Source organism: Eublepharis macularius, chromosome 14 (assembly GCF_028583425.1).
Source record: "Eublepharis macularius isolate TG4126 chromosome 14, MPM_Emac_v1.0, whole genome shotgun sequence".
Lineage (NCBI taxonomy): Eukaryota > Metazoa > Chordata > Lepidosauria > Squamata > Eublepharidae > Eublepharis > Eublepharis macularius.
The window spans coordinates 48,631,937-48,703,821 of record NC_072803.1 but is presented as its reverse complement, the minus strand read 5'-3'; the positions used below and the strand labels follow the sequence as shown (position 1 = coordinate 48,703,821).

The 71,885-nt window shown below is 44.5% G+C and overlaps 1 protein-coding gene and 1 pseudogene across 2 annotated transcripts; both read right to left on the bottom strand.

The window, feature by feature from the left end:
- Window positions 1-14,479: 14,479 nt before the first annotated feature.
- LOC129341904 (P2Y purinoceptor 2-like) lies at window positions 14,480-31,565 on the bottom strand (annotated as a pseudogene).
- Window positions 31,566-47,248: 15,683 nt separating this feature from the next.
- Window positions 47,249-70,934, bottom strand: NELFB (negative elongation factor complex member B). 2 transcript variants are annotated; one of them, XM_054997151.1, is made up of 14 exons: window positions 70,807-70,891; window positions 67,525-67,575; window positions 64,964-65,127; window positions 64,119-64,218; window positions 63,179-63,409; window positions 62,064-62,249; window positions 60,009-60,121; window positions 58,968-59,070; window positions 57,354-57,449; window positions 55,951-56,093; window positions 52,568-52,674; window positions 50,695-50,836; window positions 47,931-48,039; window positions 47,249-47,673 (listed from the first exon to the last, which is right to left on the bottom strand). In XM_054997151.1, the coding sequence occupies exons 4-14, from the start codon at window positions 64,167-64,169 to the stop codon at window positions 47,536-47,538; spliced, it is 1,419 nt and encodes a 472-aa protein (XP_054853126.1). In that variant the 5' UTR covers window positions 64,170-64,218; window positions 64,964-65,127; window positions 67,525-67,575; window positions 70,807-70,891; the 3' UTR covers window positions 47,249-47,535. The 2 variants fall into 2 exon arrangements, with proteins under 2 accessions (XP_054853126.1, XP_054853124.1); XM_054997149.1 differs by lacking the exon at window positions 67,525-67,575 and having other exon boundaries at window positions 70,807-70,934.
- Between the last annotated feature and the right edge of the window lie 951 nt (window positions 70,935-71,885).

Genomic DNA, 71,885 nt, shown 5'->3' with positions numbered 1-71,885 from the left:
ACTGTCAATTACGTAGAAGAGGGATGGCCAATTGGGAACCAGGGGCTGGATCTCCATCCCCCTGCCCTTGTCATGGTCCTACCAAGATTTTAAATTATAGCATGGTTTAAAAATAGTCATAATATTCCAAATAAATGCACTTTGAACCGTGACCTGGATGGCCCAGGCTAGACTGATGTTGTCAGATCTCAGAAGCTAAGCAAGGTTGGCCCTGGTTAGTACTTGGATGGGAAACTGTCAAGGAAGTCCAGGGGCTTTATTGCAGAGACAGGAAATGGCAAACCATCTCTGAATGTCTCTTCCCTTGAAAACTCTACGGAGTCTCTTGACAGCACTTTCCGCCACCATTACTGTTACACCACATTCCAGAAAACCCAAAAAGTGTTGCAAATTGACCCTTTGGGGAAGCAACTTTGTTCCTCAGCTCCTTCCCTCCTGGTAACTTCATAGTAAAGAGTCCAGCAGCACCTTTAAGACTAACCAACTTTATTGTAGCTTAAGCTTTCGAGAGCCATCGCTCTCTTCATCAGATGCATCTGAAGAAGAGAGCTGTGGCTCTCGAAAGCTTATGCTACAATAAAGTTGGTTAGTCTTAAAGGTGCTACCAGACTCTTCACTATTTTGCTACTACAGACTCGCACGGCTAACTCCTCTGGATCTATGATCACTTCATATTATCCAAGAGTGCATATGTGTCATGCCTTTGAAATCCAAACCAATTGGAAGCACCCGTTTTGTTATATAATTAGTCCATCCATAATTGGCTTGGGTTACATGACAAAAACATTGTTGCCTTAGGGTCTAGTGTCTTGGGAACCATGTGCTCCCCAAGAATTCAGAGGTAGAAGAACAGGTGTGTTTGGAGGCAAAGCTGGTCAAAAAGGGGCGAGAAAAATTGTCCCTGCATGCATTCCTTCATTAGGGAATAAGACACTGAGTCAGGTGTCATTTCCCCCCCACTGTTTTACAAAATACAAAATCTAAAAAGCCCCAAACACAATCCATGTAATACCTCTAACTGTGCAAGCTTTCAAGGCACCCAAACTTCTTCATTAGGCCAGTTCGAGGGAAACTGAAAGCTTGCACAGTTTTGCATCGCTGGGCTGGTCCTAATTAAAAGTTTTAAAAGAACTGTGGTTTTAGCTTTTACTTTCAGATCAACTCGTGGCTGTAAAAAAACTTGTCACAAAATGCAGCCATGGTGGCTGTAATCTAAAGCAAAAGACTGGTGTGGAAGGGGGGAAGAAGAAGGAGGACTTCCTCCTTGGGCACTTTTTCTGCTAAATCCACCCCCACCCCACTCTACCCCGTGCATGCTGCTTTTCTACCCACAGAGGGAAAAGACACGGGCATCCTATCATTCTTTGTACGTATTTTCTTTCGCCGGTTAATGTTGGCAGTCCTAATCATAGTTTACTCAGAAACAAGCTCTCTTGGTCTTGGTGGAACTGACTGCCAACATTCTTAAAATCCTTCATGAATCAAAATCTTCATGTCTCTGCTATGAAGGTAAACATTTAATGGCGCATAAGTGTTACAAAACCTTGGAGTGTTAATAGACATGGGCAGAGCTTTTTTTCTGGGAAAAGAGGTGGTGGAACTCAGGACTGCACAATGATGTCACTTTCGGTCAGCTGGAACAAGGGGGGAGTTTTTTAAAGTTTAAATTGCCTTCAGCGAAAATGGTCACATGGCCGGAGACCCCACCCCCCTGATCTCCAGACAGAGGGGAGTTTAGATTGCCCTCCAGCTAAACTCTCTGTCTGGAGATCAGGGGGCGGGGCCATCGGCCATGTGACCATTTTCAAGAGGTGCTGGAACTCTGTTCCACTGCGTTCCAGCTGAAAAAAAGCCCTGGACGTGGGGATTCCTGGGGACTTGGGCATTTTGCGATGCCCTGAACATTCTCCACAGTTGATATTCTCCACGGGTGTTTAATAACTGACAGCAGCCGCTGGATATACCAAAACATCTCCCCCCCTCCCTTACAGCCAGGCTTTGCCAGAGTTGTGTTTACCAGACTATGGTTCCCCTTGTTTTTCTAAGACAAGTAGGCCACATTATAAGACACACCTGCTGCCAACGTGGAAAAACATCAGGCCCCAGAGTTTCTCAGAAGGCTTAAGCATGATTAGTATTCCATCTGACAACCAGTGAGCTCTGCCTTGGGTGGGGCTATTTTATGGGCTGGATGGTTAATCGGTTTTTGTTTAATGACTTCTCAGACTTGACAAACTATGACTTAGCAGGCTGCCTGGCACGGCCATCTCTACTCTGAGATCCATCATTAGCTTGGGTCGACTCGACTCCCTAACTGGAGGAGAGGAGAATGATGTAAGCCACTTTGGGTCCCCGCTGAGGAGAAAAGCGGCGTATAATTGAATAAAAGAAAATAAAATGCTCCCACACAAGTATCCATTTGCAGATCAAAATATGGCCGTGGGTGGCTCTGCTTGAACCCAGATCTTGAGTGTACTTTTGGGGTACAGGAGAGTATGCACCAAGAGTAGCACCAAATGTGCTAGCCCTACTCCTACCTGCTGTAGTATAGTGGTTAAGTGGTTGGGCTGCAAACTAGCATTCAGCTGGTTCAACCCCCACTACTGCCATGAACTCAGCAGGTGGCCTCGGGTAAGCCACTCCTCTTAGCCCCAGCTCCCCAGCTGGATTGAGGAGACAATAGCACATCGATCATGTTCGCTGCTCTGAGTGGGGCACTAATCTGTCTAGAAGAGTGGTACATAAGCGCTGTTGTTGTTGAGTGCACAGGACCCCTGTCTCGCCTACACATCTTTGTCTCAATGTCAATGTGCATGTATGCAAATAGGTTCCTTTCCCATGATCAGAAATGCTAAAAAAAAGCAGCATGCCAAATCACAAGGAGGTAGCATTCATGTATACAGTGTCTGTATTGTGCCCACCACAGGAAGCAAATAGTTGTGGGCAGAGCAATAGGGCCAGTGTGCTTGGTCCTGTGCCCCCTCTTGCCACTGTGCAAATTCAGTTTCATTCAAAAAGATCCAGTTAATTGATATTCCAGGTCCTTGCTACTTTTCATAATGCTATTCTTCTCTGATAAAAGGAGAACACCCGGTGGAAGCACAGTCACTCTGGATAAACACATGGGATCTTCAGTTTTCCAGTCTCGGGTTTGGCTCACAAAAGCAGCTTCCAAAGGACAGGGCTTTGAGGGAGAGGGTCAAGGCATCAGGGATGCTTCAGGAAAATGAACCAAGACACAGCTCAAAGTGACGATGTTGGAGAGGGAAGATCATTGTTCCCTTCTGCCCCTGAGGAAGGAAGTGAAATATTAGCAAGACAGTTATAAGAAGTCCAAAGCAGGGAATCCCTGAGGATGCTAGAAAAATCTCTGCTTTCAGAAATGCAAGCTTCTTGGGTCCAGGTCTGCCAAGTCATAAGCCATATCACAAGTGCCAAACATGGATCTTCAGCACCAGAGCACCTTCAACTCTTTGGAAAATTGTACAGTTGTGTTCTTATTGACATCAGAACAAGGAGGCAGCACAGTTTTAAACAGGAGCACAGTTAAGTAAGTCAGATTCCTTCTGTGTGTGGAGATGCACTTCCTTTTTTCCCTGTTCTAGTCCATTTGGCATGAACTAAGGCAAGTCTCAGACACTGGCCTGGATTAAAGGAACTGACTTGTCACCCAAATTCTTTTGCACGCTCTTGACCTTGCTTCGTCCCTCCCATTGTGATCTGATTAACTGCCTTATTTAACTTCCCTTCCGGTCAGCACTGTGCAACAAAGCACCTGTACATGCAGTTTGCAGACTCTGTTCCTTGTTCTCCCCTGAGTTAATGGCACACCTTGCAATTCTCAGGCTTAATCAACTCTGCTGGATATAAACAACGCCGAGTGAGAAGGAGTGGAGGGCACACAGTGCTGATGTGTGCATTCTTATTTACTAGGCACAAACCTTCTTTTCTGGCCCCTGTCCCTGCTCTCTTTCTTTTTTGCTTTGCCCCCTAATTTATTTGGGAAATTCTATGTCCAAAAGTTGCTAGAGTTGTCATTCCTCCGAGTTCCACTCTTTTCCCAAAAATTAAACCTCAGAGTATGGTGTGGTTGCACTCTCTATAGCATTAATGCATACATGTGAATACTACGGCGCTATGCAATGTGTAGCCTGAGATTTCACACACGGAAGGTATATTTTGAACTGCTGATAACCCATTGTACAACACTTGCATTTTTTCCTGGCTTATCTTTGAAGAACAAACACTCCTTTGGCTTTTAAAGGGGTGGAAAGTCAGCTAGAAAACAAATGAATAGAGAACACAGAAAGGCAGGAGTTTGACAATGAGTAATAACAGCCAAGGGGGTTGGACAGCATGACCTTTGTTTTGAGAAGTGGGATGTTACAAGCAGGGCTTTTTTTCAGCTGGAACACGGTGGAATGGAGTTCTGGAACCTCTTGAAAATGGTCACATGGCTGGTGGCCCCGCCCCCTGATCTCCAGACAGAGGGGAGTTTAGATGGCCCTCCGCGCCGCTCAGCAACGCGGAGAGCCATCTACACTCCCCTCTGTCTGGAGATCAGGGGGCGGGGCCACCAGCCCCGTGATGATTTTCTCCGAGGGCAACCCACTGAGTTCCACTACCTCTTTTCCCAGAAAAAAATCCCCCATTACAAGCATTTCCCTTTTTTCCTTACATTAAATGTTGATGGGTACGCAGGAGCACCACTCAATCCGCCCCCCCTAAAAGGTGAGATAGAGGTGTTGGGAGTATATTATTAAATACAGCAGAGTTGCACAGCAGTAAGGTGTGGGTTTCACAACATTAGTCTCAGAAGAAATAAGTGGAGACACCAGGTAGAGGTATAATGGGAAAAAAATAGAAAACTTACTTTAGTGAGAGCAAGAGTCCAGTAGCATGTATAACACTAACAAAATTTGTGGTAGGGTAGGAGCTTTCGTGAGTCACAGCTCACTTCTTCAGCTGTAGTAGAAAAGAGCAAGAGTCCAGTAGCTGCTGGACTTCTTCAGCTGTGACTCACGAAAGTTCATCTCCTACCACAAATTTTGTTAGTGTTATACATGCTACTGGATTCTTGCTCTTTTCTACTGCTACAGACAGGCTAACACGGCTACCCATCTGGATCTTACTTTAGTGAGGTAATTTCAGTTTCCATCTCATCAACCCTATCTAAGTATTAATTCCTACAAGCAGCATGGCCAGGCACGCCTGGGCTTGCCTTGCCTGCTTTCAGTAATGGAATTGAGAGAAACATTGGTACTCACTTTTCCTTTGAAAGCAGCACACACACACACACACACACAGAGAGAGAGAGAGAGAGAGAGAGAGGAAGTGATCTAGACTAAAGGAAACGCTCAAATTCCTTGCAGATAATAAGAGGCATAGTCCTCCGGCATGACAAAAACAAGAAAGACCCTCTTGATTCTGTTACAAAGATAAGCATATGCCCCTCCCTAGTGCCCAAAGCAGCAGAGCTTCCCCTGTTCCAACGAGCAGACACTTGTTTGCCTGCTTTGTCCTCTGAGGCCACCAATCATACTGTGCTTCCCTGACCCTGCCTGTAAACTGCCTCCAGTTCCTAATCCCACTAAGGGATGGACTGTGGCTCAGAGATAGAGAATCGACTTTGTGTGCAGATTGGTCCCAGGTTCAACCCCCAGCATCTCCAGTTAAAGGAACCAGATGATGTGAAAGACCTCAGTCTTTGATCCTTAATCAGTACTGAACAAGGTAGGCCTATGTTCATGTACTTCTTGTCTTCCACACCTGGTCTGGACTGGATTGGCATAGAACCTGAGGAATAGCTGAGGCAGGGTGGTATTAGCTCCTTTCCTGGGCATATGCTCAAGCCTGCATTACAGCCTTGGTCAAAAATTCATTACACAGGCTGTGCTATGAATCAGAAGGGTCAGCAAGACTGACCGTGTCCCCTAACTGACTCCCCCCTGAACCAAAGTCTAAATCACAAGTTACAAAGTCCACCCACCCTGCTCCCATGTTTTTGCCCTAGGTCTGGTGAATCAGATACCTTCTGGGAGCTCCATGCTTGGGGCTTAATAACCTTAATAATAACCTTGTGCTCTTCAGGACAGATTAGTGCCATACTCGGAACAGTTAACAAGTCAGTGTCATTAATTATTATCCTCACAACAGACCTCATGTGAGGTAAGTGGGTTTGAGAGAGCTCTGAGAGAGCTGTGACTGACCCAAGGCCACCCAGATGGCTTCAGGCAGAGAAGTGGGGAATCAAACCTGGCTCTCCGGATTAGAGTCTTGCCATTCTTAACCACAACATCAAACTGTCTCACATGCTTAATGCATGGGCTGATTCAGATTATAACTGTGGTGTCCAGGGAGAGGGTTTTTTCAGCCCTCCTCCATGCACCATTTTCCCAATCTGAAACAGCCCTGGGGAGTTGCTTTTCCTTCCTTCCAGTACTAGGAGCAACACATGTACTGATTGGCTACATGTACACACTTTCCCAGTGGAGCAAACAGTGGCCATCTGCGGGTGTTTCAGGTCAAGAAAACAGCTCTGATGGGAAGCCTTCAGCTCCTTCTCCGTGCACCCTGCATTCAAATCTCCCCCCTCACAGACACACCTGGGAATTAAGTTACAAGCATGGAACCTCCCAGAGCACATCTGTCAATCGAACGGGGGCAGAATGATGGGACATGAGGTCTCGGTAGCATGTGAACTGAAATGGAGACAAAGGGCAGGGATTAGGCTTGCCCTTGTCCTGATGGGGCAAGGAATCCTCCCTGCCCCAGCTCCTGTTTTCTATCACTGCTCCTTCAGTTGGTAAGGGGGGGGGGAAATAGCGAAACAAAATTGCTGTTGGGCAATAGCATGACATCACTTCCAGGGACAAACTGGAAGTGATGTCAGTCCACTCTAGAAATTGTCAGGAACTTTATGGTTTATTTGATATCATCATTATTTATATTTATATTTATATTTATATTTATATTTATATTTATATTTATATTTATATTTATATTTATATTTATATTTATATTTATATTTATATTTATATTTATATTTATATTTATATTTATATTTATATAAATAAATAGTCCAATGACAGGTATTTATTGCAATACACTGTATAATCCAGGTGACCAAAAATGACACCTGTGGTTTCCAGGTGTCTGTGGGCAAGCAAATCCCCCCCCCAGTTGCCCGCCCTCACTTTGGCCAGAATGGAAGCAAAATGGAGGAAGACATTGCTGCTGATGTGATGATATCACTTCCAGGTAAAGACAGTCTGCCCAGTGAAGACCTGGAAGTGATGTCACTTACCATAGAGTTTTGGGGATTGCTACAGGATTGCAGGAGGGTGACAGCGGTGACATTACTTCTGGGCTTGCTTGCCAGGTCTCATGCTATAGAGGGGTACCTCAGGATCCGGCTTCCTGCTCATGCTGCTGCTTGTTGGAGTGGCAGAAGCACAACTGGGGGGAACTCAGCATTGAACTGACACCATGTCATCACTTGGAAGTGACATCACAGCATCTGCACGGCACTCGATGATTCGAAGCTCTTTTGGTTCAGGTGAATCCTATAATGTTACACCAACATAGAAGTCTTGTCACTTCTAGAGTCATTCAGGAAGTGACATCATGGCACGGACAGGCCAACATTTACCATCACTTCCTGTCTCCCAGGGCTTGCCTGCACTGGGCTGGCAGTCCTGCTTCCAGGTCTTCACCCAGAAGTTACGTCAAACCATCAGCCATGCTTTCTCCTCCAAGCTCCCCCTCTCAACAGCTCCTGGGGAGCATGCACAGGGGCCTGGCCTTTCGAATGACACCGTAAGACGTCCAGGTCATCTGCATGAACTCATTGAGCCCAGTTTAAAGCTAGGAAACAGGGTGCTCTGGAACAGTGTGAAAAGTCAAAAAGAATCCAGTAGCACCTTTAAGACTAACCAATTTTATTGTAGCATAAGCTTTCGAGAATCACAGTTCTCTGTGCTTCTCGAAAGCTTATGCTACAATAAAATTGGTTAGTCTTAAAGGTGCTACTGGACTCTTTTTGATTTCGCCACTACAGACTAACACGGCTAACTCCTCTGGATCTATGAGTGTGAAAAGTGGTATCGGAGCACTTTGTTCTGCTTTCTAAAGCATTTTCTAGGTTGCACAATCCTTTGTGGCAGTCTTTGAAACTGAGAGGTGATCCTGGTGTCTTCAATGTAGCCATTTAGGCGCCCGATAAAGACTTTTTTAAAAAAAAAATGGCTTTCTTCTGGTTAATTTCTTTCCTCTGTTGCTGGTCTGTCCTTGTTAGGATTTTTCCCCTTCTAGCAAAAGGTTTCCTGCTGGTGCTAGGTTGTTCCATTCAGTTGTGATTTCAATTAGATTTTAATGCAGGTTAATTTAGTTGAGCCCAGCTCTGAATTTTGAAAAAAGTGGGATATTAAATATATATATATATTAAAAATATTGAATCAGACCATGGGTTCCTCCTGCTCAGGATTTTCTACTTGGATTAACAGTAACTCTCCATGGGCTCAAGCAGGGAACCTGCTAAATGAAATCCTGTAGCTACCAGTGCCAGAGATTGAACCTGAGGTCTGCAAGCAAAGCAGGAGCTCCTCCGCTGAGCCATCACTAGTGAGCAAGTCCATAGCAGCAGCAGAATTGGAACTCAGGTCTCCTATGCAAGAAATCATACAACATCCACCTGAGTTCAATGGGTCATTGTGAGCTGGTAGGATTGCCAGCCTCCAGGTGGGGCCTAAAGTCCTTTTGGAATGGCAATTGATTTCCAGACAATAGAGATCAGTTCCCTGGGAAGAAATGGCAGGGGGCACCATGTGCCGCTCCAGGCTAAGAGGGGAAGGGGTTCATTTGTTTCTTTGTTTGTTCCTTCCATCCATCCTGCCTTTGCTCCCTTCTGCCTTAGGAGCAAGAGCAGGTATGCCTGCCTTGGCCGATGATCCCTTACCTTATGGACCTGATGCCAGCTCCTTCAGTGGTTGCTTGCTACCCCCTGGGACCCCTGTGAGGTAGGAGCAGTCCCCTTGGAAAGCTGCTGCTCCCTTGCATCTTGGTTGTGGCTTGTCCCCACATGTCCCCTCCCCAGCTCAGGCTGCTGGTGGGCTCAGGCCTTGCCTTAAAAGCCCAGCCCAGATGCAGAGGAGTTACCAGCGTTAGTCTGTAGTTACAAAACAGTAAAGAGTCCAGTAGCATCTTTAAGACTGACCAACTTTATTGTAGCATAAGCTTTCGAGAACCACAGCTCTCTTCGTCCCATGCATCTGACAAAGAGAGCTGTAGTTCTCGAAAGCTTATGCTACCATAAAGTTGGTTAGTCTTAACGGTGCTGCTGAACTCTACTATTTTGCAGCCCGTGTTGCTGACTCAGCTCACTTCCTGGAGTCTGGGGTCCCTTGGTTCCCAGTCTACATTCTCTGGTTACTGGACGACATTTGCTTTTTAATTAATAATCTTAAAAAACTGCACAGAGGCAGGGTATAAATATACTCCATTAACAAAAATGAATAGTAGTTGGCATGGTCAATAATGGCTTTCTCCCCAATCTTTATAATACATAGATCTTTCCTCTGACCCTCTCTGCTAACTTTTGCAAGGACAGAGGCGATCTGTTATATAACTTGCCCAAGAGTCTCAAAGGAAGGCCAGTGAAACTGCTTCCTATAGCTGTGGGTCCAATCCATTTCTTTCATCCCCCACTTCTTTGTCTGGGCAGGCAGTCGTGTGTTTTGTTCTCACCCAGAATGAGCTCTCTGTAATCCTTAGGCAACAGTCTTGAATTGCTGTCTCATGTAAAAACAGAGCAACAATCCTGTCTTGAGATTCTGGGCCACTCCAAGTGGGCTGGGTTTGTGGCATATTGCTTCATTTACCAAAAGGATTGGACGTCAGACCCTGCTTTTATGGAGAAAAGCCAGCCAGTGTTGTTCCGTCTTAGCATGTTTCGCAATGTCCACTGTTATGTAAACTGCACCCAAGCCAGAAGTGGGATTAAACTGTTGACTGGATCCCTGTCATGTATCTGTGCATCAAAGCCATTTTTCCCCTTCCCCAGAAGTGAGTAGAAAAACTGCTGTCAGTCAATGTGGAAAGCCTCTTGGGAGTTGTTTTGTTTGCATCCCTCAGTCAAAGTAGACATGGTGACATCCTTGTGGCCACCATGAAGATGCTGCCATTCTAAAGTCATTTAAAAATGCTGTGAAGGTGCAGCGCGGCGGGCTGAGGTATTCTTCCTTCTCTCCCTAATGTCCTATCAAGTACTTAAATGGCTGCACCCCCCTCCCTAGCTGGTCTGGCACTTGAAAAGGCATGGGCGTGGGTGCAGATCTGAACAGGATCGGGCCCTCGTGGCATTTTTAAATAATTTTAAACATAGGGGCCACATAGGCATCCTCACGTGGGCTTTGTGGCAAGAACCTGAAACAAGGTTAAAGACTGGTCCAGAACTGGATCGTCAGGCAAGGTTTTGACAATAACTATATCAATAGCAGCAGCAGCCACAGCAACACGTTTAGACTAGACTACTGTTTTGTACCCTACATAAGCCTCCTCTCAGAGTTGACTTGGAGACTCCAGCTAGTGCAGAATGCTGCAGCTGGTTTACTCCCTGGAGCTAGACGGAGCATGCATACCACTCCCATTCTGCAGCCACCATTGGCTTCCCATCAGTTACCGGGCTCAATTCAAGGTCATTATTATCACATTCAAAGCCCTTCATGGCCTTGGCCCCTCGTATCTGTGTGACCACCTCTCTCCCTATGTTCCACCACAGCAGCTTTGTTCATCTGGGCAGGGCCTTCTGCAGATACCACCTTGCAGCTGGGCAAAATCAACAGCTGCCGACACATGTGCTTTCTCTGTAATAACCCTCACCTTATAGAATGGCCTGCCTCAGGAGATCAGGAAAGCTCCCTCTCCCCCGGCTTTCCGCAAACTAGGCAAAACTGAATTATTCAAGGAGGGCTTTCTAGCCAGATTATAGGGCTGTGTGGTAAGAAGTAGCTCAGAGAGATGCATTGGTAGGGACAGGGACTATATGCTATTCTGTTGGGTACTGTCTGCTGATGTAGACATGCACCAACTATGGCATTTCCAGATTGCTAAGCATGGCATGTAAACTAGTTATGCTTTGTTTCAGAAAGATTTCATCTCTGTGTTCAGCTTTAGGCTAGTTTTTTAAATTTTCTCCAGTCATACCCTATTGTATTTCTTTCACTGAATGTCTAACTGTTGTTCATTATTGCACTTTGCTCAGTGAAAATCCTCGCTGTGGATTATATTGTATTTTCATTTACACAGTGTAATCCACCTTGGATCTCAGTGAGAAATGCGGACTATAAATAAATAAGGCATTAAATATTTTGTGCACATTATGTACCTCCTCCTTCTGTCCAACATAAGCACAAAACTCATGCACTGTGTGTAAAAACTGGGGAAGAGTGACATGAATGAATTTTTGGTGCATTCCTGTTGCAAACACAAAGGGGCAGGGCCCAGATCTAGGTGTGATTGCAATTAGCATGTATTTTCAAATGGCAAGGCTCAAACCTCACATCCCACTATGGCTTTGTAAAAACCCTCCCCCGCAATCCTATCCCATACAAAAAATCTCGTTACGCAAGGGGAACAAATTCTGTTTTATTACTGAAATGAACACCGACCATGTTCGCTGGAGGGCAGACCATACGTGGCCCCACCTGGGCTGCAGGTAAGGTGTACTCATTCCCCCCACCTCTGCCCCAAACTTGGGCCCTGTAAAGTGGAATACAATCAAAATATATGCATGAGGTCCTTCATGTTTAAAAGACAGCCTGTTTATTTTTTACTGGCCTCCCCAAAAAACTCTACCAAGAGGAGGCTCCGTAATGATGTTCTACTTGTAGTCAGTCATTGCATTCTCTGAATCTGTTCAGTATACTGCCCAAGTAGAGAAATGCCAGTTCTCTCTGTAGAAAAAAGAGAGGTTTTTAAAAAACTATCTGTTTTAAAGGGCAGATTGCAGATGGTGTGCAAATATAAACAAAGCTATTCTTATTAGCCCCCATAATTCTCTCTTCCCTACAGACATAGCATGATCTTGAGCACCACCTGGTGGCTACATTCATATTAAATATAGGCACCCAAGGTTTTCTCCAAACGTAACAATGATGGGCTTGAAAAGGGAGATTCTAAAAGCCAAGCTACAAGTGACGCCTGACACAGGTTGGACGCTTGTCAGCTTCCCTCAAGTTTTGATGGGAAATGTAGGCATCCTGGTCTTGCAGCTGTAATGGAGAGCCAAGCTGTAAAACCAGGACGCCTACATCTCCCATCAAAACTTGAGGGAAGCTGACAAGTGTCCAACCTGCGTAAGGCGTCACTTGTAGCTTGGCTCTGAGTGACCCACAACTGGCTCTTTCAAAGAAGAAGCATATACACACGTTTCTCTCTCTTCTGTGAAGGCAGGCAGGCAAACACAAACATCTACCAACTGTATTTTGTTCAATTCACTCTGTTTCTTTGTATCAGGCTTAGATCCTTTCAAAAGCCCTTAAAAGGACAATCTTTAAGAACAAACACAAATGCATTTAAATATCCTGATAATCCCCAACATTTTGTCTCCACCACAAAAAAAGGACAATGCCTTTTAGCAACATCCAGCACAATTGTAAGAATGCTTACTCAGCGCAGCGAGCCCCATTCTGCTCCGTTGGGGTTGCTCCCTTGTAAGTGCGTTTAGGATTGCAGCTCCGGTTTCTCAGCTGCTTTATCAAACAGTGTTGTCTTGGAGCTTACAAAAATAGCTAGACCCACCAGGAGATACATTTGGGGGCCATTTGTGAAATCCAGTCATTTACTGATAAATTCTGGCAAGAAAATCTTTATTGAGTCTTTATATCAACGGAGAAGACAATAATGCACCAGAACCCCAGTTTCCTTACAGCTACCGACACAGATTTCAGGGAAAATATTTCCCTATGTTGAAAGCAATGTTTGGAAGTGTGTAATTGGGTAAAAGATTTCCTAAGGTCAAAGTGAAGAAACCCAATAGATATCAATGAAGGCACCGGTCAATCATGTATCCGTAATTAACATCATACCTAATGACTTTATCTTCAACCACTTTCTCAACCTGGACCGTGATCAATAGAACCCAAATATAGATAATTGTAAACTCCTAACAGACTTTTTACATGAAATGGATAATGATTTGATGATTTGTGGATTTATGGATTAAGGAATTTGGATGTTAGAAAAAAAGAGAGCTTTTAATTATTACTTAGAGTAAGCGTAAATTTGAAAACGATACCAATATTTGTTGAGGAGAAAATGGGAAGGCTTCCTTTTAGTTTGTTTTTTCTTTCTGTGTTGTTTCTTCGTATTATTTGTATGTTTTGTTATTCTTTTATGTTGGTTAGTTGTTTTTGTTTGTTTGATTAGTTTTTGTGTATTTGCAATTTTAGGTTTTGTCTTTAAAATTCTTAATTAAAAAAAGAACCCAAATATAAATTATATTCTGGCATTGGCCTCTTGCATTGCTTAGATAAATCATATGTGATTGGTGATTCTCAAAACCTTTTTTATTTTTGTGTAATAGGATCAGAAGGATTCTGTAGTCTAACTGGAGCTTGAAATTATCTTCATATTCACCAAAATGACAACATGAACTCAATTCAAGGTGCCAGCCATCACCTGCAAAGCCTTAAACAGACTAGGGCCAGTATATTTAAGAGATCACCTCTTCCCCACACTCAAAATTATTGTACCATGATTTTCAAGTTGTATCGAGAAATTCTTAGGGTCAAATCACACACAGGGGTTATCCATGGAAAAGGTTGTGGGGTGGGGGGGGGGTGGCGGGGGCTAACTCCTCTACCCCGGTGCAATTTCCTTGATCGGAAATCTCCAGACAGAGGCTGTTTTAACCGCAGGGAGCAGAAGGTGGTTACTCCGTACTGAGGCACACAAGCACTCCTGTGCATACGGAAAACACCACACAAACAGAAAGCTGAACACAGCCACTCATTCAATTGTGTCATGACAGCTTTTTTTTTTTTAAGTGTTTATCAACGCATATGTGTGCATCAGTAATGGAGGGAAGGATGGACTAATTTCTCACACAGCACTTTGTGTAAAATTCACATATACTATATCAAATTAAAACAATGGAAGAATCCTAGTACATCAGTTTCACTTCGGAAACAAGACCAAGTTAACTTGGAATTCAAAAATCCAGGGGGGAATTTGGATAAGGAGAGAACCGTTTTGTCAAATCTGAATTGGAGTGTTGATAAACCCTTTTAAAAGGCAGTGCTGACATAATAGTATTTATGGCTGTGTCTATCTTTTTTGTGGTGAGGTTTTAAAAATTTAGTATACCATGTGGCCCTTTTATTGAAGCCCAGTCCCAGACTGTAGTTCAACACCAAGGATTTTCTTGCTTCCCCCTTTCCCGACATTTTACCAAGCTTTGTTTCTCCTCATCTTTCATCTCTTACCATTCCTTTTCTGAGGAGAGTTTTTCTCGTTTCAAGGAGAAGAATCTTCGTAGGGTTTTTGAAAACGACTTGTTAAAAGTCTCATTGGCAAAATTGTAGATAAAAGGGTCAAGGCAGCAGTTGACCATGGACAAGACCAAAGAAACGTAATAGCTGACTTTGATGGGGTGTAGCAATTCACATGGCATCTCATAATGTTTCACAACGGTAGCAGCGTGCTGCAGACATGGAGGGGCGTAAAGCAGGTCGCGAAGATAACCAGAGAGACAGTGATCATTTGTATGGATTTGGTCTTCATCACTCGACCTTGGAGAGTGGCTTGGCTGATCTGGGTGATGTAGCTCCTCAGAGCCACATAGGAAGCCATGGAGATGCCGAAAGGTAGAAGAAAACAAAGGAGCATCAGGACTATGCTGTAGACCAAGAACATGGAGGACTGCTCTGACTGGTAGGAGGTCATGCACTTTACGGAGCCCTCGAATTCAAATGTCTTGATGAGGAAGAAAAACGGCAGGCCTTGTAGGAAGAGGCGGACCCAGAAGACCCAGGTAAGTTTCTTCCAGAAGGTCTTCTTCCTCCAGAGGGCTTTGGCACTGTAATGGACTATGGCAAGGTAACGGTGGATGCTGATAAGCATCAGGAAATAGATGCTTCCATAGAGGTGGGTGCCAAGCATGAAGACTTGGATCTTGCAAAGGAGCTCCCCGAAGGGCCAGTGGTTGTCCTGACTGAAATAGGTCACCGTCAGAGGGGTGACGGGAAGGATGCTAGCGTCCACCAAGGCAAGGTTGAACTGCAGCATGATGCTGCAGTTCCAGCGCTTGAGTTTGAACCAGAAGATCCACAAGCTGATGCTGTTGAAGACCAGGCAGCCCGCAGAGACAATGCTGAGGAAGATTGGGAGGGCCAGGTGCAACTTCTGTGACCGGCACCCCATTCCGTTGCTGGTGTTCGTTGCAGCTTCGTATGCTTGGGAAGACGTATCCGGAAATGCAGAAGGAAGGAATGGAGGCAGTAGGTAGATGTTGAATTTCTTGCTTATCAGAAAAATACAGCGGGTACATTAGCATTCTCGCCTTCATAGTTCCTCTACTGTTTTTAGCTCACTATCCATGCAGGCACACTTCCTCCTTCTTGAGAGAGCTTTAAAAAAATAGACAACCTCAGACTAGCATTACTTTTCCTTTGTGGTGAGTAAAAAATAGTCTGTTCTTTGAACTGTTGGTGAACTAAAAGCCTATTGGAAAAAAACAAACAAAGAAGTCTATTTCATTGATTTTTTTATTAAGCTGAACATATGCAACTTCCTTTCCTAACATTTAGTGAATTCATCTTCTATATATATTTAAAGTTGCCAACTTATATTGGAGTACTGGGGGCGGGGGGAGATGTCACAAGGCCATTAACTTAGTTATGTCAATAATTTCTCCAACTTTTGACAACCACTGATACATCTAAATCTCAAAATAGCCCCATCTGCAAATACCTAAACTCACAGATAAGGGCCATGTAGAGAGAAAGGAGATCTTTCTACATACTTGGAGGAATCTCCAGGTTTGCAGAAAAATCTGAAAAGTTAAAAAAAATGGAGGATGGGGGTTAACGACAACAACAGCAACAAACAACATTCATTTTATATACTGCCCTTCAGGATGACTTAACACCCACTCAGAGCAGTTTACAAAGTATGTTGTTATTATCCCCACAACAAAACACCCTGTGAGGTTGGTGGGGCTGAGAGAGCTAGAAGCTGTGACTGACCCAAGGTCACCCAGCTGGCTTCAAGTGGAGGAGTGGGGAATTAAACCCAGTTCTCCAGATTAGAATCCTGCTGCTCCTAACCACTACACCAAATTGGCTCTCTCCCCAAAACAAAAGACTTAGGGCCAAGCTACACATGACGAATGACACTTGAATGGCAAGTGGGTTGAGTGGAGGGCAAGTGAACAGGGAGAAATATACTTGCTGTTCAAGTGTCATTCGTCATGTGTAGCTTGGCCCCTAGTCATCCATCATCCTCATGGTAGAGGCAGTAGTGGAGGGCTATGGCTACTCCAGGCAGGGCAGAGAAGGAGGGATGAGAATCCATCGCCCCATATGTACCTCGGAGAGCTCTTAGATCAGCAAGTAAACACCTACTGGTGGTCCCTGGCCCCAGGGAGGCTCAGCTGGCCTTGACCAGGGCCAGGGCATTTTCTGTCCTGGACCCAACCTGGTGGAACTCTCTGTCGGAAGACACTCGGGCCCGCCAAGATCTTGTATCTTTTCAGCGGGCCTGTAAGACAGAGATGTTCCGCCAGGCATATGGTTGAGGCCAGCACTGGATCCATCTAATTAGCCTCCCTGCCGGTCTCCTGTCAGGGGGGGGGGAGCATATGGTCCATCTGCCTCCCCATGCTTGAAGAGTTAGAGGTTTACCAACCCACACCTCCACCCTTTTCTTCCCTTGTGTATGGTGGGCAGGGGAAGGGGGAAGGGTGTCCCATTTGGAATGTGGATATCCACGAGATGTTATTTTATTGGTTTTACTTAGTGTATCTCATTTATGATTGTGACCCACCCTGAGCCTGCTTGCGGGGAGGGTGGGCTAAAAATCCAATAAATAAATAAATAAAAATAAATATAAATCACCATTCGCCCTGTGAACCACTGAACTGGTGGTGATATGGGTGGAGAAGCGGTAGGAGCTGCCCCGGCCACCCCACCCCCCACTGTGTGAGCCAAAGAGGAGCAGCAATGTGGGTGGAGAGGGGAGGGGTAGGAGACTGCCACCGTGACAGCTGCAGAGAGGCAGCTGGATTGGCACAGGAGGAGCAGGAGCTGCCCCTGCCACCTCCCACCACACGAGCAGCAGAGGGTGGAGGCGTGGGATCTGCCGATACTCTTATCACTGCTGTGTGAGCAACGGAAGTAAACAAGGGGAGGTGCAGGAGCTGGTGAGTGTGAAGACCAATGTCAGTGATGGGGGTGGGGGGGATAGGGTTGTTTAGGGTTGTATTTCCCCTCCCTCCAAGAGTCTTCTGTGTCCTTATTAGGTCCAATGGCATGCAAACACAATTCTGGTTATCGTCAAAAGATTTAACTCCAGTTCACAATATGATAGTCCATGCACAACGTAACTCAGCAAGAATACGTCTGGATTACAGGAAAGTGCTATCTTTCATATTTAGGGTTGCCAGCTTCCAGGTGAGGCCTGGAGCTATAATTCCAACAGGTCTCCAGACTATAGAGATCAATTCTCCTGGAGAAAGTGGCAGCTTCAGAGGGTGGACTCTACGGTAATTTTATTTACTTATATACGTTATTTGTAGTCCGCCTTTCTCATTGAGATTCAAGGTAGATTATACAGTGTAAGTCAATACAACCAATGGCTGGGACATTCCATAAATAATGCAATAGGGTTAGGATTACAGAAATTTGAAATCAAGAAGAAATCTGATACAGAGCAGAAACAATACTGAAACAAAATATTAATGCAGAAGTTACCCAGTAGGAAGATACTACACCAACAGGCAGTACGCAACAGTATAGTCTACAGTCTTTAGCCTCCTCCCCATTCTACTAAGGTCTCTCCCCTCCCAAAAGCCCACCCTCCACGACTCCACCCCCAAATCTCCAGGAATTTCCTAGCCTGGATTTGGCAACCGTATCTATATTTCAATAACTGTTTTCAATACCATTTTCTAGAAATTATGAGTATGGAAACTTTGTTAGGAAAAGGGACTGGCGATGATTCTGGCTCCGACTTTCAAGATAGCAAACAAAAAAAGGAGGGGGGCAAGAACCATAGAGCTAGACAGATAGATAGGCTAGTATCAGTCTCCTTCCTGCCTTCTCTACTATCACTCACTTTCTCTGATTGTTAGAATGTAGTCCTAGGGAACTTACTTCCTTTTTCTCTCTTCTTCCCTTTTTCTGCATGCGCCAGGAGGAGCAGCATGGTATCTCCTCCTGGGACAAAATGAAGCAGATGGCCTGTTATCAATCTGAAGCCATCCTAGTTAGCTAGATTAGTTAGTCACTCTCTCTCTCCACCATACTTAAATTAATGTACTTCTCTAAATAAAGACCATTATTGGTTCTTTAACTCAAAGGAGAGGCTCTCTATGTGCAATCTGTAAGTTAGTGTGGTAAATATTAGTTTAGGCCACGCTGCTGTGCTGAAGCTCAGGAGGAGCACTCTGTTGATAAAGATAGGAAGGGCTGTCTGACCGGTCCAGCTGTCCTTAACTAAACTCAACATACTTCACCCCACAAATTTCCTGCTGTTTTCCCCTTTACTTTGGAGAAGGAAAGGAAAGAGGAAAAAACAGGAGCCAGACAAGCCATGAACAAACTGGGCATGATGTTGTCTGAGGGCTCTCATTTATGGGGAGAAATTTCTATGTGGAAACTACCTGTGTTGTTTATAACATTCTAATTCTGAATGTCAGCTGCCTCATGGACCCATTCCAATTAAAAATGGGACATAAATAATGTTAATCAGGTGTCCCCCAACCTAATTCAGCATGTGGAATTCTGAGAAAATGTAGCTGGAGGGCCACCACAAAATGGCTTCCAGTGTGGGTGGGGCCAGTCACAAAATGTTAATAAGTTCCAAGCCAAATGTCCCTCTATGACAGCTGTTTCCAAAGGGGTCCTTCCTGCAGACACAAAAGTGATGCTGTTGTGAACCACCTGCTGCTTGAGCATACTGTTGCACAAATGTGATTTTGTGTCATTCTGCCACGAGCTATTGGAGAATGGCCACAGAGAAAGGTTTTTTGGGGTGGGGGGAAGTGGGGTAGAGAAAGGGAAGTGGGGTAGAGAAAAGGTAAAGGCTCATCTGTACAATTTGTGATCCACCAAACCAAATGTAGCCTGCCACCTCTGTGTTGGGTTATGATGGACGAACTCTCTTCAGCTCAGATTGTATCTGGGACACTGATTATGCACTTCCCCTATGAGAGAGTATAAAAAAGAACATTTCTTTTTAAAAACCCTAGACTAACTTGTAATGTTTTGGCACAGGCACATTATTGCAGTGCATTCTGAGAATTGCAGAGCAGGGTCAGGTAGCCAGCAATACTTTGCCTAAGCAACTGTGTGATACTTTCATCATCATGATTACGTTGCTGGACTGGAGACAGATCTAGGCCTGAGTTCTGTAAATTACCATGACATTTTGAAAACCTCTAGTCAGTTTCAGCTATAAGGAAGGAAGGAGGGCTCCTCATGGAAAGTGAGAGTGAAAGTAAGCCAACAATAGCAAGTATCTCTAGTCATAGCAAACATATTTGATTGGTGAACATATCATGTTCCACAGACACAATTGCCCATGAGCCAAACCTGCCATCTGTTTGCCTGTCTGCTGTCTGCCTTGAACAACTGTCGAACAGCTTTGCAGCTGCCCAGCATATGTGGTGTTGGAGTTTCATCTCCCTGCCTTGCTTTTTGTATTAGTAGTAAGTGATGCTTTTAAAAAATATATAGCATTTATGTATAATTGTGGCTGACATTGAATTGCTCAGTATGTATTGGTTGTCAAACTGTCTGCAGTGACAACAGGTGTGTGAGGTCAAGTAGAACTCCCATTAAGCTTTATGAGAATGCACATGTAGAAAACAGTGCCAGTTTCACTGTACTGTACTGTAACCTGATGAACAGGCTCAAACTTTTCACACTCAACCAAACTGATCAACATAAAAGTGGCTTCCTGTTTGCGACTGGCAAACAGACTGTGAACCAAACTCGTAGGTGTTTGAACATCTCTCATAGCAACTGGCTTTGGCAGTTTGGTCTGATGAATGCAAGCATGAAGATGGCAAAGTTGGACATCCCCTTGAAACATGTTTGGTTTTGAACAGGGTAAGAGTTTCAGTGCAAGGAGGCCCAACTTGTAATAAAAACGAGTCCTATGAGCAGCAAAACTCCATATTATAAATATTTGTGAATTTTCCACACATCACTAATAGTGGCCTAACAGCTGAGCCACAAGTCTCCTACTTCCCCCCCCCCCCATCTATTTGGGCTGACCAAAAGAAAAGCCATACTATACGGCAGTTATATTGTGTACAGTTGAGTGGTGCACTTGACCTGGAAATGGACTTACTTTGGCCTGTTGGTGCAGAGAAGAACTCCATGCAGTTCTTAACATTTGGCAAAAGTGGATGGTGGTGCACACATTGAAACCCTGCTCACTATCCCTCCAGTTGCTAGTTCAAAACCCACTAGTTTTCTGCAGACAACATTATGCTCACTGATTTTGAACCTTTCTACTCACAGGGACGGAGCCTATGATTGTACACTTTTGTGCAAGCACAGACAACGTACTCACAGGCCAGCCATCATGCATAAGAAGGGGTGGAGCCAGCACATTTGTACCTGCTCCCTCACTGCGGATGGCTCATGTTAGCTACAGTTCTGACTCGTGCTGACCTGGTGTGAGGTGGTCACATGAATACAGTTATCCAACCTATCGGAGGGCCTGTTTAATTTTGTTGTATGCAACCAAAAATCACGTGGATGCTTCAAGACCTTTGTTTTAGCAGAAGCTTTAGGTGGACTAGGACCCACTGACAAAGTGGGCTGTAGTCCTTGAAAGCTGATCCTGCATTAAATGTATCAGTCTCCAAGATGCTACAGGAGTCCAGGTCATTATTAAATTTCCAAAGCAAAATGTAATGATGTTGTGTTTTAGGTAGCCACATACAAAGGAGGTAGTCTCCAATATACAGTACAAAGAAAAAGGAGGACACACAATCCAAGGAGACCATGCAACAACTCAGTGTCTATTAATCAGCATTCACATTTCATTAGAACACCTATCAAACATTCCAAACAGTGTCCATTTATGTCCAGTGTCCATAACTATGAATGGTTATCTCATTATCAGAAGTAATTGATTTCATTATCAGAAGCAAACTGATCCCATTATCAGAAGCTACTGATTGCATCTACTCCCCCCTCCCCTCTCCACCTATATATCTGACCAGTTTCTTCATACCCTCCATGCATCTGACGAAGAGAACTGTGATTCTCGAAAGCTTATGCTACAGTAAAGTTGGTTAGTCTTAAAGGTGCTACTGGACTCTTTTCTAGTGTCCATTTAGTATCATGATTATTAGTCCACCAAAATTCTTCTATTATATAATTTCCTTTCTTTTTACAGGCAAAGAACCGTAGGGCCACTCAGATGATTAAGAGGGGTCCATGGTATTCTTGAAAACCAAATTATATAATAGAAGAATTTCGGTGGACTAATAATCATGATGATATACTAAATGGACACTGTTTGAAAGGTGTTCTAATGAAATGTGAATGCTGATTAATAGACACTAAATTGTTGTATGGTCTCCTTGGATTGTGTGTCCTCCTTTTTCTTTGTATTGTGTTTTAGGTGATAAGTGAAGACAACATTTCGCTTGCTTTTAACAAATTTAAATCTATTTTCGTTGCTTTTATTATTGCACAAATGGAAGACCCACAAAGAGCTTATGTGGGGGTCTCACCTGTCCTGCTTCTTCTCTATGCTGCTGCCTCCTCCTTCCTCCCTCGCCACCTTTGCTTCTCCCTCCTCTTCTCCTTTGTGCCTGCTCTGTCTCCTCCCCCTCCCCCTCCTCCCCTCTGACCCCATCTCCTCCTTTTCTGTCCCACCACTCTTTTTAAAATTGTGTCATTGTATGGGGTTGCCTGACAACTCCATAATGCTTACTGCAAACTCATGAGATTGCAACAAACGTTTTTATTTCAGTTTCAATGTCTGCAAATGCAGCGATCACTTCCTTATTTAAAGAAAAAACTCTTAACTTTCCCATTTTTCTGCAAACCTGGGGTTTCCTCAGATTTTCATCTGCCCTCTGGGGTCAGATATATAGGCAGTGATTTTGTTAATTATTTATTCTTGAGTGTGACTGTTATTAATCTAATCCCCTGGTTAGCCACCTTAGAAATTTTTAAAATCTGACATACGGTATATGAAGACGCTAAAATAAATAAATTTAATTTAAAACAAAAGCATCGTAAGAGTGTAGATGCGCATTTTGATTTCCCTCCACTATATGACTTCGTGTTTATGCCAAATGTCCCTTTAGCTTATAATGCCATTTGAGATTTCCCACCCACCATCTCCAGTCACTTCTTCAGCTTGGCACCAAATGAGGCTGGACTGATTCTCATTCACCTCCTGTGTGGATTCAGTCTCACTGCCTTGTACCTGTGTTATGCGCCAAACCTAGAGAAAAGGACGCATGCCTACCATGCATGGTTGGTAGTCCGTTTGTGCAGAATACTCTTTCCAGGGTCTCAGAAACATGTCCCCCCTGCCTCCTCCTTGCCCAGGAGCCACAGTCTCTTCCCTGCAGTTTCTTCTACGTTCTCTCTTTCCTCTCCTAGACTTGGCTGGCTGAGAAGGATCATACTTGTTCAGAGTATGGCCATGTTGAAAGAAAAGGACTTTTGGAGACTGAACAAGCACATCTTGTCCGAAGGATCCTTCTTCCTTGGATAGCACAAAACAGAAGGCAAGCAGTCAAGTTCAGCCTGGAAGCTTCCTAGGGGCGCAGCATCCCTTGTGGTCCATTGCTCGATCAAGCCTCATGTTAGAAGCAAGAAAGGTCTCCTCTTCATACCTTCCTGAGGATTCGGCCTGGCTTCCTCCAGTCTCTGAACCGATCCCTCCGTGCTGTATGAGCCAAGGGTTGAGAAAAGCTGGAGTGATTCGAACGGGAAGAACTGCTGGAAAAATCAAAGGAACCACTGTTATAGCAAATATGGCCCACTTTCACACAAGATATTTTGGTATTTCTCCTTGCAATCCGTCACTTCCCTAATTCCAGTTGTATACATTTTCCACAGGCTGAACATTGAAGACAAAAGGACACACAATGCAGGGAGATCCATAACACCATTAAATATATATATATATATATATATATATATATATATATATATATATATATATATATATATATATATATGTGTGTGTGTGTGTGTGTGTGTGTGTGTGTGTACACACACACACACACAACTAAAAGTAGCTTCCAGACATGCTGCTAATTTGAGCTAGAAAGGGCACAGGAGGTTGGGATGTCTCACTTGTCCCCTGATGTGCCATTTTCCTGATCTAAATTGACCGCTTCTGCTAACTGTTGCCCAGGGGGATAGGCTACAGGTCGCTGTATCACAACAGCCTCCCTCCCCAGCAAATAACACCTGGTGGAGGGATTTATATCAAGAAATCACAGCAGGGGGAAATGGTTAATAATCCACACCACTTCCTGAATCAAATTAGCAGCCCTCTGCTGCTGAATTCAAGATATAAAAAGGTCCTCCAAATAACCCTGTACGCAGGAAACTATAGCCCAGCAAGGAAAGCGAGGCTTGTATGTAGTAGCATATTAGGGGGGAGGAGCTATGCTAAAGTGAGAAGCAAAATCACCTGCAAAATTACTAAAGGGGGAGGAGGGGCACATGCTAGCGGTTTATAAAATAATGCATAATCTGGAGAAAGTATAGAATGAACTTTCTCTGCCTTTCCTATAATACAAAAACTCAGAGTCACCCAATGAAACAGATGGGCAGCACATTCAGAACAGACAGAAAAATGCATTTCTTTACAAAAACACAGGAGTAACTTATGGAGCTCTCTGCCACAAGATGTTGTGAATGCCACGTAGATGACTTTAAAAGAGGGCTAGAGAAATTAACAGGGTATAGGCTCATCAACGAGATGGCTACATGGAATCTCCATATTCAGAGGCAACAAAGATGGGTACACACGAGGAATCAACAGGAAGGGGAGCAATTTGGAAATCCTACCCCACCGCACTCCCCAAAACTTCCCTGTCCAGGATTGTATGAAATTTTCCAGGGGCTTCAGCTACTAATTGCCACTCTTTCTCCCTCCTCCCAAACTACTCTCAAGATAACCTACCTTACAGGGTTGTTGTGAGTATAAAATGGAGGAGAGGAGAATAATGTAAACTATTTGGGGTCTCCATTGGTAAGAAAAATGGGGTAAAAACAAACAAGATTCCCTGCCTCCTGAAACATATTATTTATGAAGCTATTTTTAGGGGGTTTAACCCCTTTTTAGTTAATTTACAATTTAAAATGTCATTTTTCCTGCATGCCTGGGACATCCCCTATCTTTTGGGTGTGACCTGTTTTTGCTTCTTTTGTCATCATAATGGGGTGTGCGGGGGGTGGGGGGTGGTAAACCTCGTTTACTATTACCAGTAGTGGTAGACCTCTGAATATCCAATGGGGGCCCAGATTGCAAGCCTTCTGAGGACATCTCAGAATGACACCTATGAGAAACAGACTCCTGTGCATAAATGGACCTTTGGTCTGATCCAGGAAAGGCTCTCCTTATGTTCTTCTTATGTTATTGCTATTCAGTTGCTGCTAAAGGGACAGCTGCAGTGGCCATTTTAAAAGACTGCAGCCCTGCAAGTAGCTGAATCCATTGCTTCAAGCTTCGTTGTCAGCAGCCAGATGCAGGGCCAAGCTACAAGTGATGAATTACACTTGAACAGCAAGTGAACAGACTCACGTGTATTCCTCCCTGTTCACTTGCGCTCCACTTGCACTCCACTCAATCATATAGTGAACAGGGAGGAATACATGTGAGTCTGTTCACTTGCCGTTCAGGTGTAATTTGTCACTTGTAGCTTGGCCCTCATTCTCCCTCTATATAACTGGGCCGAGTGCTTTCTCAATGGGATGTTGTGCTGTGAGGCTAGTCTGATTCTGCTGATGTGTGACAAGAGGGCTGCTAGAGTGCTGAAAGAAATCAATTTATCTCCTTGGATCCCTTGGACTCAAGGCAGAGAATCAAGTTGCAAGGACAGAAATTATAATAGTCCAGTTAACAAAATTAAAATACATATAGAACCACACAAGTTGAATATTTAAAAACATTCACTTTAAAAGCACACAAGAAATAAACATGCACATTTCAGACTCTTCTGGAAGACCAACAGTGCCATGCAAAGCAGAGTTACCGGGTTATACTATGCTGTAGCACAGCAGTTAAATGGTTGGACTGCGAATCAGCACTCTGCTGGTTAGACTCCCACTACTGTCATAAGCCCTGCAGGTGGCCTTAGGTCAGCCACTCCTCTCAGCCCCAGCTCCCCAACTGTATTGAGAGGATAATAGTAACATTGGTCACCACTCTGAGTGGGCACTAACCCACCCAGAAGGGCAATATATAAGCACACTGTTATTTAGTATAGAACCCTGGGAACCCAACAAACATACAAGTTCCTAGTTCTTGTGACCATGAAATTTTGTTTAGAAGCCATCTTCCTATGAGGTGAGGGGAGGCAATCACTGCAATTTCAGGACACAAAAGCAGCTGAGTATGAGACTGTTAACTGCTCCTTGGAACTGCTGTAACATAATGGTTAAGTGGTTAAGCTGTGCATCAGCACTCTGCTGGTTCAAATCCCACTATTGTCATAAGCCCTGTAGATGGCCTTGGATAAGCCACTCCTCTCAGCCCCAGCTCCCCAGCTGCATTGTGTGGATAATAGTAACACTGACTTCATTAATCGCCCTGACAGCTAAACTACAGGAGACGAGTTACATGAGGATGCTCAAGTGAAAGGAGACGCAACGTTAGCCAGGAAGTGTTGTTTGAATTTCACCTCTCTCTACAGAGCTGGCAAAGAGCAGAACCACAAGTGACAAAAGGCACAGACTGGACACTAGTCAGCTTCCCTCAAGTTTTGATGGGAAATGTAGGCATCCTGGTCTCGCAGCTTCGCTCTCTGACTGCTGTCCAATGGACTTTTCAACTGTCACTTGTCCAACATTCCGCCAAGCTGCCTACATTTCCCATCAAAACTTGAGGGAAGCTGACAAGTGTCCAATCTGTGCCTTTTGTCACTTGTGGTTCTGCTCAAAGATCGTTCCTCAGAGGGTTTGTTAATAATTATTAGAGTCTTCAGGGAGGCAAAGAGGAAATTAAGAAACCTTCTGAGGAGAGAACTTTGCGGACTCTGTAGAGAGAGGTGAAATTCAAACTCCGCTTCCTGGCTAACATTACATCTCCCTTCACTTGAGTGTCCTCGTGTAATTCATCTCGTGTGGTTTAGCTCTGAGTGTGGCAGCAATCTGTACAGAAGAGTGGTATATAAGCACACAGTTATTATCATTATTACCTTTCTAAGCCCATTTATTTCAAGGGTGCGCCTCTGTTTGGGGCTGAGGACTGGGAGGTCTCAAGCAAATGACTGTCAGCCAACTTACTTCACAGGCTGCTTGTTTATGATTAAATGGCGGTGGGGTGGAGAAGAATCACCGAGGACAGAACATTGCAGCACTGTAGTTCAAAATGTTATGTGAAGAGGGTAGAGTTACCAGGTACCCACTATCCCAAACTTGGAGACTCATTGGGCAGTGGACCTGGTGGTCCACTGACATTGTTGGGCTGAACCCGATGATGCCACATTGAAGAGCAGAATTAATATGAGTACTTCAAAACACCACTAGCTATGCACTGTGTGGTATCTGTATGCAGAATTGTGTGGTATCTGTATGCAGTCAAAACAATATAACTTTGAAAAGACGGGCTATTTACCAAACTAAAAAGTAAAAATGAGATGGAAATGAATATATGTTAAATGTAAAATGTAATTAAGCTGTTAGTGCCGGATTATTGCCTCTCCATCTGAAATTCACACATGCAGTAGATAACACAAGGCGTCATACATAGAATTCTTAGAAGAAGCCATGTGTCTGTAATAAGGCACACCAGAGCTATCTAGAGAAAAAAATTATTTGTTTATTATCATACTACAAGCCCTTTGTTAATTAATTAGGGTACCTCAGTGGCGTAGCGTAGGTTAAGAATGCCCCAGGCAAGGCAAGTATCCTGCCTTTTTTTGATCTCCCATGCGATGACATCACTTCCGGTGATGTCATCATGCAGGACGCGGCCACCCCCCTCTGCAGCAGCTGCCTGCCCAGCCGCAGCCAACTTGGCCTGCTGCAGGAAGGCCGGCTCAGTGCCCAGCAAGCCAGCTGCCCCGTCAGCACGCAGGCGGCATGGGCGGCCTTCCCAAGGGCACAGCACAGTCTCTTGCGCCCCTATGAATTTTGCACCCGGAACAACCGCCCCTCTGCCCCCTCCCCCCATGCTACACCACTGATGTACCTATATACTTGTCTCAAGTGATGTTACAGGGCATAAGGACGGGAGCTAAGATTCAAAATCTGAGGTGTGGGAGAGCTGGCAGTAACAAAATTAAGATTTCAGAGTTTTGAGTGCTAAACATGCCCTCCAGTCCAATCTATGAAATGATGCCCCAGAACGAGGTAGGAAGAAGTATGTCGTTATGATGTCCTAGAAGGAAGAACTCAGTACATATGCAGAGTGTTTGCAGTCTTAACATTCGGAGGAAAAATAATTCTTGACTCAGATTTACTTAAATTCTCCCAAAGATCTTATGTTTCCACAGTGAAAGGGCTTTAAGGTGCTTGGATGTTACACACACAGAGAGAGCCTTCTGAGCTTTTCTGTAGTGAAAGATTCTGGAACTGATATCTGCCTGAGTATTATGCCTCTTCAGTTCTTTCATCTGAATCTCATTTTGGAGAAGGTGAGGACAGGACAGGAGTTGGACAGTCGTTGTTTGCTAGTGAGTAAAAGGCATTCTGTATATATTCAGAGGCGTATTTTCTTTCGCGCACATATTACAGCAAGGAACCTTGCAATTAATAATTAAAAACATGTACCGAGGTGAGTGAAACTGGGCATTAATGTTTTTGCTCCTGCTCCCCCGTTCCTGAGAAAAATCTCCTACTGCAAACAGAGGTGGCACCCTGAAAACAGGATAAAATCTCACCCCAGTTACATGACCAGTATTCTCACTGCAGACATTAATGAGAGAAATAAACAAGGATGAAATACAAGGCCCAGGGAGGAAAGGCTGTGGAACAAAATGAATGAGAATGGCTTTGGTTAGGAAAGGTTAAGGACTCAGCTCTGGCCATCTGGCAGGCCCCCTCTTAGGTTTTGGGTGGGAGGGCTGGAGTTCTCCTGGAGTTATTAATGACCTCCAGGCTACAAATATGAGTCCCCCTGGAGAAAATGGCAGCTTTGGGGGACTCCACGGGAATTACTTCTCCATTACGCTCCCTCAGCTCTACAAATTCCACCCCCGCCCCCGCTCCAGCCCCAGGCATTGCTCCAATCTTCAAGGATTTCCCAAGCCAGAGTTGGCAACCCTCCCCTTCTCCCATTCCTTCCCAGGCAACCCATACTAACACTAGCACATTTTCCACAAAAGAACAGAGATTTATCTTTAAAAACAACGACAACAAAAGCTAAGAAATCAGGGAGGAGACAGGGCATATTTCTGAGCCCCTTATGCTCCTTGCAGCTGCAGGCCTATACATGAAATTCTCCCTCCCCACAATCTCCTCTCAAGGACATTATGAGTTCTCAGGGGCTTCAGCCGGTCAATTTCTCCATCTCCGTTTTCTTTGCGCACGCTTAAAAAAAAAAACTGACTTTCAACTTCTCTAAACTTTCCAACATTTGCATGCTCAGCCAGGCTCCTTTAAGAAAATTAGATATATATATTTTTGCATGCTTGGGGAGTCACCTGATTAAGTGGAAATGGGTAGCTCCATTTCACAATATTAGATGGAACAAGCTAGGTGCTCATGAGGGACTTAATGGGTGTGAGTGAAGTGGAAAATTGCCTTCACTAGTCTCCAGCACCAGGATTCCATAAGCTCCCAGGGTGTTCAACAGTCCCAATTCCCCCTTTTTTCTCAATTGCTGCTAACTTCCCATACATGCTGTAGCAGCGGGTGGGCTACCAATTTGGTCCAAGTATACATATATTAAAAAAGAAGTGCTTACCTGTGAAAATACTGACTTACAGGCAAAGAAAACAGAGGGGATACAAGGTTTGTACTCAGCCAGACAGGCTTGGAGAAAACCAAACTTCCAGCAGTACTGTCAGAATCTCTAGGATTCACCCTGGTCTTAGGGTTGCCAGCTCCAGGTTTGGAAATTCCTGGAGATTTGGGGGGAAGAACCTGGAGAGGACAGGGCTTGGAGAGGGGAGGAAGCTGAAGGGACTAGGGTGACACTTACTGCAGTGTATGTTGCCAACTCATAAGAGGACATTTGCAAAAAGCTACAAAAATTAGAGGATTGGCAAACCAAAAGCCCGTCAGAGCTAGTTGAGATTGCCTTTTGGGTCTATGCCCATGTATGAAATATTCTTCATTAAATCTACTTCCCACAGCAGGGTATAATGCTATAGAGTCTACTTTCCAAAACAGCCAGTGGAACTGATACCTATGGCCTGGAGGTCATTTTTAATTCTGGGAGATCTCCAGGTACCACCTGGAGGCTGGCAACCCTACTTGGTCTCAGCTGGAGGCTATGCAGATCTGGGATGTGATGATGGGCATAAGCCCTTCTCCTGCATCGCTGTCTCCCAGCAGTGCTGCCAGTGCCTTATTTGCTTGGCAGGAGGTGTGGTGCTGGGTGCCATGGTCTGGTACGCCACTGCTGGCACACATGCTGGGGGTTTCTTACCCGTGTGAAAAAGCGTGTTCAGCCCTCTTCAGGTCATTTTTGCTAGCCGCCTTTTTCTTTCCCTTAATTTACATCTTTTTCTTTCTACCTGGGAAATCCCCGCTTATGTAGAAACCCCTCCCTTGTCTGTGGGTGGCTGCCTTCGTACAGGCCACCCACTTTACTATTAGGCATAACAATGATGATGTGATAACTTTGGCTTGGCATCCTAAATACTTTTGAGGATGGGTTGCAAAGGGTGATCAATTTCAAAAAAATAAACTGGTACCCATATCTTATTGTATCTGTATTGTACAGATGAAGTCTCTGACATGGATTGGCTGAGCAAGTGGAATGGCAAGAAATGCTTGCAAACTTTCCAGCAGTTCTGAGAGCAAAGCTGTCAGGATGTTTGCAGTCCAGATTCTGTGAGGGAAAGGAAGTAATCAGTTCAGGTGGGGTTTAAAATGGCACCAATGGCCATGGATACAGGAGAATTTTTCTGGAGTGGTTGGTAGTGATGAAGCTGAAGGAAAAGAAGTAAGAAATTATGAAACGAGGAGCCCCAAAGTGTCAAAAGAGAAAGTACGGAGCAGGCAGTGGGCTGAGAAATAGTAAGCATAGCTGTAGTAGTAGCTTTAGAGGGAGGCAAGAACATAGAAGTGAGAGATGAGCCTCTAAAGAATCCTTACAAGTGCTTAAAAGCAGGGAGAGCTTGTATACTGGGGGCAGGAGAGTTAGGAAGATTGGCCGTGAGCCAGGAGGGGCTTAAAAGACAAGGTTGGCTGTAAACTGAAAATGGGGATGGGGGTTCTGTCTGAACTAACCTGCCACTTCTTTGTTTGCCTGGCTTCTAGTTAACACAGGAGCTTGACTTATTCTGAATTAGACTACTGGTCCATCTATCTAGCCTAGTATCGCCTACTGTAACTCTCCCTGAGAAATAAACACCAGTTCTCATACATCACTGCTATCAGATCCATTACTTCTTTGACAGCCACTAACTACCCTGTCAAATTCAGAGTTTGATAATGCAGGATTTCTTTTCCTTACTTTTCTTCGTAATTCACACTTGTGGGTTAGAATAGGAATTCTAATATGCCTTTGGAAATTCCAACACCAGAAGTGGATGAATGGGTTGGTGACTCTAGTTTAATTAATGCAGAGAATAATGGTATGTGGCACCAATGCGTTTTGGCAGTCAAAAATTCTGTAATGCAAGAAGTCCCATAGACAATAGAAAGCATCCAGAAAGCAGCAGGGAGAAATGAAAGGATCTAATGCACAAAGCAGCCCCTCCTCATAATCTCCCACACAAGACCCCCTGCTTTTTTCATTACCCCAGACCAGTCTCATTTTGCCTTTAAATCAAGTATTCAAACCTACCTGGTGGACCAGAGAGGTCCAGATTGCTTCTTGGGTTTGGTGACCTGCTTCTGGTACTCCATCCAGCCACTCACCAGTTCGTGGAGGATCATCAGATAAAGGAGAAAGATGAGGATGGCTGGGTCCATTCGGGGCACTGGGGGGTCTGCTTCATTGGGCCCCGGGGTCATCGATGCAGGGGAGCAAGAGCCAGTCCAGCAGGAAGAGGGAAATTGTTCTTGGTGGCACGCCTTACTTCCTCCAACCAAAAAGAGGCGCAGGGATACAAAAGATGCAATCAGAAAACAAGCTTTTCTGGCTGGGATTGTGTGGAGTGAATGACTGCGGTAAGATCTCTCCAGAGAGAAAGAGAGAGCAAGCGCCAAGGCTTGTGATACCAAGCAGAATTAATGCAGCGGCTCATCTTGTAGCCAGCTCCCTTTCTGGCACTGCCTTTATTGTCTGCAAGCTGCTTCTTATTCTCCCTTGTGCTATTTCTGCATTGCCTTGCAGACGTGTGCTCATAAGACATAGCCCTCCCTCCATATTTCTATCACAAAACAACCTGCCTCCAGCAGAAGCAGCAGCCACACAGCTAGTTTACTCCCGTGCACCTCCACTTACAGGGCTGCTAAAAAGCCACAGTGCAGCTGATGTGTACCTGGACTGCTTGGATAGGAAACTGACGTGCAGTAGCTAAAGAGTGAATTGTTACATTTCCAGTTTAGCACCCAGTTGCCCTTACTTGGCATATAGATTTACGCTTGGTGTATCCGCATACACAAGAACACACTATAGATACCCTGATCTCGTGTAATACTTTCCATTCATATGCTTCATACTTTGCCCAAATTATTTCACATACGTTTTCTCGGTAACCCTTATTTCACATATGTTTTCTTGGTAACCTTTACAACAACCCTGCAAGTTGGGCCAGTATTATTTTCTTCATTTTGTAGACAAGAAAGAGAGGACTGAGTACTGTCCATCTAGCTCTGACTTGTCCATTCTGACTGGCAGTGGCTCTCGGACAGAAAAAAAACATTCCTTAACACCCTTTTCAACAGGGACTGGACTTGGGACCTTCTTCATCCAAAGCAGGCACTCTACTGTTGAGTAACAGTGAGAACTGTAACCCAAATAGAGAGAATTCTTATTAAATTTGCAGATGATACTAAATTGGGAGGGGTAGCAAATATGGTAGAAGACAGAGTCAGAATACAGGATGATCGTGACAGGCCAGAAAACTGGGCTAAAACAAATAAAATGAATTTCAATAGGGATAAATGCAAAGTTTTTTATTTAGGTAGGAAAAATCAAATACATAATTATAGGATGGGGGAGACTTGTCTTGGCAGTAGTATGTGCGAAAACGATCTAGGTGTCTTAGTAGACCCCTACAGTGAACATGAGTCAGCAGTGAAATGTGGTAGCTAAGAAGGCAAATGCAATTTGGGGCTGTATCAATAGAATTATAGTGTCCAGATCACGCAAAGTGATGGTATCACTCTACTCTGCTCTGGTTAGACCTCACCTACAGTATTGTGTTCAGTTTGGTGTACCACAATTTAAGAAGACAAGCTGGAACGTGTCTGGAGGAGGGCAACGAAGATGGTGAGGGGTCTGGAGACAAAGTCCTATGAGGAAAGGTTGAAGGACCTCGGTATGTTTAGCTTGGAGAGGAGATGACTGAGAGGTAATATGATGACCATCATCAAGTACTTGAAGGGCTGTCGTATAGAGGATGGCCTGGAGTTGTTTTTCACTGCCCCAGAAGGTTGGACCAGAATGAGATGAAACTAATTCAAGAGAGTTTTCAGTGAAATATTAGGAAGAACTTCCTGACAGTTAGAGCAGTCCCTCAGTGGAACAGGCTTCCTCAGGAGGTGGTTAATCAACTGATTAATATACTAGAAAATACTTCTGAATATCCAATATCTGAACTAGAAAAGGCTTTTATATAAATGGAAGATTTGCTTATTTAAAGATCTATCTCAGTCTCCTCTTTCTTGGATGCTTTTGCATTTTTACAAAGGTTTCTTTTCATTTGGCTTTTTAAACCTTTTAACTGAAAAATTATACAGTTTTTTTAAATAGCAAACCTGATGATCAGGCAGATCAATTGAGACCAGAAAATGCCTGAGAATTTGAACACTGACAGAAAAGAGGCAAAGTTTTAAAAAGGAGCGTGAGTACAACATGGATGGATAGTGGAATCTTGTTTCCATAGAAACAGAGGATGTTGCCAAGCTGCCAGAAAAAGGTATAGCTGCACCACGCATCACTTGCATCACACAAGAATCCCTGTCCATTGGCTGGTTTTATCCATGGCGTCCTGAGGCTTTGCCTGGGCCTCAACTGCCGAAGTGCCTTAGGAAACATCTTCTCCCATGTGAACTGCCCTCTGCTTCTAAATCTCCCATGAAAGTCCTGCCCCAGGTACCAACTTCTCTGGAAACAAAACTGGAAGGAGGGCATTTTCAGTGACAGATGCAATGTTATAGTAGTCTCTCCCCCCCCCCCCACTTCAGACGTTGTATTTAGCCCCTTTCCTTGTCTGCATTTTAGACAATTGACTGAAACAGTCTTGCTGTACCAGGCTTAATACATTTTCATCAGACCCTTCCTTCAACAAGCACTACCTCCTCCTCCATTTTACCTTCACCCAGGGCTTTTTTTCAGGGGGAACGCGGGGGAACGGAGTTCCGTAACCTCTTGAAAGTGGTCACATGTCTGGTGGCCCCGCCCCCTGATCTCCAGACAGAGGAGAGTTGAGATTGCCTGGCGCGGAGGGCAATCCGAACTCCCCTCTGTCTGGAGATCAGGGGGCGGGGCCACCAGCCATGTGACCATTTTCTCCAAGGGCAACCCCCTGAGTTCCACCACCTCTTTCCCCAGAAAAAAAGCTCTGCCTTCACCACAAACTCATGAGGTGGGCTACACTAAGAGAGTGTGATTGGCTCAAGGTCACCTGAAAAATGTTGTGTTGTGTGGGGACTGAACCCGCACCTTGAATGTTCTAGTCTCACACTCTTATTTTCTAGCACACTGACATCTTCACAAGTAGGTTTAATTTTTTTCCCCAGCACTCAGGCAAGAAGGTGTCCGACATCTCTCTGTGAGCAAGCCCTTGGCTTCTTTTAGCAGTGAGGCTGGGGCTCTGGCTCCATGTTAGAGCAGGTGATTTGCATGGAGAAGGTCCCCAGTTCAATTCCTGGCTGCTCCAACCAAAAAGATCAGGTGGTTGGTAATGTTATAATGCTTTTAAATATTCATCACTATTTGCTGGGTATTTAAAGGATTTGTTAGTTGTTTGACACCTTTGGGAATTAATGGATAGGGAATTCAAGGCGTGAATGCTTTATAATTGGAAAAGTGGAGCTACAAGTCCAAGAACATCACATATTAAAATCTTTGGGTAATAACACTGTCTACTGAGACCGTTACAGTGCCTTGCTGTTGGAGGTAAGGTGGGTAGCTATGGAGAAAAGGGTCTTTTTTGTCTGGTAGCACCCTGATTTTGAAATGCCCTCTTTGATTCTGTATATCACCTGCCTACATGATTCCATTTTTGAAGCCAATGGAGCAAATTTAATAAATAAACCTGGCATCTCTGATTGCACTGAAATTTAATATGTTCCATAGTCCATGTTTCCAATTATGTATTTACATTTTTACCAATGATATCAGTTCTCTCTCTCTCTCTCTCTCTCTCTCTTTTGCTGTTAACTTCATTGCTTTATATGTATAACATATACCTGCTGCTGGTCTTCAGGTGTAGTTTATACACAAAATGCACATCCTCTATATGATTTACTATGCCTGTAATATATCAGAATGAAAAAGACACATTGGGGGTGGGGAGGGGAATGGATGCGAGGAAACAGAAAATGGTGCAAAAGTTAAGGATCAGAGGTTCAGTAGGCACAGAAGAAAAGCAAAATGTAAAACAGGGGTGTTATTAGTGATGCTGGGACCCTGGGCAAAAATCAAGGCCAGGGGCCTCAATCAGCAATAGGACAGAAGGAGGAGCCCCCAGGCTCTGTCCTTCAGCCACCCCCTCTATCCTCTTGATTGCTAAATAACAAAGGACCTAAGAAATGAAGAGAGGCTGCTGTGGTTCAGTGGCAGAGCATCTGTTTGGCACATCAGAGGTTCTAAGTTCAATCCTTCGCATCTCCAGTTAAAAGGCTCAGGTAGTAGGTGACAGGAAAGACTTCTGCCTCAGACCCTGGAGAACTGCTGCCTGTCTGAGTAGAAAATACTGACCTAGATGGACCAACGGTCTGATTCACTTTAAGGTAGCTTCATGTGTTCTTTTGACTCCATATGTGTAAATTATTTTCTTTTGTTTTAATGGGTTTGTTTTGGATCACGGTATTTAATTTCCTTGGGAGACCCATCTTGGGTAGAAAGGTAGAAAATAAATGCTTTAAATAAATAGTAGCTGGAAGAGATTTTTTTAAAAACCCGAACGATCCTTCAGCTGCTGATCTAACCATTCCAGTCAGCCAGGCTCTTCATTCATTCAGCTTCTTTAGGCTGTGGGGTTTTTGTTCTGTTTCTCATTTCTCCCCCTCAGCTCCTTCCCACAAATGTTTTTCCTGCTAATACCTGCCCTATGCCCTCATTTTATCCTTCAAGAAAGCCTTTGAAGAAGTGCTTTCCTTCTGTTTTTCTCTATTAAGAGATTTTCTCTCTGTTTTTTTCCCCAAGAAATCCTGCAGTGCCCAAGTGCGTATTATGTGGGAGAACTGATTTTGCCTTCAAAGTTTCTTTTTTTAATTGGAATGAACAATAACCCAGCACTGCTATTCATGTGGTAACTTTTTGATTTTCTTCTGTTTTACACCTAATCGGTGTTTCTCTTAAGACTTTCCTGTATATGTGCATTTTGCTAACAAAAAAACTAACTTTTTTAAAAGCAAGAAATGCAGCTGTGGAAGCCGCCAGTTTGTTTGGCGCAGCTGCCAGGTGGAGGGGCTTTTTAACCCTTTCCCTTTTTTGCTGTCTTCCCAAACAAAATTGCTCTCCTCCCACCAAGTTGCTATTTGTTATGTGAAGGGGGTCAGTGCAGTGTAAGGGTGTTCGGACTGGGAACTGGGAAACCTGGGTTCAAATATCCACATTCTCATCATGAAACTCACGGAGTGACCTTGGGCTAGTTTCTCTCTCTCAAGTTAACCTACCTCACTGGGTTGATGAGAGGAGAAAATGGAGGAGTAGAGAATGCTATACACTGCTCTGAGCTCACTGGAGGAAGCACAGGTTAAAAGTGTACCACATAACTAAAATATAGTGGTAAATACGGATACAAGAGGGAAAAAAATCAGTCTCTCAGCTAAGGGTGATTTCTAGTTTCTCAATCCTGCTTGTCTGACCCCCCCCCCCAATTTCGCTTCTCCCTTGTGCAAACTGAATCCACAATTCTTTATTTCCACACCACTTTATATTTGCTTGTGCCAGTTTTCTTTCCAATAAGAGGCCCACCATTTCCAGCATTTCTTCATGACACAAAGGAGGGAAGTGTTTCTCCCTTTCCCTCTGTGCTGTTTTTCCAATTTGTATCCCAGCCCAGCTGCTTTTAGCCCTGTTGCTGGGAGGACAGGTACCAGTCCCATCTGATTTGACTGATTCAAATGGGTTTGCATCTGTTTAAAGTGGGAAACAACCCGGAAGTGCAAAGGCAGGGAAATGGAATGCTTATTGTTTGGAAATTCCACCTGCTTTCTGGACATTCCGGCACCATGGAAGGCGATTGTTCCCTTGGAAGGTCTCTGTCAACCACCCACTCCTCACCAGGTGTTTCCTCAGGTAAGCCAGCCAGCCTTGCTCCCCATAATTGATATCTATCTATTCTGCAACATATGGTCCAATTGTTCCTGTCCTTGTTTTCTGATCCCCATCCTTAGGAGAATTGAGCTTCCTATTTTTGCCTTCTGAAGATCCTTTATTTTTGTTTTATTTATTTCTTGTCCACCTTTCTCACTTAGACTCAAGGCGGATTACACAGTGTGAGATTAATACAGTAAATTTCAAGGACATTTCCATAAACAATGCCATAGGGTAAATAAACACAATTTTACAAAGGCATAGCATTAGCAAAAAATCCAATACAGAGATGAAGAAATGCTGAAACAGAATGTAAGTAATTCTAGGGCTGACATTAGACCAGGTGAAACACAAGTAGCTCATAGAAGCACATATTTAAGGCAACAGGTAGTACGAAAGGCAACATAATGGTGAAGTCTATGGTCCTTAACTCATCAGCGAAGCATCTGAGAGCCCCTCCCTACAATTCAAAAGCCTTTTTGAATAGTTTGGTTTTGCATCGTTTGCGAAAAGCTAGGAGAGTGTGGGCTCTGCTGACCTCCTCAGGCAGGCCGTTTCACAGGGTAGGGGCCACCACAGAGAAAGCCCATGTACGGGTTACTTTTTTGATTTAAGGGTATGCTTCTCACTTAGGATGTGCGTGATCCCAGGTTCAGATCCCTCCAAAGTGTTGATAAGGATAACAAAAAATGGGAGTTTTTTTGGGTGAGGGGGATTTGTTTTCAGTACAAGTTCCGCCAGAGTGGATAGAAACAGCTTACCTCCACATGGTCCTTTGGTCCGATCCAGCAGGGCTCCTCTAAGAAGGCTGACTTGTAGCATAAAGACAAGGAGACCTTTATGCCAGAAGACTGGGGGAGATCCACAGTCTGATTGGATATTATTTTCCCTGCCTTTGCTGTTGGGATAATAACATCTACCTTTTATATAAAGGAGCATGGGGAAAAAGGTATACAAAAGGAGAGAGAGGGCAAGCACCAAGATGAAGGAGAAGAACCCCGCAACTTTGGAACACACCTCAGCACAGGTCATTCAACAGCCTCGGATGAAGAAGGGCAGTCAGAGGCGACAAACCAAACCTCGCCTCTCCTACTGGCGACCATACAACAGTTTCAGCCAACAAAAAACAGGCCAGGGCAGAAGCCAGGATTCAAAAGTTCACAAGAGGTAAGACACCATATTTCAATCATTTCTCCCAGGTTAGTTATAATTGCAGAGTCAAGAATTCTGCAAACAGATCTCTCTAGTTCTGCAAGTAGAAAAATGTAGCCCAAGGCAAGTGTCAGCTGCTTGAGTACTTTGTTCAAGTGCCAAACTGCCAAGAAGTTTGATCAGAATTCGCCACAAAACAGCCTCTTAAATAATTGCATATTTATTTAATGTTATCAATTTCATTTGAAAGCATTTATATATTGAACACTTGTTTTTTATAAAATGAGTTAGTTATCAAATGGCTGCTGTATTCTGGACCAATTGCAATTCCTCTGAACCCTTTCCCCAAGGCAGCTCTTGTAATTCTCTAGTCTGCCGTCCCTGAACAGACAACGTAATTGTGAGTGCCTGTGCATGTTGGAAGAGGAGGATTTAGCGCTGTCCCTTTCCTCAGGTTTCAGAGGGGGAGTTAAAAAGATAGAGAGGTTAGGGCACTCTGTTTACTGTTTAATGCTCTGACTGTCCTTTGATATATAGATTGCTATTCTCAGGATTTCCTCCTCCTGACTTCCTCCCTCTCATTTCTTCTCTTCCTGGCTTTGTTCCAGGCACCATCCCTCCTCCTCCCTCCACCTTGGAAGCATGAATGCAGGACTGGTCGTAGCATCCATGTCCATTCTTAGACTAGATAGGTAGATAGGATCTATCTCTCCTCCTTTCCTATCAGAGTATGGAGTTCCTACAATAAAGAACTCCTATTTCCTTTCTAAATATAAGCAAGTGTATGCTTTGTTTTTTTCTCTCCTGCAAACACACCAGCCAGTAGAACCAGCTCACAAGGACCTATAATTATGCTGCCTTTGCTAAATGATAGACACTGCTAACGGCCCAAACATAGAATCCTTTAATTAGGTTTCTGGGGACAACATACGATTTATTTAGCAGTGCAGCCTTTGGCCGAGTTACAATTCCAGATGTACGCTTTTTGTATAATTTGGCTTGTGCAGAAGTCAAGAGAAGAGGGTCAAGACCTACTACAGCAGCCTGAAAGGGGATCCAGCCAAATTCCCAACAGAATCTAAAGCCAACCACATTCCCCCCAAGACAGCCATCAAACAAGTGAGTGGAAACGCACTAAACCATATTGACTACTGAAATCATATTGAAGGATTGGTGAGCTTTTAGGAATGTCCTTATGACCACAGTGGTCCCCATTCAACAGTGGGAGGTTGATGATGACGACAACCTCTGATGTCATCAAAAGAAGCTCTATTCCGTGTTCCTAACCTACTGAGGTTAAGAAGAGGCGGGGCTTTTTTCTGTTGTGGCACCATGACTTTGGAATGCTCTCAATCGCCTGTTAAATTTTCTGTACCAGGTAAAGATCTTTTTTTAAATGGCAGACTTTTCCTTCAGTTTAGGAGGCAAACAACAACAGCTGATTGGGTCTATCAGAAATTTTCCATCGTTCTTTTTTCACCATCTTTCCATTCACCATGCTGAATTTTCTCCATTAAGATTAACCTTTTTGAACAGATTTGTATCAGTTGTGGATTGATAGCATATAAATGATGTGCCACTTTTCAGTGGTGTGAAAATGGCTCATACATATAAATGGCATAAAAGAAACAAGAGAAGCATCAATATACATTCCGCAGTTAACATCACAACTATACTATATCAAAACAGTTTCACCAGCTTTGACTCCTTTGAGCATTGTATCTTTATGAAGGTGCTAAGAATTCTAGAGGCCTTGCGGTCTTTCCAAAGAACTAGAGTTCTCAGTTAAAAACTGATTTCAGATGGTTGTGTGGACACACCACAATCCTTCTCATCTCTCTGCTTATCCATTATTTCCATTGCTCTCAAATTATAGCAGCAGTCAAACAGCCGAGAGATGAAAGTGGAGGACAGAAATGCGTGCAGTTATGCATGCAGAACAGAAAATCCACAGCCGCCTCTTGCAGAACAATCCAGATTCAGCAGTACAAGAGAAAAGCAAAGGTAATATGCTGTCGCTGTGAAAAAAACTCCCACCTTTTTTAAGTTTAGAGAAAAGGTGATTAACAGAGAACAGGGCAAAGATTTATACAATTACATGGGGTATAGAGGAAGAGAGAGAGAGAATCAGCTCAACATCTGTTAGTTGATTAATTTAACTGACAGACTTAATTAAATTGAATCTGAATGATGTTAGAAAGAACTGTATTTGCCTCTCCATTTTCTAACATTCATAGTTCTACAGTTATTAGATCTACTGCCTATTATGAGAGCAATAGTTCAGCTGAATGATGCAAGCATCCAATTAAGACTCTCATCTATTTGGGGTGGGGGGAAGGGTTTGAATCCTCCGTGCTGGCATTAGAAGAGGCACCATAGTTCAATGGCTTCAATCCCTGGCAGCTCCAGCTAAAAGAATCGTGGGTTGCAGGCCTGGGAAAGAGCTAAGAAAGACCTTCCTCTGCTTACACCCCCCCAAGGTCTGCTGCCAGTCAGAGTAGTGCATGATGGTCCAAGACAGGGCTTTTTTTCAGATGGAACGTGGTGGAATGGAGTTCCAGAACCTCTTGAAAATGGTCACATGTCTGGTGGCCCCGCCCCCTGATCTCCAGACAGAGGGGAGTTGAGATTGCCCTCCGCGCCACCGAGGGCAATCTAAACTCCTCTCTGTCTGGAGATCAGGGGGCGGGGCCACCAGACATGTGACCATTTTCTCCAAGGGCAACCCACTGAGTTCCACCACCTCTTTTCCCAGAAAAAAAGCCCTGGTCCAAGGGTATGACTTGGTATATGGCAGCTTTGTTGACTCACCATGAATGGATGACGTTTGGCTGAATGCATAACATCTTGATGAGAATGTAATGCTTTAGACAGTTAACTACTGAAAATTAATCTTATCTCTCATATTGTCTGGACAAAAGGTCAAAGCTAAGTGCAGTAGAGAAGAGGCGCTACCAAACAGTCTCTGAATACCAGTTTATATATCCAGGTAAAAAAACAAATATAAACGTACCCAGATATTTGGACCTTCTTTTTTTAACTCACAAAAGCCATTCTAGGACCTGGAGGCAACAGGCAGTCTTGACAGGTTTTCTTAGGGATTGACAGCTGAAAGATTTTTAGTCAGCTTATCAGCTGTCAAAACAGTCCTGTAAATTGGTGGTTATAGACTGCTTTGTACAATCTGGAACCTTTTATGCCCCCAAAGCCCCCATGTAAACTGTTTGGTGTAGTGGTTAAGAGCAGTGGGATTCTAATCTTGAGAACTGGGTTTGATTCCCCACTCCTCCACTTGAAGCCAGCTGGGTGACCTTGGGTCAGTCACAGCTCTTCCAGAGCTCTCTCAGCCCCACCTACCTCATAGGGTGGTTGTTGTGGGGATAATAACAACATACTTTGTAAACCGCTCCGAGTGGATGTTAAGTTGCCCTGAAAGGTGGACTATAAATGAATGTTGTTATTGTTATTGTTGTCTACATTCACAACTAAAGGACAGTTGCATGCATTCATCCTGATGCCTAAGGGATTGTTCCCTCTCATTTGTCCTTCCCTCCTATTAAAATGAGTTTCTACAGAATAGATACTGATATCTTCTGTCATTCCATCCACCCTGAGCCTGCTTGCAGGGAGGGTGGAATATAAATACAATAAAATAAAAAATAAAATAAATTGGCCACTGTGGAGTTTTAAAGACCTGTTTATATAGCCATTTCTTATAGTTAGTGGGCCAATTTGGTTTCTGAATTAGGGTCCCAATCCCTTCTTATTGTTTCCTTGAGAGAGTTTTATAGCTTTCACTGCATTTCAGGTATGTGGGAAATTGCATTATGTTTCATGGAGTGGAAGAAACAACCCATAAGCAAAAAGAAGTACCTTTTCCAGACAGCGCTTAATTAAGCTATGGAACTCACTGCCACAGGGTATAGTGAGGTTAGAACATATGAGCTAGTACCGTGTGGTGGTTAGAATGTCAGACTAGAATTGGAGAGTTTGGGTTCAAATCCCCCCTCCACCATGATTCTGACTAGGTGACCGATCATTCTCTCAGCCTAACAATGTGGAGACAAGACGGAGGAGGGTGAGAACTATGTGCATTGCCTTGAGTGCTGTGGAAGGAGAGTGGAATAAAAATGTAATGCACAGATGGCTTTTAAAAAAGGATTAGAAAAAAAGAATCACGTCTGCCAACAACTGTTAGCTACGGCACGGCTAAAGGAAACTTCCACAATCAGAAATAGCATCCCTCTTGAATAAGTTGCTGGGGTGTGTGTGGACGACATCAGGGAACGCTTTGATCTTTGTGGCCTGCTAGGGCTGCTAACTGACCATTGTAGGAAATGGGATACAGGATCCTTGGCCTAATCCAGCAGGGACCTTCTGATGTAATCCCTGACACACAACTTTCCCCCATCTATTTCAAACAGTGTTTTTGGTGCTGACTTGCTGATCCTGATGGCATCTTCAAATCATTTCCCTAGGGAAGTCCATGTTCCATTGCACCAAGGAGAGTGTGAAGCAACAGCTCCGCTCCATCTACCTTGGTCGTGGAGGCCAGAAATCCCTCAAGCCAACTCACCAATCCACCCGAACGCCTCGTAATCAATGGGAGAAAAACAAGACCGAAAGGTACAATAACAACATACCCTCCAACATCTGACAGTCAAAAACAGGAACACATGATCCCACTAAGACCCACAGTTTCACTCCCAGGATAGCAGCACCTGTCTGATCCTTTTATTATTAAGAATGCATCAAAATGTACAAGTGTGGATCCGCTTGTACAGAATAGTTGCCGCAAAAGAAATGCATTCTGTAATGATGATTTGGATAGGGAAAAGGATTTGTTTTCTTTACATATTATTTTTTTCCTCAACCTTTTTGGCCTTCTTTGGTTTTCGGTCTGCCTGTAGGCTTATTTTCCCCTCCTTTTCTACAGCTTAGGTTTTAACACCTGGATACAAGGGAATATGCCCCAAACCTGGACTGAGATCCCCACATTCTGTTTTAAGAATCCTTTCGACAAAATGAGAGGGCTCCGATTCAAAGCTAAGATGAAGACAGATATAGGAATTTAGCACACCAGTGCACTGTATTTCGATTGGATCAAAACTCTTTAGCAATACCTTTGAGTTGACCGTGTAGGATTCTCTCTAGGCTTTTCCTTTGGTGCCAAGCCTCTAGTTTTCCTCAGCCAAACTAGCCAGCTATTGTATTCAATCACTAATATTCAGTCAGGCAAATGTGAGTCCGCTTCTGCCTATTCTCCTAGCCATTCCAATCTCCTTCATCTCACACGCGTGCATTTTCTGAGGTTCACCAAATTCTTTCGGTAAACAGCTCTTGAGGCAGCGAAGATGGCAGGACATGTGAGCTAGTCCCAGACTGAACAGGCCTAGGGCTGCAAACTGGGAGGGTGGGGAGAGAGAGAACAGTTCTGGCAATAGGGGTACATAAAGCAAAGCCGCAGAGGTTGATCTGAGGTTATGAGTAGGCTTGTATGGGGGCTGGTTGCCCTTTCCTAAAGTGCAGCTCCCTCTCAAAACTGGACAGTGATGTGGTTTGGTGGGCATGGCAGTGGAGGGTATTCTATATAACGCAATGTCACTCAGCTTTTTGAAACAGCCTCTTATGACTTCAAAGGCGTAAACTGCCTTGAGTCTCAGTGAGAAAGATGGGCTATAAATAACGTGAACGAACGAACAAACAAACGAACGAAGGTGCAGGAAATTTTGTACACAAGAAGGTGCTCCTGCCATGTACACCTCACCAGAATTGAACATGCTCCTAAGCAGAGGAGTTACTAACAGCTCTCTATAACTGTTTTTCCTTTACACCTAGGGAAAATACCAAAACTGATGCCAGCTGCCCCGTTGGTAGTGAGTTCTTGAGAAGCGTGCACCCAAACACCACCCCCCAAGAACTCTCAAGCCTGACAAACAAAATCAGTAAGCTGGTGCTCACTAATGAAGCAGAAATGGCACCCTCTTGCGCTTCAGCAGAGCTTCCAGACAGTCCCCAGTTGCAGCATCAACCAGCTCCCTCGAAATTAAGTCTCCCAGCAGCAGCCTTGCAGTGGCCAAGCAGCTTTAAGGAAAGGAAGACAAGCAAAGGAAGGCAGCATGTGGAAGAGGAATTCATCTCAGACGTACCTCTACAAGGAGCTACTGGGAACATGCTTGAAGCGTCACCTACTAGTTCCACAAAGCTAAGACCTTTGTCAGCCAAGAATAGCTGTGGGAAAACTTTAAATAAGATATCTGGAGAAGACAACCAAACTGGAAACTCTTCCCAGAAAGAGGATACTCCTGAAAGTACGCCAGACCCCAGCACAAGCAGCAAAGGTGGTGTAAGTCATACTCAGAGCACCAGGACCATGCCAACTTTCCATCAGTTTTTATCCAAGGAAAACATGAATGTGGAGGTGCCCCCCGGTGCTTGCTCAAACACCATGCAATGCAGAGCTGAGGTGAGACAGCGGGAACCACCTCCCGTAGCCTGTAGCCAACCTGCAGCAAGAGAGGAAAAGATACCCGGAATTCATGTGCATTGCTCCTCTGGAGAGGAGAGACAGGCCTACTCTTTTGTAACTGCGGGGAGCAAAAGTTATGAGTCCGTGAGTGTGGACACTCGGTAAGTCTCGGACACAGGAGCTCTACCATTGGATTAAGCTCAACAAGGAAGTGGCTACAGGGTTTCTTTCTGCTCAGCAGGGACTAGGAACATGAAAGGCCCAATAGAAAAAAAACTGGCAAAGGGAGAAAAAAATGAGAATTTACCTGCCCCTTTGTTTTACCTATCTCACACATAATATATATTTAAGCTTAATTAAAAAAAAAAAACACTTGTGAAGGGGTCTTTCGGCTTTGAAATAAAAAGAACCATGGGACCTTAAAAACAGTTGTGACTGGAGATGTGAGTAAAATGAACAAAAACTGAGACTGCCAGCACAAGTGCACACTGAGATCAAGTGCGCATTCCAAGGCTAAGCAGAGAGTGCCTTAGTCTTAGATGCAAGGCAGGCCAAAATCTGGCTGATTCCGCACACGTTGGATAATGCACTTCCAATCCTCTTTATAGATCATTTGGAACGGATTTTTTTGTGTGCGGAACAAAAAATCCACCTCAAACAATTGATAAAGTGCATTGAAAGTGCATTATCCAACATGTGCGGAATCAGCCTCTGAGCATTTAAAAAACTTCAATTCTCGCCTAAGAGTGCCAGTGCTTTCATAGGAGTAGAAGTGCTGTCCTCTCTCTTAGCCCATTGTCACATGACTGTTGGAAAGTAAACCTCTTGGCAAAAGCCAACAGCGAGAAACCTGAGCAGAGGGAGTCTAAACAGAGATACAGACTTGGCTTCTGGAAAGCTTTGGCGCCCCATAGTGCAAAAGCCAATGCAGCCCAGCTGGATCCATCCCGAAGATCCTGAACTTTGGTTACTTTCAGAAGTTTAGGAATAGCCCAATCAAAATTAGTGGAAGCTAAACTATACGAGCCATTGAGGGTTGCTACATAGCTGGGTTTTGTCCCATTTCTAGGCGTGCAACATGGTACCTATTTGTGGCATACATTGTCCCAATTCTTGGCTTGCTTACCTTTTTTTAGTTCCTTTCTAATCACTGAACTATTTAATTAATTAATTTAAAATATTTGTCTCCTGAAGAACTCAGAATTGGCTTAGAAATCTAAAAACTCAACCAACAATCTAAAATCTCAGTATGGCGTTAAGACGGAAACAGCCCCTCTGCTACCATAGACACGCCTTCCAGCCAGGTAACAAACCAGGAAGGTTCTACTACTCATCAATGAGTGTCAGAAATGTGCCTGTACATTTTGGCGGAACACAACTTCCTAAACCTCGGAAGAAAAAGTCTCAGCACACGAGGGAAAGTATATAAGCTACCTTGGGTCCTCATTGGTGAGAAAGGTAGGGTATAAATGAAGTTTTTTTTAAAAAAGTAAATATATAAGGACTGCCTGGACCCGGATGGCTCAGGCCAGCCCAATCTCGTCATATTTCGGAAACAAAGCAGCACCAGTCCTGGTTAGTGCTTGGATAGGAGACCACTAGGGAAGTCCAGGGTCACCACACAGAGGCAGGCAATGGCAAACCACCTCTGCTTGTCTCATGCCTTGAAAACCCTACGGGGTCACCATAAGTTGGCTGCAACTTGATGGCATTTTACACACAAACATACATAAGGATTGGTTTGGGCACTAGAACCATCTCTGTGTGAAGACGCCTCAGACAAGCGGAGGGCACAACGGCTGGCCAAGTATTTCCACGATTGTAGGCACTGCTTGTTGACTGGTCAATGGTTTTTCAGCCACTGACCTCATGTAGGAAGCAGCACCTGAAATTTCTTCCACGCCAGAGGAGTCTGTGGGGTTAGTCTTTGTGGAAGAATTTCCCAGCTTCTGAAGCAATCTTGCGTTTCTGTACATTGCAAGCAGCAAAGGAAGGGAGTGGAGGGTGGGGGGAGCTTCCTCAATGATAATAAATGATGATAAATAAAAGCCAGAACCCCTCACCCCTGACCCAAGGATGGAAGTGATCTGGCATTTGGTTCCTATCCGAGATACCATGCCTCTATACAAAATGCCCCCATGCTTTATATGCAGAAAAACTGCAGTTCCATCCATAGCATCTCCAGTTAGCGGATCTCAAGTAGATCTTAAGTAGCAAGTGCTGAGAAAGATCTTTCCCTGCCCTTGGCCCTGGAGAGCCACTGCCGGTCTAAGGACACAATACTGAACTTGATGGACCACCCTCCCGCCTGTGAGGTGCACAGGAGCCAAGTCCTGTGCAACCACCAAAAGGGAGGATTCTGCATAAAGAAAAAAGAAGCCATAGAGTACAAGATTATGCAAATGATTAAGTCTTTAAAATTTTATTTCCTAATCCTAGCCAAAGAAAATCAAGCTTCACTAATCATTTCCACTCATTAAATTACAAAAAAGGAAATTGTGTCTGCTTTTAAGGCAGAAGAGACACACGACGATTCCCATGAAAGCATCCTTCATGGCAGAGCTATCTTCCTGGGAGATGCACAAAAATGCAGGCCAGGCAGCGCAGAGTCCTTTCCTGTGATGGCCGAGGGATTCAGGCTGTCTCCCAAACCAGATGAGCATTCATCACCTTGGCTCTTCCCTTTGTAGGATCAAGGAAGGCGTGGCTTAGAGAGTAGCTGGGGTGGGGACTGTTGGTAGAGACAACTCCATGGGTGGGGCGTCAGCTGCCTGGGCTGGGCCAGGCTTGTGCAGTTGCAGTTTTTCACCAAGTTGGCTGTACAGCTCCTTCACAGCTTCACCACTCTGTGCAATAAGAAGGATTTTTTTTAAAAAAAAGCATTAATCACACTTCATCCCAGCTGCTACAAGTGGGAAGCTAAATACTGTTATTAGTGGGGGTGTTTTTAACACACACATAAAATCAGAAAGGATGTGTGTGCACAAACACAGTTATGATCTCAGGCTCCAAACCGGAGTGGGCCCAATAATATCATTCTTTGCAAAGCTGCTGCTTGCATTTGCTGGACTCTCAGACTCGTGATCCCTCTCCCACTGCCTACCTGTTTGGTGGGCTCCAGTGACTTCTGCAAGGACTCCAACTTGGCAGGCGCCACTTTGTGGTGCAGGTGAAGCAGCAGCCGCAGCACATGCCTGTGCACATTCTCCTTCCTGTCAAGCGGCAGAAAGAATTAAAAGGCAACCCAGTTTGCATGTTTCCAGCCATCACACAACAGCAGTCTGTTTAGAAACCATAAAGGGGTGGGGGGGAATGCTGCCTAAAATCCAAGAGGCATATTCATTCTAAACAAATAATTTTTAAAAGCCCGAGAGGCTCTCATTTATTACATTTATTAGAGTAACCAAATTAAGGAGAATATGAGTGAGCCAATGACATTTGTTTCATCCCCCGCCCACAGCGCTTAATAGCATGGGTAGAAAGATCAAGGGGATTCAAGGGAGCCAGAGAAGGCAGCAGGCAATATGAAACTGACATCAGAGCTTTCCGGTCATCAAAGTCAAACACATGGACAGCAGAAACATTCAATCTAAGGTCAGAGGAAGAGGACAGGAGAGATCAAGGAACATGAAATTGACACTGAAGTTTTCCCAACGAAATCACGGGAAACAAAAAAAAATGAATGTAATGATGAAAATGAATAGAAATGAAGAATAAAATGAACGTTTGAAATGAAAATATTTTTGCATATATCCGAGAAAAATATAAATTAAAATGGACAACCCCATTACTATACATTACAGCCAGTCTGGTGTTGTGGGTAAGAGTGCAGGACTCTAATCTGGAGAAACAGGTTTGATTCCCCACTCCTCCACTTGAAGCCAGCTGGGTGACCTTGGGTCAGTCACAGCGTCTAGCTCTCTCAGCCCCACCCACCTCTCAGGGTGTTTTGTTGTAGGGATAATAATAACATACTTTGTAAACTGCTCTGAGTGGGTGTTAAGTCATCCTGAAGGGCGTTATATAAATTGAATGTTGTTGTTATCATTATGATTAGAAAGAGCAGGGGACTGCTATCTTGAATGCTAATTGCTTATTGAAAATCTCCATAGCTTACATATCAAACCATCTATGCAACATGGGTTAGCAACTGAATTAAGGTACTTATTTCTAATGTTCTCAGCAGATAAAGAAAACAAAGCCATCTTGCAGAGGATAAATTTTTTAGTAAAGAATATAATGGACAATATCCTTGGCTGGTTGAGGCTGTGCTTACATAAATGTTGAACAGATTACAGTACAGCCCACTCAAAAGCATCCATGACTATTATCGCCGCTATTAATAACTATTTCTAATCCACCCACAGTCAAGTAGCCACTACACAAAGGACAAAAAAAGACACCAGCCCTGCTGTCAGGATTATATAGTAAGACACTGCAGACATTGCCAAGTGACCTTGAAAGGCATCTTGTGTGACCTGCGGACATTCTTTAAGAATGCTATAACTTCCAGCTTTTACTACTGTAGTGATTCTCTGTGCCATTATAAAGCAGTTTGCAAGTAGAGATGGGAGACCAGAAGCAACAACAGAGCACCCCACTGTAGCAGGCTACAGTGTGTACTACAGCTTTCAGCCCAGCAGGAACCAGGTGACACAAAGAGCCAATCAGATCCCAAGTGGCCTTGGACTCAGGCCTGCTTCTGAAAGAAACCCTAAGCAGGTCTACTCAGAACTAGAAGTGTGCACCTGAAAAAGATTCCGGTTCCCGAATCTTTATGGAGCACACCAAAGCCTGAAGCAGCACTTTTCTTGCCGTTTGCAAACGGCAAGAAAAGTGTTGCTTTCAAGCTTCCCGCCCCGCCACCTTTTTTACCCGATGGGAGGGGGAGGAAGGAACCCCCTTCTCCCCGCTCCCATCGGGTGAAAAAAGTGTTGTGCATGAAAAAGAGCGGGAAAAAGAGTGGGAAGTTTGAAAGCAAACAGTACTTTCCTTGCTGTTTGCAAATGCTTCAGAAAGAGTTGCTTTGGGAATCCCAAATCTTTCCGAGTCAGGCCCAATTCAGGTTAAAAACCCGAATCGTAAACCCGAAAAACACATCCCCACTCAGAACCCTGTTCAAATCCATTCATTCAGGATTATTCCTAGGTATGTTCTTAAGACAGCAATTTTCATCCGAGCAGCTCTGCACACTGTGTGAATTAAGCAGCTCACAGGAAACCCAGAGTCCTGGTTGGACCTCTACCAGCCTGTTGCCTTGCTTGCCTGCATGCCTCCCACTTTGAGAATAATATGCCCCCTTACTGTAGCACTTTGGCTCACAAAAGAACTTCAACTATGGACCAAGGAAAATCTGTTTGGGGTCACTGGTTCAAAGCATAATTTCATTCTGAGGTGTGATGGATCCCACCTGCTCTACTGGAAGAGAAGCCAAATCCTACGATTGGCAAGCGTTTGCATTCCCTCCAATGCAAATCTCTAATTTACATCAGATTAATTTAACAATGGCCCTGACCTGAATAGGCCAGGTGAACCTGATTTTGTCAGATCTCAGAAGTAGGGTTAGTCTTGGTTAGTAATTGGATGGGAGACCTCTAACGAAGACCACGGTTGCAGAGGCAGACAATGGCAAACCACCTCTGTTAATTTCTTGCCATGAAAAGCCCACCAGGGGTTGCCATAAGTCAGCTATGACTTGAGGGCACTCTCCACTGTCAACAACGAACCAACATGGCAGCAGCTTTTGCTTGGTTTTATTTTGGACAACCAGCATGTGTGGAATATGCTGTTTCATTAGAGGCGCTACTGTGAGAGATTTCTCACATTCAGCAACATCAAGCATGGCTGTTTTGGAAACAGGAGATTACCTTGAGCAGGCAGCAAGGAAGAAGTTGTCAAAGAGACTGGTGCAGAACTCCTCCTGGGCAAATTCATCAGCCAAAAGAGTGAGGTTACCAGTGAGCAGGTGCAGGAAAATATCATTGAAGGCCAGATCGTTGAAGGTCTCTGCTGCAAAATGCCAAAGAACACACAGAGAGGAAATCCCCGGTCGTCTTTTATTTAGAGTATTTGCATTCTCTGTAAAGTGCACTCATCAGCTCACAAAAATAAAATTAAAAGCACAATCGCTTATAAAATCAATGAAAGCAAGACAGCGCTGTGAGATATAAAGCAACAAGAGTTAAAAAAATGGAGATGATGAGAACAGTTCTGCAGGAGGTAAAATTTTAAAGAGATATTCAGGTGGTTCTGAGACTCACTCTCTTTTCCTTGGACCAAGTGTAGCGGAAGGTTCGGGGAAACAACCAAACGTGTGGGGTGAATGGTGCCTGGAAAAGGTATCACTCCAAAACTAATGTTCAGGCTAAAGATGGGATTGACCCAAATCTCAAGATGTTATGTTCTAATCCAGTCCAGTACAGGGTTGTCACAACTGGTGGTAAAATGCTTTCTACTTGTAAGGTGCATGGTTGCACCTTACAATTTTAGAAATCAGAAGCCAAAAAGCAACCCAAGAACCTATAGTGATATATTATACTTCTGAAATTGACAGTAACCCGCCTTCTAGACTGTCTGGATGTCCAGGAACCTAGTCTGTGCCAGAGAGCAGACATTGGGGCTCTCTCTTGCTCATCTGCGAGGGAAAGGTTGATTCCACCAAGGACTAAGCAAGTTCTGGCTGCTCAGCTCCATGTTCTTGCTTCAGAGGTTCTTCGGCAAGAGGTTCTGACGGGCAGAGCCAGAGAATGTTGGTCAGGAAAGTGTCGAAAGGCTTGACACAGCCACTTGAGACCCCTCCAGCCTGCTGGCGGGCCAGGACCTTTCTTTTGGAGACTTCCCAGTCGCTGGGTTCATTCTGGGAGCACTTGCACACATGTGTTCAGTAACTCTAGACACCAGGTTCAAATATAAGTTATTTACTAAGTTCAGAAGAGTATTTGCAAGGCAGGAACCACAGAGGTTTCTACAAGGCACAGAGCAAAAGGCAATGAAAATAACGGCTTGCCTAAGCTTAACTAAAACGATCTGACTAGGCATAAAACTTGCTTGCTAACCTGCATTCTCTAAAGTAGCTTCCAGGTTGCTCGTACAAACAGAAGAAAGTCATCATATTGCCTGACATGGAGCAAAGACTCTCACATGCTGATACAGTAAGAGTTGGAATAGAATGGTCAAGGAGAGCTGATCCGAGAGAGAGCTACTGTGAGGAGCCATCTTTTCTAGGGCTGTCATCCAATCAGGGTGCACTTTGATATCAGCGTTGCTAGCCTGAGAAAGCAGGGAGGGCAACTGGAGCTGACGCTCCTTTCCAGCCAAGGACATTTTGCTTTGGCACAACAGGCTGCAGGTGCAGTTAATTAAGGAGCCTGCTCATACCATTCCCAGGGAGGCAGGCCAGAACTGGGCCTGTGGAAACTTCTGGGCCTGAACCAAAGTTGCTCAGGCTAGGGCAGCCATATGAGTTATGAGGATGTCATAGACAGAAAGATCAAAGACTAGAGAGCGATCTTCCCGAATGATCTAACATGCCATGGAAACCATGTTGTTTCTTGTCCTGATTCTAGCATTTGGCGTGATTGTAAGGAGTTTTGTAAGATGTTTGAGAGGTTCTGGAGTTATAAAGTAGTATATAAAAGTGGCAACCAAAGCCACCAGCTCCAGGTTCAGGCCAGTGACATACTCATTTCTGCCCATGCTTGGCTGGAAACAAGAGACGCCGTCTCGGAAAAGTCAACTCACCTAGTGATGGGAGCAACCGGAGAAGAGCGTTCTTGTTCCTTTGCTTCGTCACATGAAGCACATAGTACAGCCCGATCTCGCAGGCGATTCGGTGATCCTGTAGGAATCTGTGGTGCACAAAGACAGAGCCTGTGCTGCAGCAGTCGCTAATTGCGTAAATAACTGGAAATACAGAAAAGCCTCCCTCACTTTGGTTATGAAATCGGTTTTTTTAAAAAAATACTGCTTTTCTGCCCCAAGGTCATCTTAAGTAGTTTGCAAACTATAAAAACACATCAACAATAAGAAGAGCAGCAAAGAAAACATCAATTCATAATAGCAGAAGTGCCAAGAAAACAGAATTCACATGTCAGCTAAAGCAACAAAGGCTCAGGTAAATAAGAAAGGTTTTGAGCAGCGTCTCAGCTAGAACAAAGACAGCATTATGTGAATATCCCTGTGGAAGAAACTCTGTAAAAGCAGGGGAAACTACCCAGAAGCCTCCATCTCTGATGGACACCTGTGTGCCTTCTGGTGGTGGGGGCACTGAGAGAGGGTCCTTGAAGAGGATCTCAACTGACGGGCAGGTTCCCATGGGGGTACAAAACGGGGTCTGATCACAACGGGGACACTGGCTAATATAAGGAAGTCTTCTGATGAAGGCATTTCAAAACGAAATATTATCCCGAAGTCCTGTCACATGCTGTTAACAAGTTTTACAATAGGTATCGTTCTCCATTATGTAGTCTCGTTATGTTCTGGTTTTGTAAAAAATCGCTATGCATCACATTCTGGTTTTGTAAAAAATTGCTATGCATCACATTTTACATGTATGTTTTCTAACATTTATATATATTTCTAACACTTTTATTTTCAATAGTCTGTTCTTTGATATATTGCGTATACAGTAGAGTACTTTGGACTTTGCGGTAGTACACATTGTGTTCCTCCTTTATTGTTACTGTAATATAAGGAAGGCATTATCTCTCAGATATGTGATGTCCTGATGTGCCCTGGATTGAAAATGGATGAGAAGGTGAGTCGGTGCCAGGCATCTCATAGTCCATTCTTATGTGCCCGAGGATATGCTTACTGCCACCTTGGGGTCAGGAAGGAATTTTCTTATTTGTTTGTTTATGTCATTGTCTGGAGCTGGCCCGGGAGCCTGGCCCGGCCCTGGCCTTTGCCCAATAAAAGCCCGCCTTCCTGAAGCCGGCGCAGCCCCAACCCACTGGGAGCAGCAGACAAGGTGACAGCAGCAGGCAAAGCGGCAGCAGTCATTTTTATAGTCCACCTTTCTCACTGAGACTCGGCGGGTTACACAGTGTGAGATTAGTACAGGCACTTTCGAGGACATTTCCATAAACAATGCCATTGGGTAAACACAATTTTACAAAGACATAGCATAAGAATCCAATACAGAGTTGAAGAAATGCTGAAACAGAGCATAAGCAATTCTAGGGCTGACATCAGACCACATGACGCACAAGTAGCTCATAGGACCACATATTTAAGACAACAGGTAGTACGTGAGGCAACATAGTGGTGAAGTCTACAGTCCTTAACTCATTAGCGAGCATCTGAGAGCCCCTCCCTACAACACAAAAGCCTTTTTGAATAATTCGGTTTTGCATCGTTTTCTTCCAGGCCAGATTGGCCAGGGATCCTGGAAGTTTCTTGCTTTCCTCTGGGCACTGAGCAGGGAAGTTGCTATGAATTCCCTGCATTGTGCAGGGGTTTTGACTGGATTACCCTTGGGTCCCTCCCAGCTCTGTGCTTTGTTTCTATCTCCTGGTGAGCTGGTCAGACACAGATACACAGCCCCCCACCGTGAAGACCGAAGCAGCAAAGGAGAGCAGTGGCGCAGGGCCCTGTGAGAAAGGGAGGCCCCAATCAGCCAATCAGGCTGCTTGTGCAGTGCCAATGCTACAGCCAGCATTGCTGAGCCCACATCCCTTGCAATGGTCAGCAGGGCTCTGGGAGGAACATGTGGCCTGCTGCACACTGTGTAAGAGTGGGAGGGGAAGCAGTCAGGAAAAGAAGCTCCCCTGCCTGTGCTTGATGGATGGGAGTAGCAAGGAGGGGAGGGGGCTGGGTGGAAATAATCCCATCCTCTCTGTATCTGAGGCCTTGGGGAAACCAAGCCCTGGTGACCGTGGGAGGAGGGGGTTGATGGGTCCTAGTTATCCAAGGACAGGTACAACCCTCACAGGAACACAACAGCTGATCAGGAATGGCTTCCTGTTTCCTAGCCAGTGAACTGCAGAAGTGATACCACACAAGCATGTGCATTCCTAGGTCAACATAACCTGATATTGATTATGAACTTGGGGGGGGGGGGGGTTACCAAAGAGATTTCTTCTGTGGTGCTACAGCACAGCCCCTCTTATCAGGATGAGCCAATTCAAAGAAAGCAGGTGTAGCTCAGTGCTGAAGAGAATGAGAGGGGGTTCCTAGATCAAACCTTGCTTCTGCAACAATTTTTTTTTGTAGGTACTTATAGTCCCGCTTTGGGGACCCTAAAGCAGCTTACAGTATCATCCTCCCTGTTATTACTCTAATAAAAACCCTAAGAGGTAGATCAAGATCGAGGTAGATTCAGAATCTGGAAGCTTATCGAAAATTTTTTCAAGCAGTTTGGTTTCCTATTGTGCAATTTTTGCAGGGAAAAGAAATTGTTTCTTCTAACATTCATTGTCAAGAGCTATTGAATTTCTAGATGTATGGAACTCTTTAGGAATTGTAATATTTGGGGTTTTGTATTGTTATGTTTTAAGTTAGTGTGTACAAAGGAGAAGTTTGTATATACACTAGTGTTGGTTTGGTATTGTCATTTATTTAAAAAAAAACTTAATAAAGTTAAAAAAAAAAGATTGAGGTAGATCAAGCCGTGTCCGTCTGTCTGTAGCAGCAGAAAAGAGCAAGAGTCCACTAGCATCTATAAGACTAACAAAATTTGTGATAGGGGATGAGCTTTCAGGAGCCACAGCTCACTTCCTCAGACTCCCAAAAGCCTGTGAGGTAGGTTAGGCTGAGAGGATGTGACAGGTCCAAAGACACCGGGTGAGCTTCCACGGTTGAGTGGGGATCTGAACCGGGGCCTCCCAGGTCCTGGTCTGACACTCTAACCCCAATACCAAGACTAGCTTTCAAGCCACAGCGTCTCAGCCTAAGCCCACCCCCAATACGTTCATATGGAAATAATAATACCGGCTTACCTTATAGGGATGCTGCAAGAACTGCAACCAGGTTACGTGTGCTTTATAAAGTGCTATATAAAAGGCTAAGTATTGTCCCCATCCAAAACCTCATTCTTTTTCATCTTGTCACACTACGGAGAAAGATGAGCCTTGGGACTAACAAACCACTTAACTGGTAAATGCTTAATACTCAAAACAACTCACTTTGGAAACATTTCGGGGATGGCACTGGGGTATGCCGCTGGGCCCTTGTCTTCCGAAGGCAGCTTCTGATCCACAGTGAACATGTAGTCGTCCACCACAAAAGACATGAGAGTTGGCAAGAACTTGGTGATCAGGTCGACTTCCTTAGATGCAGGAAACAGGAGGTCAAAAACCATTTCGAGAGCACCATGGAGTTCCACAACGCATTCATCTCAACTCACAACATTTATCAAAGATAATTTGCCTGGGGAAACAGGTACAACAGCAGACGGAGGCACACCATTCCAAAAGAAGCGTGCTTTACAATTCTTCTGAGAGCAGAGCAAGGGTGCTCGATCACTGTTCTGCAGGCAGGAATCATGACCTGACCATGCCTGGTTGAAATCCTGCCACTTGCTCTGGTGATGGAGATGATGTCATTTACCAGCTGCGCAGGCACAAAAGCAGCCACGTGTTGCAGCATATAAGTTAGTTCAGATACCAAGGCACATCCCAGCAACAACTCCGTAACACCTGTGGCTGCTGGGCAGATGCAAACTACCTGGCGCAGCGTTTAAGGCGAGCAACAAGCAGCAGCAGCAAGGTTAGGGGGCTCAACTCATACGTAAAGAAGGAGTTCGACCCAAGTTTTGTACCAAAATCCTCACTGTTGCTGGAGCTCGGTTTGTAGGTATAAAGGGGATCTGGCTGTAGCTTTGTTAAATGATGGGTATGACATGAGAGCATGCAATCATACTCATAAAAGGAGTTCTTTGCTCACATCGTATCTAAAATTGAGGGAAGATCTGTACCCCCAGTTAAGCCTGAGTCTTAAGTCCGGAGATGGTCAGGAGAAAGGCAGGCATATAAATAATTTTAAAATAAATAAATATGCCTGGCCTGAGCCCAGAAGTGTTTTTAAATTTAAGCCTTGTTCCCAGTAATATGTCCATCCTGTGTCTGGGATGACCCACGTCAGTTGACAGGCAGAGCCGACTATGGCACCATGAGAGCCAGGTGTGCAATGGTCAGTGTCAGGTTAGGACTGGGGAAATCTGTGTTCAAATTCTCGCTTAGCCACGAAGTTCACCAGGTGACCTTGGGTCAGTGACCCTCTTGCAGGGTTGTTGTTAGGGTGAAATACAGAAAGGGAGAACTGTGTAAGCTTGAATAAAACTGTAAAAAGACAAATGACAGAATGTGCTCTATACAAACAAGGGAAAAAATCTGCACGTAGAAAGCCAGCATGTCAGGAAGAAGGGTTCTAGCTAGCTTTCTCTCCCATGCTAGCTTTCTCCATACAGGCTGTTTGTCTTTTAAAGAACTGCAGTCATGTGAGCTCCCCCTTGCAGCCTGAAATCCCAGCTTTTGTGAGAGCTCTTGGACCATGTAAACAGCTGAAAATATTACAAATGGCACTTTACCATTTTAGGTTCCTTGAAGATCTGGCTGTCGATCATGTCCCAAGCTCCCTGTCCCAGCGATAACATTCTCAACAGAAGCAGAAGATCGGGGCTTTCCTGAACATTCAAGACCCACAAACTTTAATTACACTCTTGTCAAGGCTACCTTATCTGTAGGTAAACAGTGTACGAAGCTTCCTTACATTGAGCCAAATTGTTGGTCTGCCTAGCCCTGTGACAACAGCAGCTCTCCCAAGAACTTTCCTAGCCATTCAACCTGAGATTTTTCAGCTCAGGGACTGAACTTGGGACCTTCTGCATGCAAAGCTGACCTATGACCCTTTCTATCATACAAAGCTGCTTTATATTTGGTCAGTCCATCCATTGCAGTAGTGCCTACTTAATCTGGCAGTGATTTTCTAGCATCTCGAGCAGAGAAAGATCCTTCTGGTTGGTTGTTGTGGGTTTTCCGGGCTGTATTGCCGTGGTCTTGGCATTGTAGTTCCTGACGTTTCGCCAGCAGCTGTGGCTGGCATCTTCAGAGGTGTAGCACCAAAAGACAAAGATCTCTCAGTGTCACAGTGTGGAAAAGGTGTTGGCAGGTCATTTATATCTACTCAGGAGGAGTGGGGTTGAGCTGAGTCATCCTGTAAGAGTTTCCCAGGGTGTGGAATGCTAATGGCGGGAGGCTTCACTGTATCCTGAGGAGGTTCTTTTGCATATGGATTGGTACTTGATGTGCTAATCTTCTCTGCAGGGCTATTGTCGGGTATAGAGTGTTTTGTTAGCCTGGTGTTTTTCAGAACTGGAAACCATGCTCTGTTCATTCTTAAGGTTTCTTCTTTCCTGTTGAAGTTTTGCTTATGCTTGTGAATTTCAATGGCTTCCCTGTGCAGTCTGACAAAGTAGTTGGAAGTGTTGTCCAGTATTTTGGCGTCCTGGAATAAGATACTGTGCCCTGTTTGAGTTAGGCTATGTTCTATGAAAGAACCTCCTCAGGATACAGTGAAGCCTCCCGCCATTAGCATTCCACACCCTGGGAAACTCTTACAGGATGACTCAGCTCAACCCCACCCCTCCTGAGTAGATATAAATGACCTGCCAACACCTTTTCCACACTGTGACACTGAGAGATCTTTGTCTTTTGGTGCTACACCTCTGAAGATGCCAGCCACAGCTGCTGGCGAAACGTCAGGAACTACAATGCCAAGACCACGGCAATACAGCCTGGAAAACCCACAACAACCATCATTCTCCAACCGTGAAAGCCTTTGACAATACATCCTTCTCGTTGCTTATTATCTGAGATGCTTTTAACTGGAGGCACCAGGGACAGAACCTTGGATGGGCCTCCTTGCGTTCGAAACTGATGTCCTGCCACTCAGCCACAGCTCCTCCCCTCTTGCATTGCAGAGTTACACCCTTCCATGCCTATTGATTTTAGTGGACTCAGAAGGGTGTAACTCTGCTCAGGACTGCATTGTAATCCTTAATGGATGTGCTCCACAACCGTGACACCTCCTCTCTCAGCCTTCGGTTGTTGGCTGGGGGCCAGCTAGTACTTTGGATTGCATTTAACTCTAGAGACACGCATGCTCAATCCTTCACTCCAGGCCTCTGATTTCTCAGACTCACCCTGGGTAACAAGTCCTGCCCAATCAGCTCTTGCAAGTGACGGATGGTGCTCAGTGCTAAGGTGTTGATGGCAAACGGGTCACACAGGATCATGGATAAATCCCTTGGGGAGGGGAAAAGAATACACAGAGAAAAATTACACAACTTGTGGAAATTCATGGCTTATGCAAGAAGATTCGGCATACCAGAGCTGATTCACAATCACAATATGGTACTTTGCAAGGCTAACACCGGCACAACAGCACTTTCTTACATCAAATTCTGTACCTCCAATTACATCATTGCTGCATCTGATAGCCAAGATCTCCCCTCCCTCGCCAAACAGATGGCTAACATTTGTGTGTCTAAGGTGCTGTAAAGTCACAGACAACTTATGGTAACACCCTCTTGGGGAGAGAGGAGCAGAAGTGGTTTACCGCTGCCTGCCTCCACACAGTGATCTTGGTCTTCCCTGATCTCCCATCCAAGTATGAACCAGGGCTGATCCTTCCTAGCTTCCAAGATCTGATGGGATTGGGCTGGCATGGACCATCCAATTCAGGGTCTAACATTTATGGATGTGAAAACCCGGGGGACACAGGCTTACAGGGAAAAATGAGGGGGGGATTTGGTGGCAGTCAAAAGAGGAATAACAGTAGAAAGGGGATGTAAAGGGAAAAATCCAATTTCCCATCCAGCACGCCCCCACCTGCCATCCTTACTATATCAATAATTTCTCATGGGTAGCAATCCTGTCTCACAGGCAGCACCCATGCATCCAAGCTAACCAGCTCTACTGCTGGCAGCAATGAGACATTTGCTTATGAGTGGAAGGCATGACAAATAGGAACTGACCACACCCGCTCCCAGAAACATCTCCCCCCCCCTACAGCAAGTGTCTTCTTCTAATATCCAGCCTGAAGTGTATAAATCAAAAGTTCATGCGCACTAACACTGAACCAGCCTGATGAAAGATGTTTATGACATTTGTAAATTTCAGCCTAATACAATGTTCTGGACAGTACAAAAAGCCAGAGCAGGCCTCCTGTTCAGATTGCTCACCCCAGGACCTGCTCTTGTCCTTTCTTCACCCCATCTAGGAATCCCTGCAGCTCTCGAGCACGCTTGTTATCTACAAACTTCTCTCGAATGCAGGCATCCAAGCACCAGGTAAACTGTCAAGGAGGGGAAGAAAAAACATCTGACACACCTTATAGAAATTTCCTCTTACAGCAGATTATCAAATTCCTTATTTGCTATGCAGTAACATTACACATGCGATTTTTCCATTTTCATGGGATTTCCCGGGCTCCTCTCCTTCCCCTGCTAGAGGACTGTGAACTGCAGAAAAGCAATGATGTAGCAGGCCAATCTCTAGCTGTGGTGGAACACATGCTTTGCATTTAGAAGGCCTAAGGTTTGATCCCCCGCAACTTCAGTTGAAGGATCTCAGGCAGCTGAGTCAGGTAAGACCTCTAGTTGAGATCTTAAAGAGCTGCTGTCAATCATCAATACTGGGCTAGATGAACGAACAGTTTGACTTGGTATAAGGCTGTTGTCTACTTGACCTTTCCAGACCTGGAGCTAACCTTTAAACCTCCCCACCACCGACTTCCCCACCCCCTGGCAGCATGGAACCCACTGAACTGTGAGCACATGACAGGAAATCATATGACTGGAATGGGAAGAGCCAAAATTATAGTCATCAGTATCAAGACCAGGGGTTGGAATAAGGCTAAAATGACAATCTCCACTGATCTCCACTTCCTGCTGCAGATCCCCGATCCCTTAAGAGGGGCAGTTTGTGGAGATCAGCGGGCAGCAGAGGATATAAGGGAGGCAGCAAAGTTCCATACTGCTACTGGAAAATTTAGTCTGGACTGAAGCCCAGGTCTGTGAGCAGCAAGCCAAGAGAGCTAGGGACAGAAAACATAAGCCAAGCACCAGGTGAACCTGGGGTTGGATCCTATCAAAAAAAGCGCAGGGAGGGAGCAATTCCACCCTCTTGTGGTAGCCTTCCAACTCCCCCCTCATGTTGCTCCTGAGAAGTGGGGGATCTCCTATCCTTCAGAAGCAATGTTCTTGAGGGCAGTTTGGGCTGCTTTGGGGAGGGGGAGAAGTTGTGCTTTCATGTACAGAATTCAGGCGGATCACAGCCATGGAGGAATCCTCTGCACTACTGAGTGATGGCACCAAACCATCCTGTGCAGAGAGGAGGGAGTTGTGGTGTCCTTGCTCTCTACACATACATACGAGTATCAAGTCTCTCTGAAAAATATATACTGACTTGCAACCCAGTAGGTAGGACTCCAAGACTCTCAGGCTGAACACACACACATGAAGCTGCCTTATTCAGAATCAGTCGCCTATCAAGGTCAGTATTGTCTACTCAAGACTTTCAGCAGCTCGCCGTGGTTTCAAGTAGAGGTCTTTCACATCACCTACTGCCTGGTCCTTTTCAAGTGGAGATGTCACGGACTGAACCTGGGCCCTTCTGCAAAGCTGAGGCACCTCCACGGAGCCACAGACTGCTGGTATAAGGCACTTCACACATTCCATTGCAATCTCGGCCTCCCATGCTGAGTAGGCCAAGGCACTTATGCAAGACAGCAGAGATGTGAGCTTTCCAGAAAACTCTGGTGGAAAACAGTGCTCCAAATAAGACCGAGCACGCTTCATTTACTAAATACGAGTCATATAAACAAAAAAGGATGCAGTATTCATTATATAGGCTGTACCAAAAGAAACTGAACTGAAATATTTGATTTAAATAACAAAAGAAATCTGTGAAGTGCATTGGAAGTTATTTAAATGGTGTGTGCCCAAGATTGATTTAACATATGTGCTTCCCAGGAATAGCTGCTTGAAAAAAGCCACCTACAGCTTTGAAGCGTCAATTCCGCTGATGGTTTTGGTTTTCATTGTAAATTATAATTGCACGGCTTTTTGTTTTTAAATGTGTTGTGACCCCACTCTGAATGTCCATTTATGGAAGGAAAGGCAGAGCAGGAAAGAAAGAAGGAATAAAGCAGTACTGTTTCAAAGCAAGAGCGTTTTATGCCCGCGAGCATCTTACAGACTTTGAGGGCAATCGTGGGCTTGGCCCAGCACCCATACCTTGTGGCAGGGGTCCACCGTGCAGATCTCACTGATATCCAAGTCGTGCAAAGACATCAGGAGCTCTGCCCGCAATGTGCAGTAATGGACGTTCCGTGTGCGAAGAAACAAGGTCCTCAGGAACTGCAGCACCATGTCGTACAGCTTCACGTTCTTCCCGATCATCTGTGTGAGCTTCTGAACCACCTGTGCCCGAGAGAGAGACAAAACCTCGAGTGTCAGAGTGCCTTCTGCAACTCCGACTTTCCTCCAAAAATGCCAATTAAAACATCTGGCAAAATAACTGCTGGGCATAAATCTGGCTTTATAGCAGAACCCGTTTTATCGACTGTCATGTTCTACCACTCCTCTGGCATTTACTCAGCCTTTTATTAACCTTTCTGTGGCCCTGGGAGCAGGTCGGCCGCCGAGGGCTGTTAGCTTTCTGCTGTACCTTTCTGCCCTTGATCTTTCCCTGCTTGATCACCAGACATCAGCAGCTGGCAACACTTATCTCCATGTGATGAAAAGCTTGACCTGCTGATTTCTACAAAACAAGCTAAAGGCACCAGAGTAGGTCAGGCTATTTTTTCCCAGATCAGATGGCAACCAATACTAGCTAGAAACTCTGCAGGGAGGAGCTGCTGGAGCTGCTTGGCTGCTTTCTTTTTTCACCTTCTCAGTCTTTTGACTTGTGAGTTCACTTGTTATCTACTGGATGAAGTAGCTGCAATTCAGACATTCTGCCAAACCATATTTAACACAAACCTGCTCTAAACCAAGGTTTATGATTCAGGGTTCCAGAGGATCATAAACCATAAATTGTCAGTGGCTCAGTTCTGATATAAAGTGAAACAATGCTTTAGAAAAAATATATACCTAGTTTGTGAAATCAGGGTGTGTGAGAGAAAGCTTTGCCGTAATTAAGTTTATGTTCTACTGACCAGCATTACCGCAGGGCCATAAATGCCAAAAATCTATCTAGCCATTAATCTTCTGCCTCATTCACTTTGATCCTGAGTTTTGCAGCCAAACAGGGATTAGAACTGGGATTTCCAATCTAAACCAGTGCAGACCAGTGCAGAACTGGGGTTTCCAACCTAAACACAGCTAGCACTGGCATCCTTGGCTCTTACCTCTCCCTGCCGTCTCATTTTAGGGGATGGACTGAAGAAGTTGTGCAGGACAGAGAGGTCACTGCTGAACAAAGCATTCTCCTTCTCCAGGATGTATTGCTTCAGCAACGGGGAGACCTCGTCGCCAAACAGGGCCTGGTTATCCTGCCAGATCTGACGTTTCACTTCCACAGCGCACGCTTTGTACAGGTCCTTGTCAGCCATCACTAGCTTCAGCTTCTTTTCAGGAACCTGCACATGACCGTGAAGGAAGAGAGGAGAGAGCGGAGTGTTAGCAAATGGGAAAGTTGTCCCCTAAAACTAAGTCCCTGTAATGGGAAAGGACCCAGCTGCCACCTAAAACAGAGTTTTCAAACTATCTGGGGAACCATGGAAAATGAGCCAAGTGTTCCGCGACTGCAAGACAGACCAGCCTCTCTGAAAGACACATGGTCCTCCTTTGTGAATCTCCCTCTGTGACATGCAGCTATGAAGTTCGGTGTGTTTTAGGGAGGCCAGCAGAGACAGCAGCCAGGGACCCTTCTGTCAGGCTTGCATCCACCTCCAACAATGAGCTCCCCTCTTTCCAGCTGCCACCAAGGAGGCCATCAGAGGGAGAAGAAGCAGCAGCCAAACTCTCGTTAAGCCTACACCCAGTTCCCAACTCCTTTCAAAATGCCAGTAATTGGGCCTTACTTGAAAGCCTCTCCTTCCATTTTTTGTTGGGGGCTGAATAACAGGATAAATAAGCAGATTTCTAAAACAAATAGCGTCAGCTGTTTCTGTAAGACCCTGGAAGGCACTGCCACCATCATCAAACTCATCTGTGGAACCTTCAGAGCTAGAAATGAGTGTTTTTAAATGAAAGAGATTCTTTAGAATTCTATACCAGACATTGATTCCTATGCTGAGTAAAATACAGCGATAGCAAAGATGAAATAGCAGCCCTTGCACTCCCTACCTTGGGCAGATGTTTCATGACGCACATCACCACTGGTTGTACAGACGGCATCTTGACCAAGGGGAAGCTCTTCTCCAGAAGGTCTTCCAGCTTTTTGTACCTGGAGTGTGTGAGCACAAAGGCTGTTTTAGCACTGCTGAAAATCTGATAGGAAGATACAGTCAGGGTCCAGACCTGAGGGCAAAAACATAAGTTTCCAAACCATGGTTTATTTTGACAGCCAAAGTATTGAATTGTGGTTTAAAAGTGAACAAATATTATCAAAAAGTGATATTAAACAGTGAGTCAAAACTGGTTTGTGAACAACAGTTTGTACAAACTGGGGTTTGGCATGACGTCTGAATCACCAAAATCAGGACTGGTGATATTCCTCTCCCTTTGGATGCTCCCTGACCACAAAAAGCCAAGTCTAGAGCAAGCGGAAAACATTCTAGCTGTCAGTTTTCCAAAGCATTCCTTCCTTGCTCCTACCCGGCCACATCCTCATTTCCACCCCCACTGCTGCTTTCAAGTTAAAGACAACGACCATCTGGAGATCTGATCAGTGATCTGCTGTAGCACATACGTTTCATTCATCATGTTTTTAAACCACCCCCCCACCCCCGCCAAAGAATTTATTATGGGATGCAGTCATCTAGGAAGGCAAATGGGCAAGAAGGAGCAGTTGGGGATAGCATCGAAGGATTCTGAAGGGAAACAGCTAAGGAGGCAAGGAGCACCAACCATAATGTGCTGTGAGCATGCCTGGGATACAGACCATGATTTGGAACCCAAATTATGGTTAATGGCCATCTATTATGGCATCTGAACCTTGTTACGCTCCCCGTCCTGGTGTAAGAACGTACCTTTCGTCTGCCTTTCCTTCGGAGGCAATAGCAGAGACTTTCTCCAGCAACTTCTCTCTCAGCTCATCGAACACGGACTGGTGGAACTCCAGCCGGGGTGTGCCGTGGAGGTCCAGGAATGGCAGAGCAGACTGGAGAGAGGGCAGCAGGATGCCATTTTCTGTCTGTTAATATCACATGATGTTATGACAGTTGGCAGAAAACAGTCTGTATATTTCTATAGGGCCAATCTATAATAATAATAATAACATTCAATTTATATACCGACCTTCGGGATGACTTAACACCCACGCAGAGCGGTTTACAAAGTATGTTATTATTATCCCCACAGCAAAACACCCTGTTGTGGAAGAGCCATGTGGAAGAGCCATAAGGTGTGACTTTCGAAGACAGAAGTTATTTTAGACTAGGAGACAGGAACAGCTCATGCTCAAATGCTCCCTTGGGAAACGTCCACAAATATGCAGAAAACTAGTATGGAAGGAGGTAGAGTTCTAGGCCAGACTTCTCCCTGAAGTGCCAGTTTTCTATGTGTGGGGAGATTTTTATTTATTACTTTATTTATAGCCCGCCTTTCCTACTGAGACTCAAGATGGATTATTGAATAAAAAACAATACTTTATTTATTTATTTAATGTATAGCCCACCTTTCTCACTGAGACTCTAGGCAGATTACAGGACAAAAAGCAATGCAGTCTTACAGCATAAGACATCCAATGAACCAATAAAAAACCAACAGCATGCAACCCCCAAATTTGTCTTTTAAAATAATACAGTAAAAAAAGAGTAACGTTAAGCAATTCTGTTGCATATAGATCTACTTAGGACAAGCATTAAAGATTATATGAGTTGGGCAGTTTTCACACTGCTTACTGGCCACGGAACATCGTGCCGAGCTCCCGGAACAACAGCGTCTTGTGCAAAATCGCACCAGGAAGATGCTGTCGTTCCAGGAGCTCGGCGCAATGTTCCGTGGCTGGTAAGCAGTGTGAAAACGGCCTTGATAAATTGCTAATGGACACACCCAAATTTAAAATATATATCTTTCAGCCGCCCCAGAGTGAGGGGCAAGTCTTGGAACGGGAATTCACATTAAAACTCAACTTGAATGTACCTAAAGCAGAACAGAGATTGCAATGAACAACGGGATAAAGTTACTCCCACCTCCATTCTCCTAATCCTCACACATATATACAGCCTTCATAAAATCTATGGGATTCCAGAGCACTACAATTCTTATAGTGACTCTATGAGACACCAGAACCTCTCTCTCCTATACAAACAAACAAGAGTCTCGCAGCACCATTAAACACAACAGCCAATCCCATTGGAATGGGCTCACAGCACAGCTTTGCACACATGTCCCAGGTTTGGTCTCTGGCATTTCCAGTTACAGGTAGCAGGTGCTGGGAAAGACCCAACAAAACCAGAGCTAGACGGACTGATGGTGACTTTGTACCTCAGCAACCATCTCCACCCATCTCGAGCACAGGGTTCTTTCACCGTCATATCCACTAACAGGCAAGGGGGAAGTTGACAGGCCTCTCTACCTGATTCTGGGTCTGGCTTGACATCCAAGAAGACAGAATGGGTAGTAAGGCAGAGAAGGGAAAGTGGCTTATGCCCTCAACAACTGCAGCAAGTTTCCAGATAAACATTTCATCAGGAAATGAAGCTTTTGTCTGGGCCACACTCCTCTGCACCCTGGAATATTTTATTCTAGTTTTTGTCCACTTCAGTTTTCCCTTGACAAGTGGCCAATGTAAGCGCTAAACCCACCGGAATAATTGCTTCTCTGAACTGATTTTGCAGCTTACTCCAATTATATCTTCTTTAACCGTTATGGCTGGGTTAACACTCTTGCGGTGTTCGAATGACAATTTAAAGAGTTAAAAAACAACAACAACAGGAGTCCCCTCTTGTCAGATGTGCAGTTTAAACATTGTGGTTTCTAGGACTTGGGCATTTGAAGTTTCGACTTCACAATGACGGGGGTAGGGGAGAAAGAATCAGTTAAACAGGGTTTACCCCGAAGCATTTTTTTGTACTTGTGTTATAGCAAGCAAGGCATATAGTTCCTTACCCTTCCCTGCAGAGGCTGACATCAAGGTCAGCATGGTGGGGCATCTGCCAAAGCTTGGAAAAGGGCCCATCACCAGAGATGCACTTACCAGGAATGGCAGATCACCCCCAGAGGTCTTTGTGATGCCACAGGCACCCATGGAGGGGCATTCACCCAATTCATGCCAAGAGAGGCACCTGGAGGGAGCAAAGTGTGATTCTTCCATACTCTTTTTAGCCTTGGCAGTACTGATGGTGGCAAAAGCATTGTGGTAGCATCATGCTCTGCTCCCTCCTCCAAGAAAATGTACGTGGGCATACATAAGCCAGGGAAGCACGTTTAGTGAGGGTCGCTGGAGGGCCTTCCCAAATCTGCAGCCAGTCCCGGAGCCCCAGCTCTTCTTTAAAATGAAATTAATTCCAGAGAGGCAGCCGCAGCAGTCCGTTTTAGTAAAGACAAAGGAAAGACTAGGGCAATCTTAAAAGATAAACAGACTTACTGGGGCAGAAGCCTTTGAGAACTAGAGCCTACTTCATCAGATGCGTGATTTCTGCTGGTCGATAGACATTCGTGGGCATACAAGACAGGGAAAATGTCAAGAATGAAATCAGACAGCAATGAAATGCAAAAGATCCAGACTCTGATATTTTTATCATATACGCATTTAGCTTTTAAGGGTGCCACAAGGCTTTTTTTTTTAAGTACTGGGGTATTTTGCTCAGAATGCAACACTGTCCTTTGATAGCTCACAGCTGAAAGTACAGCCACACTGTACTTCTAACACCCACGCTCATTCTCCAAGGATAAGAGCCCCAGTCCTGCCCTCCCACCTGTGCTATTACACATCATTAAGGGTTCTTCTCTGCCTGCCATATGTGGTACTCATTTATTCTCCAACAGTCTGCCCTGCACTGGCTTCCACTTGAACTGCCAACAATGATTTCCATTTAAAAAAACCTGTAAATGCTTAACAGAAGCACTTGATCTTGCAATAGATCTGGTTGTATTTATTATAGAAGCTTGGAGTCTTTGAGGAATCGCGCGTGTGTGTGTGGGGGGATTTCCCTCTGGAAATCTCTCCTTCCAGGATTCTCCAGGGACATAAGCAGGCTGATCCTCCACTCCCCAACATACATAACTGACACTCAGCCTTCTGGCCCTTTTACATAATGTTCAGTCCTCTTTGGGCCACATTTAATGCCCCGCTCCCCTTTTGGTTAATTTACATTGTCATTTTTTTTGCATACCTAGAGATCTTCCCCCCACATTTGCCTGGGGAGGGCTTGAATTTGCTGCTCTGCAATTGGCACACAGTCCATTCATTTTATTTCAGACAGAGTTCTAGTCTCTGCATCTTAAAATACATTTGGCAACACTTCCTACTGGATTAAGCAGATAATGGTTTGCAGGGGGACTGAAAGAGAAGCTAGCATGCTTAGTGTGTGCTGTACACTTTTAAAAAGGCATCATTGAATTTGCCACAAAGGGACATAGCAGATTTCCAAAACACAGGACTGAACTGGTTTGCAAGGAAAGTGCAAATCCCAGTCTGCCAGTTTTGATGCAATGGCAAACTATTACCAGTCTGGGAGAGGAAAGCTTGAAACTTTTTCAAGGTTTTTTAATAAACTGTGCCACCATTTTCCTCCTTAAAATATGAATTGTCCCTGAAGACTGGAGCCTAGAAAACATCACCAACTGATTAAATTCTACAACCCTTAATGGCTAGGAATAAAGCCAGATGAAGGAATTTAGTCACTGTTATTAGCCTTTTATAATTCTAATTACTCACTGTCCTTCCACATGCCTAGGGGATGGCAGAACTATCAAAGAGACCAATCTTACATGTCTATTACATATTTATCCTGTCCTAAGTGTTCAGGGTGGCATACACACCAAGCGAGTTTTCCTGGCCAAATGGAGATGTGAACCGTGGTCTCCCCCGAGTCTTAATCTGAAACTCTAACCACTACACTTGCAGGCTCTCTGAGAAGAGGAACAAAGGAAAATGAGAGAAACTAGAGTTTATGATTGCCTGGCAACTGCACACACCAATACCTCCTCCAACATTTCACAGTTGAAACACTGATACTCTTACACACTCTTATTCAATTTTCTCACTTGCTTCCCGAGACCTAGCATAGCATAGTTGGTAAAAAATGGTTCAGAGAGATGCTTTAGTAAAAGTACAGGGACTTTAGATAGTACTACTGTTACTGTCTGTTACTGTAAGTATTTACCTACTCGATAGTTCCACATCATGTAATATGTCATGTCAATTTGCTGCTGTTTTGGTTCAGCATTATTTTCAGCTCTGTATCGGCTTTCTGCTTGTTTCCAAATGACTGCAAATCCTTACCCTATTATTGTACTGTCATTTAATTTCCCAGCCATTGATCATATTGACCAACACTGTAATCTGACAGGTCTCAGTAAGGAAGCTGGACTATAAATAACATAAATACATTTTTTAAAATCGTATTTTAGGAAGATCAGAGTTCAAATCTTCACTCAGCCATTTAAGTGGCTCAGTGATCTTGAACCTATCACTCTTTTTCAGCCTCAACTATATCGTAAGACTGTTGCGATGATAAAGTGGACCAAGCCACATCCATGTATACCACCATGAGCCTGCTGGAGAAACACTGGTATACAAAATGTGAATAATAGTATTAGTATTCTTCTTTAGGGTATGTTCAGAGGGTATGCAACCACTAACACTGCTGAAACAAAGTAGATCTGGTCAGTGCCTAAATAGGGTACATTCTGGGAACTATACACCACAAATAGAAGTGTGATGTTATGGTGAAGGGACTAAGCTACAATCCAGAATGTTGCTAGTTCAGACCTCATCTCAGCCACAGACAAGTTGTTCTCTGTCAGCCTGAGGCTACATCACCATTTGCTATATGAAGATAATAACACTGCCTCTCTTTACAAGGCTGTTGTAAGGATCACTGTAATAACATATGCAGAAACACTTTGAAAACAGAAAAAGCTATACAATTGCTAAATATCATTATTAATATTGCATGTACACACATACAAAACAATTATGCGCTGCTGGCAGCTCTTCTTTGCTTGCCATACACAACAGCCTGTCTTGCACAAAGCTGTAATGTTACTGAGTCAACTGTAATAATTTCCTTTATAAAAATGCTTATCTCATCAGAGATCTGGTTATAGAACACTGGCTGCAACTGTATTTATTTATTTCATTTACAGTCTGCCTTTCTCACTTTTTACTACTGTTTGAATAAGTGCTTATGTGGGAGGGATGGAAGGAAAGACAGCACACTTCAGCGCATAAGTGCGCACACTAACAATACTTGGCAAATAGCTTCCACCAGTTCCTCACAAAAGGCAAAATATAGGCAGAAATTAGGAACAGTTGAAGCTTATTTCCCTATCTGGACAGATCTTTCCCAGGGAAACTCTAGCAGTGCAATCCTAAGCAGAGTGACGCCAGTCTCAATCCATTAAAATCAATGGGCTTAGACTGGAGTAACTGCCTGGGATTGCATTGACAGTTATAGGTGCAATGTTAGGGTACAGTGGACGGTTGTTTGTATCTTGTTAAGAGGCAAACGGGTGAAGGCACTTTGCACACGCTCAAAGATACCGCCTCCTTCTCGGTAGTTAGAATTGCGGGGCTTGCAAAACCCTGAGGGAAATGGGGTCGTTGCTTCTTTCAACGCCTCTTCGCCCAAATTTCCCCCAACTGGGGATTCAGCGGCGGTGCCTAGCTCCTTAAATCTCCATGGCAACGAGGCCCACCCACCTGGAACTGCTCGATGGCCTTGAGCGGCTCCGTGCAGTTTGTCAGCGTCTCCTTTAAGTCCTCCCCATTGGCCACGCCAAGCTCCTGCAACCCGGCGAACATGGCGCAGGACCCGGCTGCGGGGTCCGTCCCCGAAATACAGCAGTCGCCGTGGTGCCTCGCCGTAAGCAGCCCCCCTCAGCTCCGCTGTGTGCTGAGATATGTTTTCCTCCCGGAAACTCTGCCCAGCACGGAACGTTCCGCTCTAAACTGAGATAAGGTTGTAAAAAGTATTTCTACCCACCCCCATCATTTTACTGGGCCAGTAAATCAAATTCTGGCAGGACAAGCCTAATCTGTGTTTGGGGGGGGGAAGCACAATCAACATAAATACCACATAATCAATAATCAATTACATAATCAATCAAATACTCCACGGGTATTGAATTGAGTTACAGGGCTCAGTCCAATTGGCTATCGCATACAAAGCTCTTCATGATTACCTTGGTCCATCTTATCGATGGGACTGTCTCTCTCTCTCTGTTCCACCATGGCAGCTTCGCTCTTCTAAACAGGGCCTTCTGCAGGTGCCACCTTGCACATGAGAAAAATCAACAGCTGCCTGCACACCGGCTTTCAGTGTGGTGGCCCCCACCTTGTGGAAAGGCCTGACTGAGGAGGTCAGGAAAGCTTCCACCCTCCTGGATTTCTACAAACTATGCAAAACTGATTATGCAAGACAGGTTTTTTACTCAGAAAGGAGGGCTCTCAATTAAGGTTGCCAACTTCCAGGTGGTGGCTGAAGAGCTTCCGGAATTACAATTGATCTTTAGGCTATACAGTTTCCCTGGAGAAAATGACTGCTTTGGAGGGTGGACTCTATGGCATTATACACCACTCAGGTCCTTCCCCTCCCCAAATCCTGCCCTCTCCAGGTTTAGGATTGCCAGGGACCTGGAGTCCCTCGACAGGGGATCCCCAGGTCCCTGTAATCTCCCAGCGGGGGATTGGAAGCTGGTGTCAGACTGTGGCTAGATAAGGCTCTCACTACAGGGTTCCCTTTAGAAGCAAACACAAGTCCATTGTTTGAATACGGAAAC

What these genes read in the sequence shown, in the direction of transcription:
- NELFB (XM_054997149.1), bottom strand. Translation starts at nt 70,908, where the DNA reads ATGTTCGCCGGGTTGCAGGAGCTTGGCGTGGCCAATGGGGAGGACTTA. An exon ending in AAATGAGACGGCAGGGAGAG is followed by an intron (nt 62,250 to 63,178) that starts GTAAGAGCCAAG and finishes TCTCGGGCACAG; the next exon opens with GTGGTTCAGAAGCTCACACA. An exon ending in GGCAGGACTTGTTACCCAGG is followed by an intron (nt 57,450 to 58,967) that starts GTGAGTCTGAGA and finishes TTGAATGTTCAG; the next exon opens with GAAAGCCCCGATCTTCTGCT.